General features: G+C 35.6%; 1 protein-coding gene across 1 annotated transcript; it reads left to right on the top strand.

Moving 5' to 3' along the window:
* Positions 1-16,361: 16,361 nt before the first annotated feature.
* LOC149420125 (uncharacterized) lies at positions 16,362-56,611 on the top strand. Its single transcript, XM_089636307.1, has 15 exons — positions 16,362-16,439; positions 16,587-16,980; positions 18,305-18,508; positions 19,295-19,533; positions 19,659-19,893; positions 22,067-22,278; positions 27,384-34,364; positions 35,758-36,015; positions 38,452-38,578; positions 38,733-38,998; positions 48,401-48,525; positions 48,572-48,605; positions 48,685-48,819; positions 52,526-53,048; positions 53,566-56,611. The coding sequence occupies exons 1-14, from the start codon at positions 16,401-16,403 to the stop codon at positions 52,715-52,717; spliced, it is 9,441 nt and encodes a 3,146-aa protein (XP_089492433.1). The 5' UTR covers positions 16,362-16,400; the 3' UTR covers positions 52,718-53,048; positions 53,566-56,611.
* The last annotated feature ends 15,478 nt before the right edge of the window (positions 56,612-72,089 follow it).

Raw genomic sequence — 72,089 nt, 5'->3', positions numbered from 1 at the left:
ATGCACAATAAAGAAAATTTTGAATCCCTCAAAATTTTTTTGCAAGAATGTGAATCTTCTAATGTTATGTTAGGTTCATTATTGTCAGCCAAATCAATTATGTTGTAAATATTATCCATTTAATTTATTTTTTTAGATAAAAATGACAGTCTCTGAGTGATGATTAAGACAATTGATTCAAGTCATCCGCGTGTTTAATGATTAGAACTCTTGAGGATTGTTCCGGGTTCTTTTTCACACAAATTTTATTGTTACGAAACCATACAAATTGAAACTTAGGTTCTTTAGCTTTTTGTTTCGTTTTCCAAAGAAGGTTTTTTGAATAAGAGGATAAAACTTCACCAATGAATACTTTACAGTCCTTCAAGTGCTTAATTTTTTTGCGTGCGTTAAGAAATTCAGATTGGGACTTGTCATCTTTGAAATGAATGATCATCCTCTGAGCTCCAGGTTTATTGATAGATTTATCAGGATATTGAGTAATTTTATTAATTCTACCTGGTTCAATCGGAATGTCAAGTTGTTTTATAAATCTTACAACGGTTTCCACAGAATTTTCTCCCATCAAAGTTTCTACACCAGACAATTCAGCACAATTATAGCTTATGTTTTGTTGCTCCATTTCAGCTACACGAATTTCTAAATTTTAATTTTTAAATCTTTGATAGAATTTGCATTTTCTAAGTAATCAACATTTTTTTTTAATTGCATCATGTTTCCAATATTCATAGTGATTTCATCATATTGTTTACTGATAAATTCAATACTTTTTCTCATATCGGATATCTCCGATTCAAGATTTTTTTTCAAAGTACTCGATTCGAGTTCAATTTTGGCAAAAACTTGTTGCTTAAAATCGTCCATTTTTTTATCCATGTATTTAACAATTTTTCCAAATTGATCCTCATTAGATGGAGAATCCAATGCTTTTGATCTAGTTTGCACTAGATTCTGATTGTTAGGCATTGTATATGATTATAATAATATGACTCACAAATGGCAAATTAAAGATGGTCACCCCACAGACTTAATGCTCACTGGTAAACAAAGTGTAATATGGTAGGTACAAATTTATTGTTGTGAATACTAAAAGTAGTAAATAGTGGAATATCACAGAGCAGACGTCTTCACTCAACAACAGTATTGTCGCAATATAATGTCGCAATCATTACGGGGCAGAGATATTGCATTAAGTATTCCTCGGGCATCATACATTTTCACCCATGTCAGTCGTTAGTCGTCAGTCGTACTTTTTGAGTTTTGCAAGCACAAACATAATCAGAATGAACATTCCACAACATTCCCGAATGTTCTGGAGTGTTCTAGAAATTTCTAGACGGCGAAACTTCCAGCCCTTATATCTCCAAAAGCACGCTCTTCATGTAAAAAAAACGGGAACCTTCTTCATGGATGTGGGATAAAGGTCTACCACATATATAACTCCCTTGATCATACCGGGACTAGTTTCTGAGTTTTAATGGCAAGCACATTGTACACTTACTTTTATAATATATAAATTCGTATATTGATTATAGAAACAAACAGTACATCGGTAGAGTGATGAAACAATTTACAGATATTACATATTTCAGGATTGGTATGGGTATCGATACAGGCATGATATGTTGAAATTTAGACAAATCTTATTAAACGTATGTAGAGCACGGTTAATTGGGGAATTAGATACTGCATTTGTTCTGTAATTAAGCTCGTGGAATAGCACTGAATGACGTGTACGTCTCAAAGGTATGTTACAATTAATTAGGGACAGAAGTTCGTTACAGTCCATGTTATTGTTACTCTATTGCTAAGATAAATATACAATATCCCTAACTGAAGGATTAGTGATTTCTATTTGAGCATTGCATTTAATTAACATTTCTAATCCGCTTTATTTAGTCAAAATTATACATTCTTTTCTTTATTTTGTATACAATTAAAGAGCAGCAGGGGTGAATTTTTTACGTACATTTTCATCGAAGAAGACGGGGACGCCTCAGAGAGACACGGTACAATCAATAACGTATTATTATAAGCAATAATTAGTCGCCTGAAATATCCATACAAATTGAAAACATCTCCCGAGTAAAAAATAAATGTCGCCGACGGGATTTTTACGAAGTAGGTACCTGGTTATTCAGGTCTACTTACTTAAAATAGCTAAAGCCATTGAAGCATAGATAATGTTGATGCCGGATAGTGGTCTCTCCCAGGGTGATTCTCGTACTGAGAGTATTTTATCGACTCTAGAATGAAGTAGGTACCTAAGAATATACAATATTTGAAAACTATTTATAATACATATTATTAAGGAACGTACTTTAATTATTTTAACCAGTGATTCGTGGCATTATTTGGAGTAAAAATATAAAAATTAAATTTTGGAATCCAATGACTTTAAAAAAAAAACTCAAAACATGAAAAATCAGTAGGTATTGGACAGTTAGGATCGGGGTGAGGGGTTGTTCGGTTACTAGGCTGAGTGCTCGGTGACGAAATGTGGAAGAAAAAAATATGGTTGGTTTAGTACCAGTCCTTGTAAATGTGTGTGCGTATTGTAAGGCCTTATTTTTAACATTAACTCCACACAAGAGGCCCTGAGGAAAATAATTTCCCTAGGGGCCTGTGCCATCTTTGGGGATTCTGTATAAATTTTATGGAAAGGAAGTAGAGGAAGGCTATTCTATATATTATAATATATATTAATAGGTAGATTTAAAAAATATATCCATATTCTCAAATTTAAAAAAAAATTCACTGTCCAAATTCAAAAGGGGCATCATGTCAATAATATAAACTGTGCGCTTACATGTATACACACACACACACACTCACACACATACACACACTATAATATCAAATAAATAAATTCATTCATATCAAGTTAAAAGTTACGTAAGCGCAACAGTACATGAGTTACAGTGATGAAACAATATATAGGAATTAGATATTTCGTGTTGGGTACCTATGATATATTTCCTTGTAATGTCTGGTAAATGGTATGTTTATTTGATTAATTTATTTATTTGATATTACAGAAACAATATATTACAGTTAAAAGTCCTCCCCACTGTGGATTCCTGTTCTGAGGCGGCCTGTTGAACCTTTTTATATTTTTGTATCGAGTATCTGATTGTCTTATATAATTGTCTTACGGTGTGACGACCACCAACATTTTATATATTTGTATCGAGTATATAATTGTGTTACGTTGTGATGTCGGTGTGACGACCATGATGGTGGCGACCACCAACATTTTATATATTTGTATCGAGTATATAATTATGTTACGGTGTGATGTAGGTGTGACGACAAATTGGGGATAGCCAGTGTATTTTGGCTTATTTCCCTGGTCGAGTATTTATGTTGGGCAGTGGAGTATTCAATTGGGGTATTGAACTAGCGTCATTGATCCCTTCGGCACCGGTGCGTAGTCGGGATACACGCCAAACGCGCGCCCAACATTTGTACACGGTTGACATTTGTCACATGAGAACGGGTCGCTTCTACGATTAGTTCTTACAAAAAACAGCTCGGCTGTGGAACGAACTGCCGGCCTCTGTGTTTCCTCCCTCCTACAACTTGGGACTCTTCAAGACCCATGTTCACTCCTTCCTCTCCACAAAAAGACCCTCCACACAGCATCCCCAAAGATGACACAGGCCCTGAGGGAAATTATTTTCTTCAGGGCCTCCTGTGTGGAGTTAATATATAAAAAAATTACGTTTTTACAAGTTTAAATAAAATTTGGATGTCTTGTTTTATTAATGGATGTTTCTACGCTCCAAAGCCTGTGATATTGAAATTGCCAAAAAAGTTAAAGTTTTGCAAATTTCGTGACGCTAGAGCTCATTTTTAAGAGTGTTTAAGAAATGAAAAGATACTTTTTAGTAATTATCTAATTCATTAAATCCATAACATAAATGTCGGTATTATGAACCGAAAAGTCAGGCTTTACCGCGTTACCCGATTTCCTTCCATCCTTATCGACCATCGACAACACGAAATTAACGCCAATTAAGTCACAATCGGACAAAGTAAACAAGAGGACCAAAGCACGGATAAACATGTTATTAGATCGATGATAGAGGGTTCGCCTTACAATGCCGGGACGGGCATAATCTATGGTCAGCATCGGGATTTATGTGCTTGTCTTACCCCCACTGCGCATGTGAACTGAAAGAAAAGATAAGATTGTTGAAATTGGGCAAGACCCATCATCTGTTTTGTATGTTTTTTTTTACTATTTCCTTAATCACTGTGATGGCGTATATATATTTTAAAGCTTTAATACTACACAATATATTTACAGATATGAGAGATCTCTAACTTGATCTATAACTCTGTCCAACTTGGAAGGGTTCCCGTTTCATACGCATAGTGCAAATAAAAAAAAATGGAAAGAATTTTTTCTCTTATGTAGGATTATTATTTGGGGATGATTTGAGATTTTCACGGCCAAAAGTATTATAGTGATTTGTTTTGGGGGTATTATGCCGTGTTGCGCTACCTCCTTCTTTAGCCAACGTTTCGGACAGCATTGCGGTGTCCACACATCTGCCCTGATGATGGACACTGCAATGCTGTCCGAAACGTTGGCTAAAGAAGGAGTTAGCGCAACACGGCATAATACGCCAAACACAAATCACTATAAACGTTATTATTTGTTTACGTATTTCAATGTGAGTGGTAGCAGAAGTCGGGGACGCCCGAGGAAGACATGGCACGACCAAGTGAATCAGAATGAGGCAAGGAGTGTGTGCCAAGACCGAGTTGTTTGGCGGTCCGTCCTCTCTGCCTACTCCTGCGGGGAAACGGCGTGATGGTCAGTTAGTTAGTTAGTTAGAGTACTCGTGAGAAAAAGAACTCTACTTATAGTGATAAAGATATGTAAAAAGAACTATACTTACGGTAATAACGATATATAAAAAGAACTCTACTCACTGTGATAAAGATATGTAAAAAAAACTATACTTACGGTAATAACGATATATAAAAAGAACTCCACTTACAGTGATAACGATATATAAAAAGAATTTGTTTAAATTATGGATAAGTATACAGAGACATAAATAAAAAAATAAAAATTTTAACATGTTTTCTTATTGTTAAGTTAGTTTTGTTTTAATCTCAGTATCAGCATTCAGAATCAAAACGTTCCTTGAAATGGTTTTAGCCGTATTTCCTCTTCCTATCTCTTTCCCCTCCCCACAACATACCCCTTGAGCAGTATTATAATTTAAAAGGTGGTGTAATTCGTACAGGTTCTCGATACTAAATCACGAACTCTTGACGCCCGCCGGCAGCCACTTTTAATACAAATTATTATAAGCAATAATTAGTCGCCCGAAATATCCATACTAATTGAAAATATCTCCCGAGTAAATATATTTCAAGCGACTAAGCGAATTATTGCTTATAATAATTTGTTATCCTTTGTGCTATACATAAGAAACCTCGTCTTATTTGGTTGTTATATTTGCCTCGGAATTCATGCCTTTCAAAAACAAATATTGTCAATTTTCTCTATAAAATAATTGTAATTTTTGTGCGCAAATAGAGACATGAGTAGAAATTTACCGCTCGAATGAACACCTTTAGTAACTCCAGTACTGATGTAAATACGCTTTCCTGAATATGGAAAAAGCGCATCCGCGAAAACTCGCCCAATAGTCTAATTTTTAGAAGAATCAGTTCCAATTTTGAAGATGGAATTAAAATAATTTCTAAATATTATATTATCGGTGTGTAAACTACTTTCTTCACATAATCAGTTCCAATTTTGGAAATGACACTTAAATTATTCAAATCGAATTTGAATTAATTGAACCAGATTTCACATTTCACGGAGGAATAACTAACGCACATCACGGATAACCGAAATTAGTACATTTGATGATTAAAAACTAAATTTTGCAGTTCATCTCCTTATTTGTAATCTAAGAATAAGCAGGTTACAAAATGGAGCTTTTAAAATCTTTCGTAGAAAACACATAAAAATGTAATGAAAATGGCTGATGCATCCAACTTCTTCTGGGTAACTTCCTTATCCCAATAAAAATATGACGAGGGTTCCGTCGAGATATTCAATTTTCCTGTAGTTCTTTTGTTTTTGTGTTTGTTTTTTGTTTCGGCCGACGTCATTGGCCCAGATAAACATTATTAATAATCGGCCCTGCATCCGATGCTTTGTCTTGTTCAATTGAATTTATTTACAGAATTTCACGTACATACTAATGGAGTTATATTATGATAACTTGTCGGCTAATGATGAAGGCGGATTTGGGTTTTGTAAACTCCCGCTGTTTAAAAAAACATGTTACGTAGGTATCTACAAACCAGTTAGGTACCTTCAGAACAAATCCTTAATTAGATAGTATTGTGTCATAACCTCGATGACCGGATAACTCAACAGAATGACTATTCAACATACCTTTAAAAATGATATAAAGTCATGAAAAGTGATGAAACAAAAAGTAAATATGATTTAAGATTTTCACGGCCAAAAGTATTTTTGTTATTTGTTTTTGGGGTGTTATGCCGTGTTGCGCTAACTCCTTCTTTAGCCAACGTTTCGGACAGCATTGCAGTGTCCATCTGATTAAATAGGTAAGGTTTAATGGTTTTTCATCGCTTTAATGAATTTGTATCACTTTTCAAAGGTGTCATTAGGTGTGAGATATGTCTCAACATTGTGTTGAGTTATCATAGAACCGTTGTAGGAGAGACGAAACAGACGTCGGCAAATCGAGGTGTTGAACTTAAAACGAGCCGTAACAATCAATGTTGAGTGTGCGTTTGACGTCTCCCCGACTATGCGTCGCTAGCTCCTCGGAGCATCTTCATCGGACAATACTCGCGGAAATTGAATAATCGTCTTTGCTCCTTTGTTGAGAGATTGCCTTGTAGATTGTGTAGTAGATTGGGTTAAATTGTAGGTTGGGTAGTTGACAAGTACTAGATTGAATTGGGTAGTAGATTATAGATTGGATAGGTAGTTGATTGTGTAGTAGATTGGCCAACGTGGTTGATACTCCCAGTATCACCATGTCACCACTTTAGCCGTGTTTGGTTTCCAGGTTTCCAGATACAAATAGCCAAGTACTCAATATTCTCCATCTTCTCCAACTGTTTCTCTTCCTCCCTCAGGAGCAGTTGAGACTTGTGCGTGTATTCACGTAAAAATCAGTTATTTCCTGAGCCTCGCAAAGTTAGTATAAAATTCCTGTAGTCAAATAAGAATAATATTTTTATCAATAAAAGTTATTTTTTCGTTTTGTAAAATAAATATAATCCATATTGACATCGTTTTAATGTTTTAAATTAAATGATGAATAAAAGAATTGAGCACACCTGGAACCAAGTTTGAGAGTTCGGTTGCACGAGGCTGCAGGGGCTTTAAATGAAGACGACCCGCTCGGCCACCAAGGCAAACATCATGATATTCATGATCTATAACCATCCGTTGGTTTTTAAAAGAGATTTTGACCGCCGTGCTTTGTTTTAAAGCTTTCCAACTGTGGGAACTAAATAAATGTTTATTTTCTTCAAAATCACGATAATCAATAATTTTTCAATTAGTTATTAAATGTATATTTATAAAACCACTCAATGCGCAAAATCTTAAATTGTAATATTTAATAATTGAAGACAATATTAACGACTCTCAAACAAACAAACAAACCAAAAAACAGAAAAGACAGGACCTCTTCCTTGCGGGGAAGAGCTCTGACCACTGAACTAATTCGACGATATCGACTTTTAGGCGTACCACATGTACTTCAACTGAGAGGTACCCATAACATTATGTACCTACTCAAACACTTGTGAGAAAATCAAGAAAAACGGAGATTTCATCAACAAATCGAATAATAAGTATCCAGAAAGTCACCAGAATTTTACAAAGTTTTATCGATGGAAGTTGTTTTATCGAAATTGTTGTAGAAATATTACCTAAATTTAAAAATATATTTTAACATTCGGACAAATTGTAGTTGTTAAGGTTACCCAAGTGTGTAAAGTCAATGCATTAGTTGTTTTTCGTATGGATTACTGAGGCGAATAAATCTGATTCCCAGACTTCAATACCTTCACCTACCTGACGAACATCTAAATTGGGAAACTAAATAAATTTTAAATTTCTGAAAAATAGAAGTCAATAATTAAATAAAAAGAGGACTTAGTTACCACGAAGGCTTTAAATCACTCAGAATCATAGACATATGAATATTAGTAGACCTGCCCTAAGTGATTAAAAGCGTATTATCCCCACTCCCCATACCGGTTCCATTGGAGCCGGCTGTGCTCGCGTATGGCCTCAAGTGAAATTTGAAAACGTGACGTCATCATTCTTGTGCGAACTATGGTCGAGGCATAATCGGTTCATTTTACGAAATAACACGGCAAAATGTTGACTTGTGCTATGAAAACTTGTAAAAATAGATGTGAAAAAGAGAATTAACCCAATTGTCGTATTACATTCCATATATAAGCATTATTTTACTTTATTTTAAGCATATTCACATCGTATAATATGAATCAGTTGTTACTATCACATCGAGAAACGTCTGGACGCGAAACACAAAGCTGGTTGGTTGCTGGGAAGTAAATAATGAACATTTATAAAAGTGTCTTAACTAAATACTTAAACGAAATATTCGACTCTGAAAATAGAACCGAATTTTTTTGCCGAATTTGGACGCAAATTTGTTCATAACGTGGCGAGTAATTTGCGCTCCCATGTAAAAATGTCTATTCATTCAAAAGCAGATTTTACTTTTAAGAAGTAAATGGTGATATTATAATGCGAGATGCCTATTTACTGTCAGATTGATTTATTGACGAATCACAGTCAGCTTCACCCCCTTCGTTCTTCAACAGTTGATTTTACCCCTCGCCATTATCTTCTCGTCTATTAATTCCTATGTCTGTGCTCAGAATCCAGTTTCCTAATATTTACAGAATCACTGTGTTATTGGGTATCTCTCGATAGACGTTGCCTCGCTCAGATATTCTCAACCTTTCAATATTATTATAATCTGGTTTTGCCAACGAAAACGGTAACATTATTTTCTTATGTGAATATTATGTGAATATCGCACAAGAGACACAATGAGGGTATGGTGTGAGGCTGGAGGGACAGGGTGGGAGGTTGGAAAGAGTGGGGGGAGCTACGTTTCGATTCTGAATGGCAGTCTTTCACCAGGGTGATGCTGAGAGTATCTACCTATCTAACAGTTATCATTAATCAGCATGTACCTACCTATACCAACATAATATTAGTCATTCAAAAAACACAAACAGTGTGAGAAATCATAGAATATGGAACTCAAGAAATGCCATGTGGGCGTTTTTCGTCAGACCAATTCTGATTATTTGCTTAAATTTAATATACAAAACAATATGTTCACTATCATTATGAAATTCTAATGGGACGGCGGTATATGTATCTCATCACAATGCAAGTGAAGAGATACTGATTTCATGTTATATAGGCTAGAACCAAAAGCTACTACTCTTCTACGTTAGTGGCGACATCGGTTTTCGTTCAAAGGGATACTGGCTTCCTGGCTAACTTCCCTCTCTAGAATTTCTGTGCGAACGGAACTATTTACAATTGAAATCATCAATTCCATCATGAGCTTTGGAAGGGAATCATAAATTTATTTAAAAAATCAGGCATATTGCAATTTTGTTTGATCGATCCGTTTTTTCGATATTGTACAATATTTATAAAAAAGCACTTGTGCATTCTGTAATATTATCTTTCAGTTCATTAACCTTTATAACAGAGTTCCTTCTGAGGAACGTGAACAAGAAAATGAATATCTCTTGGTTTTGTCAAAAAAAATCGCTCCGTATTTTGCGTATCGCTTGTGACGGATATTCCTCGTGGCGTCGCCCCAAGTAGTTCGCTACGTTTGGTGATTTAGCAGGGATGAGGTTTGTTCAGGATGCGCCTGCCCACCAACTGCGTGGCGTGCCAGATCAGGAGAGGTTTGGGGAGACCCTTTGAGGTCTCCAATTGGTCACCTTGCGCCTCAGAGGAAGGGATATATTCAGATGTCCGTCACTCCTGGATACCCTGACCCCAGATTGGCTGTTTTGCTTGGAGTGAAAATAAAATTAAAAATAAAATAAAATAAAAACTGATATACAACAAAAAAATGATGCAGAAAATTTTTCTAATAAATTTTTAAGGTGTTATCAAGCTTAAAATATCTTCTGTGTTGTGCTAAAGTGCTGTACTGAAAGGGTTAAAATGCTCTATTATGTATTGTCAATCAAATTATGCATGAAAGGGGTACGAAATACAATGGTATTCTTAGATCAGTGGAGTGGATTACTAATTATTCAAATCCCGAAAGACCCAAACCACCAGTTGGTAACCCCTGACGAGGCTGGTATAATACAAGTGAACAAGAACCTGCAGGTAGACGGGCATGTTATTGTTTCAACCGGGGATTATTTGGTTTTGGTTATTTTTATTTTTAACATCATATTACTATAACAAATACAAGCCCACGATAAAATGAATTGCTCGATCGGGTCTTTAAGGGTTGACAAAAAATAAATAGGTTTTTTACATTAATTCCACACATGAAGCCCTGAAAAAAATAATTTGCTTGTCACCTTTGGGGAAGTAATGTGTAGTGGTAAGTCGAGTCGGACGGAGTCAAGTACTACTTAATACACAGTGCCAAGCGCTAAGGTACCTAGGCCGTCATAGAACGTAATGGAGATTTCGGCCGTTGCTCAGCGTTACGGGTGGCAATGTTTGTAGCCATAGCAATTAGAATGTTCGGGAACGTTCTAAGGTGGAACTATTGGCACCTTATATAAGCGACAGCGGGAAGGTACTCAGTCAGACTACTACGCGCTACGTTTTAACGCGCTAATCAAAATAACTTATTCCATTCGCGCCGCGATTACTTAAATAATCTTTGCTGTAGTATTTTTGTTGTTTGTTTTTGGGGTGTTATGCCGTGTTGCGCTAACTCCTTCTTTAGCCGACGTTTCGGACAGCGTTGCAGTGTCCATCATCAGGGCAGATCCGGTATATCCCCAAAAACAAACAACAAAAATGCTTTTGGCCGTGAGAATCTAAAAACTTACTTTGCTGTAGTAAATCTATTATAAAATATTACATGGCTTACTTTCATCACCGAACACACCTTCAAACTTGGCAACAGGTCGTAACAGGTTTATTGGTTTTGTACCTTCTTTATTATTAATTATTTATTCTTATAATTTTTCCCTTCTTTCCATTTTGTACTATGGGACTGTCAATAACTTGCATTATGTAAATTCACGTTCATTCTAAATAAATAAATCTTTTGGTGGTTTATTATACATTATCAGTTCGTAGCCCTGTCGTACCGTTTGGATTTTTATAAAATTGTTTATACCAAACAACATAAATATTACAGCGGCGGCATTTGTACTGCCGAGGGGGCTTTATCAGGGAATACCTCGTGTGAATAACGGTCCTTTAGACTCTGAAGACTCTGTTGGCAGTTGTTCTTCTGTTGATGTGGACGGAGGGAGAACAGGTGGATGATATTGCTAATTGTCTTGAAAGCATCGTCGATTTAACATTGAGCTTTTTAAGTTCACCTGGTTTTAGTCTTTATCTTTTATGATGAGATGATTTTTTTTACTTTATTTATTTTCATTTCTTTACATATATTATACATAATAATAGACAGTAAATAATAACATAATATATATTACCAAAATTGTATTCACAAGAAATGAAAACCCACTAAGGCAATGCCTGATTAGAGGTTATTATAAGATGTCATCAACCAGTGGTGACATCTACAAACTCTGTGTTAATTATTGTACTGCTGTATTCGTGCAACAGGCATGCTGTTGTGACCACTGTACCTACTTACATAGCACATAGCATGTTGTTTCTAACTTGTTATTCCGATCCATTAAATAAAACTACTGCGAAATGTTAAACCGTGCTATTTAGCACCAGTATTATTTAAATACTAATGTAAACATACAACCTACATTTGGCACATTATGGCAAGCGATCGCTCAAATCGTTTTTGCAAACTTGGCATAAAATGCCAAAATCGCTCATGCGGACGTATGGACGCTTTGACAAATGTATGTGTATACATACATATACATATATAATATCCAGAGATGTGCAAAATGGGTACCCAAAACCATTTGAAATGCAAAATGGAAATGGGTCAAAACTTTTCCATTTGAAAATGCAAAATGCAAAATGGTTTTTAGAAAAGCATTTCAAATGCAAAATGCAAAATACCTATTTTCAAAATGCATTGAAAATGCAAAATGGTTTCTCAGGTCAAACAATTAAAATAATTATAGAATTTTTAAACAATTTTGTCATTTAATAATGGACATCAATGTAGAACAAACATTATACATGATGGTAAATCCAAAAACACCACGACTACAGATTATGAAACCACAAATAATTTGCGCGGGACTAATGTTGCCAACGTAAAAACATAGAAACTATATCTAACATTTAATATAACAGCGTCATGGCCCCATGTTCAGTATTTGAATCAGTATTTTTTGTAATGGTATCACTCAATTGCCAGGGCTCCTACCAGGGAGCAACTTGACAAATAATGGAAATTATCTCTCATAGCGAGGTTGAGGACCGACTGATATTTGGGGCTTATGAAAAAAAGATGAGTAGAGATAGTAGGAAGAATGTTGCAAAAAGCATTTAAAATGGAAAATGCATTGAGAAAAGCATTTAAAATGCAAAATGGTTTTTAGAAAAGCATTTAAAATGCAAAATGGAAAATACCCATTTTGCATTTCCATTTGAAATTGATTTATTTGAAATAAAGCACATCTCTGATAATATCTATATCCTTCAGATAACTATATCCGATTTCTCCGGGACAAACACATTGTTCATAATATTATATATTTATATAAATTATCTATATATTTATTTATCTATTTAAATTTCACTTTTGTTTCCGGAAATGAATTATGCAAGCGAAAATAACCCACTTCCCGTTATCTGATAGAGTTGAAACTCTGCAGATACTCGCGTTGTTGATGATAATGCACTCTATCTACTTTTGGTGGCAATAACGTACTTAGAAATACAAAAATATACTACTAATGAATATACTATTTTTTTTGAAATGGTATGACATTACAGCAGTTAATATACGAAATAAATGTCGTTCCAACCCGATCGGCATTTGGCGATGTTGTTAACGAAAGAAGGTATAATCCTCGGTCAAACCATATTTTTTAAGTTTTAAAGACATTTTAAAATAAATGTTATTAAACCATTTTAAAATAGATGTTAATACAATACATCGTAGTAAAAAAATGTTTTTATGTGATGTTTTTTTTTTTTTAATTTAAAAATAGATTTTTTTTCAATAATTATATTGATTTCGATTGTCAACACATTTAAAGTTTTAGGTACCTGTCCCATTTTTGTTTAACTTCCAAACTAATCGCGATATTTTAACGTTAGTAGTTTTAGGTGAAAGTTACTAAGTACCAGGTACTAGGTACGAGTTTCAAAATTATACATGTAGGTACATAATATATTTCACAGTTTCGAGAACCTTTTTCTAATTTTTAATGAACAATAGGAAGACGAATAAAAATGGTGTGGTGACTATTTTTTCCCAGAATAATGAACAAGGCTTATTGTTCCACATCTCACGATTAAAATGACGTGGTGAGCTGAAAATATTTTTATTTCCAATAATAATGTTGTTCGCGAATAAACTCCAAACCACCACGGTCTGGACCTCTATGATTTAAAAATAGAACAAACTCATTTCTGTTACAAAATCTACTGAAATATTTTGGTTTGCGCCTTTGCTTAAAGAAATAAAACGTTTCTATCGATCAAGAGATGTCGTTAGTAGTAGAAAGAAGAGTAAGAAGAACGTATACTGTCGAAGAGAAGAATGTTGGAAGAATTCGGGGCACCGTGGAAGGCATGGAACGATCAAGTGAAACACGTACTTATGTACGGTAAAATACTTGTGTTTGTTCAAAACCATTCAAACCTCCTCGCAACGCAGGATACTCGTCCACTAGTACATAAATAAATAAGACTATGTCGCCAGTTAAAAGACTACGGTAAACAAGATGCCAAATTATTTGTATTATACATATAGTGGCAAAGTCAATGACAAGTTTTCAAATTTGAAGAAAATCGGTCGCTAGGGGGTTAATATGTTTTTTTAAATGCGCCGATGTGTCAATCCGGCTCCAAGGGATTTTTTTAACCCTTTAGATGCCGAAAAAAAGAAAAAGTGGTCGAAATGCTGAGATCAAAAAATAATATATTTTGGGTTCACTATTCTCTATTTGATATAGATTCACCAGTTTTCCGCTTGTATTACGAGTTTCCGGACGCTGTGTATATAGGTAGGTATATAATATGTACCTACATATTATACGTTCATTTTAGTCTGGTAGATACCCGGAAATTGAACAGGGTAACTAAATCACAATGGTGGTGAAGTCACTACTCTTTAATATTAGACATTTTAAATGTTAAAAATGAGTAAATGTAGTTATCTAATTCGAGAGACAACGTTAGCACAACTAAATTTTTTCACTTGTTTTATTGATCTAAATATTTAAATGAAAGAAAAACGTGATTTTTTATAAAGTCACCCCGGATTAAGACACCTACTGATTGATTATGGTAAAACATCTCGAGGCTTTAAGGCAAGAATTAATAAGTTTATGAATGAACAACTACCGCTAACTGGCGACGAAAGAGTGAAACAATATTGATAGTTGTGAAATATCGAGGGTCTGTTGTGATCTAGAAAGTTTTGCTATAACAAGCTCAACACAAACTCAACACAAGCTCAATACATGCTCAACACATCGCTCACAGATGGCCACCGAATCAAATGGAAGATTAATTAAAATCCTCATCCTCAAAATCCCCCCAGATTTCTTACTTTTAAAAAATTAACTCCCTTTATCTACTTGAAATTCAAAATCCCCCAGAAGTAAGGATTATTTCTCCGACACACAGTTACTGGTGACGCTTCACCTTACATACATAATAAAACTTTGCATTAAACGGTCTAAAAGTATTTTGGAAAAAATCCCTTTCGAAAGGGTGCTAAAATGAATCAAGATTTTTTTAACATTTCTCCTACATCAAACTGTCTATAATTTTATTTAACTTTAAAGAAGTCAAATAAAATTATGCTGACACAATATACAGTACTATAAAGCTAAAAGCGTTATTGATCTACATCACCATGTCGCTCCATGGATAGACTCAGACAGATGATGTGTTATAAGTGTGGGCGTGGCGATGCTGATATGCCGTGACCTGCCAGCCAGGTGATATTTGAAAATTATACGATCCCAAATCATTTTAGGGAGCTGTCGTGATCACTGATGTCAACTGTCAAAGTGACAGATCTCATACAACGAAATTATATTTGCGCGACCTGGGAATAATAGTGGACGGTAGATGGGGAACATATTATAAAAAAGGCCACAGTGGTGCTATTCCAAGCTTCGTCTGTTGTATAATATAACAGATTATATGTCGTTTAAACTACGTAAGATTATTCCCGATAGTCTTGTTCTCTCAATATTGGACCACGAAGACGCAGTGTGAGGTCCCTCTTTATTGAAAAAAAAATACAAAACAAATGCAACGTGTCCAAAATGCATGTGTCCGATATTGCTTCAATGTCCCGAGACGCGAGCATATCTCGCCCAGTGACTAAATAAAGGTCTCGCCTAATCTCTATCCGCATAGGATGCTAAATATGTCAGACAGAAGGAAAAATCAAAAGTGTAAAATGTACAGTTGAGAGTATAGCTCAAGTGTGTCAGCCTCGGGATGAATTCGAAGTTTCCTCCCTATCTGACAGACTGCAAGTCCCAAGTGGTCCCGTGACTCTCATACACACAGTACACGCCATAAATAAACCACTCACGTACACGCCAAAGAGACTATTTACTTGCTTTCTCCAGATACACAACTGCTGTGTTTGAGGGTAGTTGCAGCTATTCAAACGCTGCCCAAACGTACAGACAGGACAGCACCCGGCACAAGTCTACCAGCACGCTAAAAACACTCGCGTTTCGGGTTGCCGACATAAAATGGAATCAGATTGCATTGTGAGTGCAACCCTTTAGTTCCAGTGCAATTATTGCCAGTACCTCCCTACAATATTTTCAAACAGCAACATTAAAAAAACGATATTTTGCAAACCGTTTGTCTGTGCCTATGTTTTTCAAACTTCAAACGAGACAAATACTGAACGAAAAATGACCGTTGCTGGTCGTCGACTTTATTGACCGTAGCGTTATTACAATAATATCGACGACTTAAGCATATTAATTGTTAGTTAGTTTGTGCTTATTCTAAAGTTACCATGGAACAAGATAAATGGAGTACAATAATCGTTCATTGGGTAAGTTCAACTCACTACATTTTAACATTGTAAGTTATTCCAAAAATGTTTTTTTAAATATATAATGGCTCAAGTATCTACCCACTACGGAAACGAATTTGAAAAGTAAATTACAAACATTTAAATTAAATTTGACGTAATTTTCAGGTGAACTGTTTGACGATACCCAATTTGAAAGTGACCAGTAGCAGAGATTTAGATGTTAGAATACTTTACCAACTCACGAATCATTTAGACAACCTTGAGAATGGGGAAACTGACGATACAAGCCACCATTCAAATGTTTTAACGTCATTTCTAAAAAGAGAATATCCGCATTTCAATGAGCACGTCTTCTTGGAGAAACTCGACGAAGAACAATCTGTTATAATCGCCTCTTTGCTGCTACACTACTCATGCATAAAGACTAAAGATGTTGGTGTCCGCGGGGCCATGTGTCAAAGGTTGAGCCTCAATGACCAAAAAGCCATCATGTTTTTTGCCAACAGTCTGATGAAGTATGAAAGTATCACTGAGAAGAATATAAAGGACACCATGATGGGTAAGTCATTATCAAAGTCTAATATAATTTTTGGTAAATATTTACCTAACCGTCGTACTTTTTTAGGCATGATTGTAGAAATTACACTTCGTTTCAACTTAATTACCACAAAAAGCAACACTTTAATCGGGGGACATGCACAAAATAGGTTATCAGGTTCCTAGTTTGGGTTATTTAAATAATTTGTGCTATTTATTTAAATGGAACCTTTCGTAAACGTCACTCCATATTAAAAAAATCCAAAAGCACCACAAGCCCATTTTATAAGGGAAATTTTGAATGTTTGATTAAAAATCCATCTTTTGCCATCTCTCCTCTTTCTTGTAGTAATTAAATTGAAATGAAGTGAAATTAATTTTCGTAATCTGTGCTCACTAAAAATAGATTTAAATTTTCTGTTTCTATATTATAACAGTCTGCGCCTGCACGCATTCTCTTTTGAGACAGACACAATTTGTATGACGGTCTGCCTGCATGCACTGTCTCTTGAGACAGTCTGCGCCTGCACGCACTGTCTCTTGAGACAGTCTGCGCCTGCATGCACTGTCTCTTGAGACAGTCTGCGCCTGCATGCACTGTCTCTTGAGACAGTCTGCGCCTGCATGCACTGTCTCTTGAGACAGTCTGCGCCTGCACGCACTGTCTCTTGAGACAGTCTGCGCCTGCATGCACTGTCTCTTGAGACAGTCTGCGCCTGCATGCACTGTCTCTTGAGACAGTCTGCGCCTGCACGCACTGTCTTTTGAGACAGACGGTTTGTAGCCATGAACCATTTTCATTCAATCCCATATAAGCCTTCTTACTATTCAGTTTACTAGGGACCCAAATAGTAATTTGGTGTACACAACTGGAACTAATCCACCAACAAACTGTTACAAAAGACAGTTTTTGTGAAGGATCCTCTCCTGACCAAATAATGAATATTATCTTTATACGAAATATCATCCGCCAAGGAGTTAATTCTTAAAACATCTCTGAGTAAAAATTATGATAAATTTGCACATTATTTGGTAGTTTTTGAAATAATAGTAAACAATACAAATAAATATCTATTTATAAATGCGCAAGCGATATTTGTCCAAGTTAAACTGAACTTCTGAATAAAGGCATGCTGTTGATATATCCGTTGTAAGCTCTGCTTTCCCATAAAATACGCATGTAATGAGATTACAAGTGAGCTCTCAACAGTAGGACTGTACTAAACAGAAACATTGATGTGATATATTGAGAAAACTAAAGCAGTCAGATTTCATTTAATTTCCAAATTCAAACCATTTAAACCATTGCCATATTGCAAAACTTATATGGTTGAAAATATTTCCAGTGTTGCCGCTAAGCGAGGTAGGTTCCCCCAATCCCCCTCCAGGCTCCCCCGGCTGGGCGGGCAGCCCTGCCACGCCCCCGGGACGCAAGAGCCGGCGTTCCAGACGCCTGATGCATCTAGAGGCCGCACTGGAGACAGAGAGATTTGATCGCACCTACCTGCAGGAGGAGCTGCGTAGACAGGCAGTTAGGGTTCAAGAAATGGGTAAGTGTATTATTTGTGAATTTGTAATAGAAAAGATATTATTTTTATTTGTAGTGTGGGGATTTTTTTTACTGTCAACTGTTTTGTAAAACCCCCAGTCCACGTTGGCCCAAATGCATTGGACCAACGTTGACGCTAACTCGCCAACGTGTGAACGCCGTCGCCAATGTTTTAGAAAATTTATTCGTCAACATAAAAATAAACTGAATATACCTTCATTATTGTCATTTTTTTCCTCACATTTTCGGGAATAAAAAAAACAATGAAAATACTCTACTCAGCGTTTGCCATTTGACCTCCTTTTTTATGTGAATACCGCACAAGATTCCCAACCGTCTAGAGCCAGTGAGACTACGGTATCTCCAATCGGGGTATGTTATGAGGCTGAAGGTAGTGGAGAGGGAAATGAGATGGGAAAGAGGAAGGTGGAGAAGAACCTGGCTAGATCACCGAACACCATTTCAAGTAACGATAAAGCCATTTCGAGCAACGTTTCAATTCTGAACGGTGGTCTTACACTTAGGTGAAACTGAGAGTATCTTCCACTCGTACCCAAGTACCTATACCATACATTATTTTAAAATTAATGAATTGTGAAATAACACTAATTCATCAAATAAAATTTACTATGAGATTTGAACCTGCGACCTTCCGATTGCTAGTCGAGAGCCTTACCCCTCGACCATGGAGGCCGTCAGATCTAGATGGATGTAGAAATTATCTCAGCCGCAGCAATTTATTTGTACAGCACTTTAAATTATTAATCATAGTTTCTTATCTTCACAGAAAAGCAGCAAGCCCTCCAAGTGAGTGAGATCGCCGCCTTACGAGGCGAGCTATCCTCCTGCTACAACGGTAGCTACCTGGGCGGGGAGGGGGGCACAAGCGGGGCTCCTGGGCAGGATGGGGGCGCTGCAGAGGTCCAGCAACTGCGCAGGGACCTGGCGGGGCTCGAGCAGGAACTGCTGAAGATGGTGGGCGACTTGGCTAACATGACCCAGGACCGGGAGACCATGAGGAAGAAGGTAAGCTTAATTTAAAAGTTTGTATGTATTTTGAAAGCACAAACTGAGAGGTATCTATTACAGACCCTTTCTACTCGATATGACTTCTTGTCGATAATATATTCCAATCTGTTGGATTGTTCCAGGTTGGCGAAGTGGAGAAGGAACTGACGGTCTGGCGTGCTCGCGCCATGGAGTTTGAGAACATGACGGACACCATGCAAGCCAAGCTGGACGAGGACAAGTCGCAGATGTCCGGCCTGAAGATGGAGCTGGCTGAGAAGAACAAGATGCTGGAGGAGTATCGGCAGGATCACCAGATGAACGACAGCATCGAGTGCGATGATGACTCGTCGACCCTCAAAAAGGCATTCAGCTCGTGTACGTATATAATATCTTATACTTTTACTACAGGATAGATAACTGGCTATTTAACTATCCACCAACTCTTCTGTTATTCCCACTCTTGCCCTTCACCTGACTCCAAGTACAGTAGAACCTCATTAGTTACAAATCCACGGGACCTCGAAAATCATTTTTCGAAATAACAAATTCCCACGTAATTTGCTGAAAAGTCACGTTCCGTGGCCGCCCTTTCAAATTCAGATAGGTATTGAAAGTAAATTATTAAAAATACCACATATTTCCATGTAAATCGAAATTTCCCATTGCGGCCGGTCCTCAAATAGTCAAAGTAAATTCCTAAAAATACATAATAATTTCCATGGAAATCGAAATTTCGCTACCAATTAACTTGGCGGCATGACCATCTAATTTAGATAACAATTCATGAAAATAAGACATATCTTGCATTTTCACTTTATATTGCCTAATCGTCATCCTATTAACCATATTATGTCTAAAAATGTACTGTTTTTCTTCTTCTTTTACACACTACATACTCTATTAATTCATCTCCATCAATATTTGTCTAAATTTAACATTTCCTAAATCTGTCAATAATAAAACATAATATGTTAACTGTGCACTCCTGTCATCTACCTCAGAATAAGTTACACCTAGTGAGGTAGGCCCTGAGCCAAACAGCGCCTGGCACTAGTAAAAACCTCAAGGGTGCTGTATCAGGTGTTAGGGTACCTATACATTTAGGAGCCAAACTGCCGACGAGCCGCTGTTTCGCATATTGGGACATCTTTCTTAGCGCCGACAAAATGGTGGTATGTTGTGAGGCTGAAGGTAGTGGGAAAGGGAAGTAGATGAGGAAAAGGAAGTTAGGGAAGTGCCTGGTTACTCAGATCTGGTCACCGAGCACGACTAAAGCCATTTCAAGCAACTTTTCAATTCTGAATAGTGGTCTTACAACAGGGCAATACTGAGAGTTTATTCCAATCTGGAATATGCCCTTAGTCATTACGAAATGTAGTTTATTCGTTGGCGATCTGCAGTCATGCTTGGCAACAATAACGAGGTACCTATAGATAAAACCTTTATCTATAGGTACCTTGATGGACCGTGCCAGCTACCCTGGTCGCTTCTATGACTCGTTCTTGGTTCTACAGCCGAGCTGTTGAACAGTTTGTCGGCTTATTGTGTTCTCTCTCTTTCAACATGGGTCTCTTCAATACTCGTGTTCACTCCTTTCTATCCTAAGAATACCCACTACACAGCATCCCCAAAGGTGACATAGGCTTGAAGGAAATTATTTTTATCTTGTGTGGATTTAATGCAAAAAATAATAATACTAATAACAATATTAGCGGACTTTTAAACTCCTGTCTAGAAAATGTTCTATTTTTACCACACTTATTTAAAATTATATACTCATTTATGATGTCTGTAGTAGTTTGAAATACGATTGTGCACACCCCGGGCGAGAGCCAACTGTGTAGAATAGAGGGGGGAACGAGATGAGAGCAACACGCGCGCACTCGCTTCCAGCCTGTGGACGTGAAATGTATCGGCAAGTGTGTACAGCACTACTTCGGCCACCTGCTCGCTTGTTGTGTTCCCATGGATAGTGGTTTGTGTTTGTGATTTCACAAAGAAGAAAGAAGCGAAAGACTTCCCAGTATGCAAACCATCGGCTCGCTTATGTATATCCGCCATTAGGTATTAACATTGCCGTTGCTCCGTGGCTCCTGGACGCCTTGGCATTTGACCTTGGCTCAGTCGGCGCCCGGAGCGGACTGCTCCAATTGTGCCTGCTCAGAGCCGGCCCTGGAGATAGGTAGTGTAAAGCATGCAATTAAAGGAAAAGCTAGGGCTGATTCTGTGACAAATTCCGTATTAGGGAAAAATTATACAAATTAGAACGATGTATATAACCGTGTGAATTGAAATTCAGATTCAGATTTACGAAATTATATATGACATGTTTTTAACAATTTGTTAATACATCACACAGATTTGTCACACTGTATTTTCTCTCTCCTAAACAATTTTTTTCATCTCACATTCACGGTATTTGCATGCCAAACGATGCATAATACATTATTCTAACTTCCCCTCATCTGTTTTAAATATTCAAACCCATGTAAACAACCACCTTCTTAATCTTGTAAGTTTCTTTAATAATTTATTTTTTCTGTTTTAGCTTTCGGAGTGGAGAATTTGGGCAATGCAGTGATCGACGTTCAATTAAAAGAACAGATTATTCAGAATACTGCACTGACCAGTCAAATGACTGAACTCCAGAATGAGAGGAAGACTCTGGATAATGAACTGAAGGCCCTGGCTCAGCAGTACGCCGACTCCAGGCTGGAGTACCAGGATCTCTCCATGGCCAATATTGAGCTAAAGAATGAAGTGGGTATATTTATTCATCTGTTAGTATTAATTCAACCTATATAGATCGGTCAGTGGCTGAGTTGACATCGCGCTTGGGTCCCACCCAGGCGTAGTGTGTTCAATTCCTCGGCTGGCCAAGTCCTCCATCACAACACAAGCAACTTTTTCCGCTTACTGTGGTGGTAGTAGGAGATTTTGAAATATTGTCAGGTTATTCGTAACCCGGAAATTTTTGTCTTTCTTTAAAAAGTAAAAAAAAATATATATATATATATGTACATAAATAACATGTTAGAATACCGATTAATGCCAAATAATTAGTTAAAACAATTAATTAATAATATTTTCATTCACATTTTTCCAAAAACCTGCAAAGTCTCTTTTCCCCGGAAAGATTCGGAGTTTCTGGTACCGTAACCGGTCACGTTTACAACCGTTCAATCAAAATGTCAACGAAATGAGCCTGTTGCGTAGTTATATTAACGAATTACTAACATTTGTACAAAATAAAGTCCATGTGTTTATACAAATATGTTTCAATAATTTTCAAGAGGACGAAATTGAAAGTCCAAATGTATTTTACTCGAAGCCGTCCCTGGCCATCGCATCACAAGAAAGGGCGATGGAAAAGCAACAAAACGTTACAAGACATCACCAGACTAAATTCCAACGTTGGTGGTCCGTGATCTCAACTATTTGCCACCACTTACTTTTGACCACAGTGACGTCACAAGATTCCTCAAACACTTGTTATGAATATGTATGCTGAAAACTGAAATAACCTGAAAGGCTACAATACTCCTTACCAATGCTTTAAAACAGGAGCTCAGTCAAATCAAAGAAACTGTCAATCAAATCACTACACAAGAACGCTCAAATACTAATCCACCACTGAAAAATGTGAATTCATCCAACATTTGAAATGAAAACATTGCAAGTCGAACGAAAACAATATGCGGCCGAAAATGAACTTTGCCCCGGCCCTAAACCGAGCGAATAAACAGTTAGTGCCAGCGGCCGCAGCCTTCCGCTAACGAAGACATCATAGTGATCCAAGGAACTTGGTTACTCCCAACGGATATCGACTTTCTAAACCATATTCACCCTGACTTTAATCAATATCGCTAACAGAGCGATTATATGCCGACTTGCACAACCAAAGAGTATTCCTACTGTCTCGCTTCTTTACAAGCAATTATCGAAGAAAAAGATTATATCAACATAATTATCATCGGAGACTTTAATGCACATCCAGATTCTATCCAGCTAAAATCTTTTTATCAAGATAATGAATATATTTGTGCCGACATCAAAAATTCTATATTCTATTAGATGATTCCAACACATACATAAGTGGTGCACATCACACAACCAGCTTAATCTATCCAAATATCTTCAAGGAAATCTAGATATGAAAATATACTTCGACATTGACTGGACAGATCATCGGCCTCTCGAGGTGACCCTACAGATGGAAGAAATGCCAAAAACAGAAGTTTATACATCAATGACATATGACCCAGCAAGTCCTTCTAAATGAAATCGAACAACAAATTACAATTTTTCAGGATGGCAGCAACCCTGCAGATGCAAACATAAACTACCTATACTCACGTATAGTTGAAGCACTCCGAAATAATGCAATATCATGTATTCAGAAGCCGCAAAAATACCCAACATTTTAATCAAATTCGGGGGTGGAATAACTTAGCTGCACACAAATATGCAGAATTCAATATTGCAATGATGATTTGGATCATTACCGTGCAAGAAAATTACCATCCAATATCCATTGCCACAACTTTTGCTCGAATATTTGAACGCGTGATACGAGATCAGTTTTTATTTTTTTATTTTTTTTTTATTTTTTTTTTATTTTTTATATTTACTCCACACAGGAGGCCCTGAAGAAAATAATTTCCCTCAGGGCCTATGTCATCTTTGGGGATGCTGTGTGGAGGGTCTTTTTGTGGAGAGGAAGGAGTGAACATGGGTCTTGAAGAGTTCCTTGTTGTAGGAGGGAGGAAACACAGAGGCCGGCAGTTCGTTCCACAGCCGAGCTGTTGAACTTAAGAACGAATCGTAGAAGCGACCCGTTCTCATGTGACAAATGTCAACTGTGTACAAATGTTGGGCGCGCGTTTGGCGTGTATTCCGACTACGCACCGGTGCCGAAGGGATCAATGACGCTAGTTCCTCAGAGCATCTTCCATTGTAATACCGATAGAACAAGGACAGCATACCTACCTGACGCCTGTGCTCTAAAGATTGCAGTCCGTTTGTTAAGATTGGGGAATCTATCAAACGGACCGCCCGTTTCTGCACAGAGTCAAGGGTTTTTTTCAGGTATTTAGGGGCTCCGGACCAGAGATGGCTGCCAAATTCAGTCAGTCAGTTCAGTCAGCAGTTGTGTATTATTAAAGTATCTGCGGGCCCTGTACAGTACGCCCAGCTTCTGAGAGGCCAACTTTACTCTGGCTTCGATGGAGCCCCCGTACCTGAGCTGGTCACTTATAGTTACACCAAGCATATCAATGGAAGGCCTGTTCGGAAGATTGCTTCCGTTGAAGGAGACTAGATTATCATTTGGATCCCTTTTAGACGTAATCAAACAGGATTGGGTCTTTGAAACATTAAATTCGACGAGATTATTTTTACCCCAGGAGGAAATACTCTCGAGATAACCGTCCATTCTCTGCTTCAAAGCCCTCCGAGCCGTTGGAGTTTGTGTGCCCTTTGGGGGCTTGTCAAACAAAAAGCTATCATGAACTGTACTGTCATCCGCGTAACAATGAATCGGTGCACATGTCAAAAGGTCATTGATGTGCAACAAAAACAAAGTCGGAGACAGAACCGATCCCTGTGGGACGCCAGCATTTATGGAGTTCGAGGAAGAGGTGAAACCGTCAGCAACCGCCTGAATCGACCTATCCCTTAAAAAGTCAGCAATCCACGTACACAGGGATGCGGGAAGTCCGTAAGAAGGCAATTTGTTGACAAGTCCTCGGTGCCAGACCCGGTCAAAGGCCTTGGATATGTCTAGTGCGACCGTTTGGGTCTCACCGTGACGTTCCAGGCACCGCCCCCAAACATGCGTCACATACGCGAGAAGATCACCGCACGAGCGGTTCCGCCGGAATCCGTATTGACGGTTGTTGATAATTTTGTTCTTCTCGAGGTATGTGAGCAGTTTGTCGTTGATCACACGTTCCATCACTTTGGACAGAACTGATGTGATCGCTATGGGGCGGTAGTTGGCCGGGTTGGAGCGGTCACCTTTCTTGGGAATAGGGTGAATGACCGCTTTTTTCCAACCAGAGGGCACAGTGCCACACTTCAGGGACATTTTGAAGAGCTTTGTCAAAACTGGAACTATTTCCGCAGCACACCTCTGCAATACCAGGGCAGGTATTCCATCAGGTCCACTAGCTTTGTTAACATCGAGCCCCCGTATAACGTGGAGTACATCCCGATGCCGGATCCTCAGCTTTTTCGTATAGAAGCCGCAGTGAGGAACCGACGGTGGAACAGCACCTCCGTCGTCGAGGGTCGAGTTTTCCGCAAACATTTTCCCTAATAGGTTTGCCTTAAAGGCCCCACCTAACAACTGGACCCCACCTAACAACTAGTTACAATCAAAGTATGTACTAGATGCTGATTAACCAATTTATCATTTATTATTATTATTTTTTATCATTTTCACATTGTCATTTAATGTCATGAAATTTTATATGTATCAAATAATATGTAAACATTAATTTATGTACTCAATACGTCTGTCTCGACACATAGTTTATCCTAGTGAGACAGACATTGAAAAAAAACCTGTAAAAAGACTTTATATTGTTAATAAAAAATAAAGGGGATTTAAAAGGGAGTGCTCAACAAACACAGTGATAATCTGCGCTGGAATACTATTAAAAGAGAAGAACTACAACGTGCGCCTGTCACCTGGGCCACAGCAAGGCCTTCGACATCCCTTTCCCTTTCTCACCCCTTAGTACACGCTGAACTCCAGAAAAGGGGGATTCCGTCAAAGATCGTACACATTGTAGACACTTGCACCGGCACAACAAAAAAACATTGTAAAATGGAAAGACGGACTGTCTGAACCATTCTACTTAAACAAGTGGTGTCAGACAGGGAGGATGGAGGAATGGGATCCAGTACTATTTAACACATGTATGGATGATCTCACTCACAGACTAAATAGTGCTGGGGTAGGCTGCTAGATCGGACGACACTGTGCTAATAATGTAAGAATACTATTAAAAATCTGTTTGCGCTAAAAACCAACCTGCTGTACAAACCAAAAACACAGCACTGTTGGTCATCAGATACGAATAGTGTCTGAAAAGCCTTCCACCAGCTTTCCTGAACGGCGAGCCTCGAAAAGTGGTAGAGGAAACAAAGGATCTGGACCACATCATCAATAGTAAGCTGACGGACCACAATTACATCGACCGGCAAAGACGAGCGCTCAGCATAAAGTCGAATATGCTCAGTAGAAGGTTCCGACTTTGTAGCCCACGTATAAAAAGAATGCTATTCCTAACATTTTGTACGTCCTTTTATAAGTGCGAGCTTATGCGAGCCAAGTTTAAGTAGGGCAACATGGAAAGGCTACGCGTGCAGTATAACAACGCCTGCCGTATGATGTTTGGCCTTCCCAGATACTGTAGTGCTTCCATTATGCAGAGGACAAACAGCTCCAAAACTGTCCTTATCGTGGAATCCTGCCAGAGTCCAGACTCAAGCATCGCAGCACACTAGAGAAAGGTGTTGGCCCCGTCAATCTAATGATTAACGTCTTAAAAATATAAAAGAATTTGTTAGTTCCTATTATTGTATATAATCGCATTATCGTATATATGTAATCGTATATTGTAATATTATTGAAATATTTTTGTATTATTACTGTATATGTTTTATGGGATGTGTGGGATTGCACAATCCTCCCCAAATATTTTTGTATTATTACTGTATATGTTTTATGGGATGTGTGGGATTGCACAAACCTCCCCACATTTCGGAATAAACTCATAATTATTATTATTTTCACCATACCCAAAAACAATTGCCAAATATTTTTATTAATGATTCGGAATATTTGTGTTTTGCAGGTGGATATTACAAAACGTGAACTGGACGTGTCACAGAAAGAAATACTGGATAAGATGACTGAAATTTCACTATTAGTTGAGCAGAAAAACTCCGCACAGGATCTGGTCAAGCAACATGAAGAGCAGCTTTGCAAACTCAATGAACAAATGACAGAGAAAATTAATGAAATCAAAATGACAAATCAAGAAAAACTTAACCTTCAAAATGATTTGGAAAATAGACAAAACTTAATAGAGAATCATCTGGTTGAATTAAAAAATAATTCCGATCTTATGAATGTATTGAATAACAGTATTAAAATATTGGAATACAACTCTTCTACATTGCTCAAAGAAAAGGAATGCGTTGAAACGGAATTCCATAAAACTGTTAAACTGTTGACCGATGAAAAGTCTGCTTTGGAAACTGAGTTTAGAAACAACACTGAAAGCCATAATAAATACATTTTGGAGAAATCAAATCAACTTGCAGAGTTGCACGCTAAATTAGAAGGAGTTCTGAGTGATAAAGCCGAACTGCAGAAGAAGTTGTGTTCGTTGGAAGCTGAAAAAGTACTTTATCGAGATCAATGTGATGAAAAACAAAGTAAAATAGACAACATTTCAACGGAATTTGATATTTTGGCAAAGGAAAATAAAAGTTTGAGTAATAAAATATTGAACATGGAAAAGAGCTTGACTTTACATCTTGACACTATAGAGAGTTTAAGTGCGATCAGTGAAAAGAAGTTGGCTTCTCACGCTGAGACTATTGAAACCTTAACCAAAGAACACTCGAGTATTGTGGATTTGAAAAATTCTAAAATCCAATCACTTTCCCATGAAGTAAACAATTTAAAAGAGTTGGTGATTGATACAGAAAATAAACTAATTGCTGTCGAAGAAGAAAAATCCAAACTATTGTTCCAAATTGAAAAGTTGATCCAAGTAGGAAATCTACTGGAAAATGACTTGACAGTTTGTAAAGATGAACTTCAAATTTGCAAAAATGATCTTGTGACTTCCAACAATCTCATTGAAACAAAATCAAAGGAAATCATTAGCTTAACAGAAACCAATGAGAGTTTAAATAGCCATTTGTTACAAAATGATGAAAAAATAAATGAGTTAGGAAATGCAGTCAACGATTTGAGTAAACAAAAAATGGAATGTGAAGATTTGCTGGAAAAGAAAGACATTAAAATTCTTTCTTTGGTAGAAAAACTAATTGCCACTGAAACAGAAATGGCCGTCAGAGCAGACTGTGTTACATTATTAGAGACGGAAAAATTTAACCTCCAACAGTCTTTATCCACTTTATCAGAACAAAGAGAACAGCTTTCTGCACAAATTTCATCATTGCATAATGAGGTGGCATTATTAAATAATGATAATTTAAAAATTCAAAGTACTAACATTTTATTAAATGAAAAAAATCACAATTTAGAACAAGAAGTAATTCACTGTCAAAATAATATCCATCACTTGTCAAAGGAAATCGAATTGAAGGAAAACCATAAAAATGCGCTCCATTATAAGTTGGATAATTTGGAAACAGATTTAGAATCTAAAAGTTTGCAAATAATTGCACTGAACGGGAACATCGTTAATCTAGAAGAGAATGTTCAGTCCCTGAAGTCAGAGTTGACCAATTCCCAGGAAAAGATTAAGAAATGCAAAGCTTTTTCACAAAAATTATTACAGGAGAAATTTGCAGTTATTGAAGAAAATAACTCAATGAAGCTGGAGATCGAAGATGTCCAAAATAAGTTGGCGGCTGAAGTCCATTCGGCTGAACATATTTCCACAGAGAAGATTCAATTAGAACACTCTTTGAAAATTTATTTAGCTGAAAATTTACAATTGCACGAAGATAAGTCGGAATTCCTTCAAATCATTGAGAAAAATCAATCTATTATTATAAATTTAGAAAGTGAACTGGATGAATTCATGAGTGAATACAAAAATAAAGTGTCCTCTTTAACAGACAAAGAGCGCCAGCTGGAAGAACAAATATTGCTTTTAAAAAATGTGATAGACAATGAGCAAAAGAATGTGAACACAAAGAATGTGGCAATTGATTCCCTTTCTCAAGAATGTGATCAATTGAAAGCGACGTGTGCAAAATTGACTTCAACTTGTACAGAAAGCCATGAGAAATTGCAACAAAAAGTGCACCAACAAGAGGATCAAATAAACAATCTCACTCAATGTACTACTGAACTTCAAAATGACAAAGACAACATACAAAATTCTTTGCAAATCACCAATATGGAACTCAAAAAGTTTCAGGAAGATTTACATCTTAAAATGAATGAAATGGAAACATTGTCCAAACAAAAGGAATCATTACAAAATGAGGTTACCGTCCTGAAAGAACAAGAGGATAACCAAAATAATGTTGTGCTAAATAAAGATTCCCTTCTCACTAATCTTTCCCATGAAAAATTCAAAGCGGAACAGAAATTGGAATCAGCGAATGATCAAGTTAAACTCCTAAAAAAAGAAATTATTCAAAAAGAAAATCTGATAGATAATTATGAAACAAAATCAGAAGATTTAAAGGAAGAAATTAGGATGGTGCAGAGTGAAATAGAAAAATTAAAAACTGAAAAACTTGACACTGAAACCAATTTAGAACAATTGAATAATGACTTGGAGAAGAAAACTGCCGAAGCTAAAGTTTTAAAAGAAATAAATGTCCAAATAACTGCAGAAAAAGTGGAACTTGTAAACTCACACAAAACAGAATTAAGCCAACTTGAAAGTTTTCTTGAAAAGAAAAACAATGAACTTGAAATTTTCAAAGATCAAATTGATAAACTGACCATTGAAAAACTTGAAGTTTTAGATGTACACGAATCCAACCTAAACCACTTGAAAACGGATCTCAAAAACAAAAGTTCTGAAGTAGATGTTTTAAAGGATCTGAATGAAAAAATTACAGAAGAAAATCTTCAAGTTAAAACCAATTTGGAAGAAATTAAAACTATTCTTGAAACCAAAACCAATGAGGTTGTATCTCTGAATAATCTCACTGAAAAAAAAAATACTGTGGAAATAGTTGAGATTCAAAATTTACATAAAGAAAATTTGAATAAGTTGGAAAATATAGTGGAAATAAAAACCAATGAAGTTCAATTGTTAAAAGAGTTGATTGATAAAATGACCGAGAGAAACCTTGAAGTTAAAACAAATTTGGAAGAAATGACAATTAAACTTGAAACAAAAACCGGGGAAATTATAGCTCTTAATAATATTAACGAAAAAAATAAATTGGAAACAATTGAGATTCAAAATTTACATAGAGAACATTTGAAAAATTTGGAAAGTGTACTAGAAATAAAATCCAATGAAGTTGAATTATTAAAAGAACTTAATGAACAAATTATCACGGAAAAGCTTGATATCATGAATTTACACCAAGTAAGTTTGAATCAATTAGAAAACGCATTTCAAACCAAGTCCAGTGAAGTAGACCATTTCAAAAACGCCATTGATAAAATTAGAGCATATAAACTTGATGCTCTTAGTACACACAAAATTATTTTGGAGCAAATGACAAGTTATCTTGAATCTAAAACAAATCAAATACAGATTTTTGAAGACCAGATTGCAAAATTGACAATGGAGAGATGCGAAATTTTAAATTTAGATGAAGCAAATTCGAACCAATTAAAAAATATTCTTCAAACAAAAACTGCTAAAGTTGATATGTTGAGAAATGTAATGGAAAAAATGACTGCGGAGAAATTGGAAGAATTGGATAGTTATAAATTAAACCTGAACACTATGAAGAATGAGTTTGAATCCGAAACCGCTGAGGTTCTAGCTCTGAAAGAACTTGATGAAAAATTGATTGCGCTAAACCAGGAAGTTATAGATGCATATGAAAATAATTTGGAACAATTGAGAACTGATCTTGCAATTAAAGACACCGAAGTTGAAACCCTCAATGAAATGGTTGAAAAACTGAATGCTGAGAAAATTGAAGTTCTAACTTTACACAAATCCAATTTGGACCAATTGAGAAGTGATCTTGCAATGAAAGCCACTGAAGTTGAAACCCTCCATGAAATGGTTGGAAAACAGAATGCTGAGAAAATTGAAGTTCTAACTATACACAAATCCAATTTGGACCAATTGACAAGTGATCTTGCAATGAAAGCCACTGAAGTTGAAACCCTCGTTGAAATTACTGAAAAACTGAACGCTGAGAAAATTGAAGTTCTAACTATACACAAATCCAATTTGGACCAATTGACAAGTGATCTTGCAATGAAAGCCACTGAAGTTGAAACCCTCAATGAAATGACTGAAAAACTGAACGCTGAGAAAATTGAAGTTCTAACTATACACAAATCCAATTTGGACCAATTGACAAGTGATCTTGCAATGAAAGCCAATGAAGTTGAAACCCTCAATGAAATGATTGAAAAACTGAATGCTGAGAAAATTGAAGTTCTAACTATACAAAAATCCAATTTGGACCAATTAACAAGTGATCTTGCAATGAAAGCCACTGAAGTTGAAACCCTCAATGAAATGGTTGCAAAACTGAATGCTGAGAAAATTGAATTTCTAACTATACACAAATCCAATTTTGACCAATTGACACATGATCTTGAAACTAAGACCAATGAAGTTGAAGCATCCAAAAAACTGGTTGAGAAACTGACTGCTGAGAACACTGGTGATCTAACTGTAAATGAATCCAATCTGATCCAATTAAGAATTGATCTCGAGAATAAAACCACTGAAGTTGAAACATTAAAAGACATGGTTGAAAAACTGACAGCTGAAAAAATTGATGTTATTACTGTACACAAAACTAATTTGAACCAACTGAGAATTGATCTTGAGAAAAAAATCACTGAAGTTGAAACATTCAAAGAATTGGTTGAAAAACAGGCAGCCGAGAAATGTGATGCTCTAACATGTGTACACAAAGCCAACTTCTGCCAATTGACAATCGACCTGGAAAATAAAACTACTGTTATTGAAAGTTACAAAGAACTAGTAGAAAAAATTGAAGCAGAGAAACTCAATGTTCTTCATTTAAACCAAACCAATTTGGACCAATTGAGAAGTGAATTTGAAATGAAAGCTACTGAAGTTGAAACCCTCAATGAAATGACTGAAAAACTGAACGCCGAGAAAATTGAAGTTCTAACTATACACAAATCCAATTTGGACCAATTGACAAGTGATCTTGCAATGAAAGCTACTGAAGTTGAAACCCTCAATGAAATGATTGAAAAACTGAATGCTGAGAAAATTGAAGTTCTAACTACACACATATCCGATTTTAACCAATTGAGAAGTGATCTTGCAATTAAAGCCACCGAAGTTGAAACCCCCAATGAAATGGTTGAAAAACTGAATGCTGAGAAAATTGAAGTTCTAACTACACACAAATCCGATTTGAACCAATTGAGAAGTGATCTTGCAATTAAAGCCACCGAAGTTGAAACCCTTAATGAAATGGTTGAAAAACTGAATGCTGAGAAAATTGAAGTTCTAACTACACACAAATTTGATTTGAACCAATTGAGAAGTGATCTTGCAATTAAAGCCACCGAAGTTGAAACCCTCAATGAAAAGGTTGAAAAACTGAATGCTGAGAAAATTGAAGTTCTAACTACACACAAATCCGATTTGAACCAATTGAGAAGTGATCTTGCAATTAAAGCCACCGAAGTTGAAACCCTCAATGAAATGGTTGAAAAACTGAATGCTGAGAAAATTGAAGTTCTAACTACACACAAATCCGATTTGAACCAATTGAGAAGTGATCTTGCAATTAAAGCCACCGAAGTTGAAACCCCCAATGAAATGGTTGAAAAACTGAATGCTGAGAAAATTGAAGTTCTAACTACACACAAATCCGATTTGAACCAATTGAGAAGTGATCTTGCAATTAAAGCCACCGAAGTTGAAACCCTTAATGAAATGGTTGAAAAACTGAATGCTGAGAAAATTGAAGTTCTAACTACACACAAATTTGATTTGAACCAATTGAGAAGTGATCTTGCAATTAAAGCCACCGAAGTTGAAACCCTCAATGAAATGGTTGAAAAACTGAATGCTGAGAAAATTGAAGTTCTAACTACACACAAATCCGATTTGAACCAATTGAGAAGTGATCTTGCAATTAAAGCCACCGAAGTTGAAACCCTCAATGAAATGGTTGAAAAACTGAATGCTGAGAAAATTGAAGTTCTAACTACACACAAATCCAATTTGAACCAATTGACAATCGATCTTAAGAATAAAACTGCTGATGTTGAAATTTTCAAAGAACTAGTACAAAAAATGACTATGGAGAAACTTGATGTCCTTAATTTACACGAAAAAATTTTGGAGCAATTGAGAAGTGATCTTGAAACAAAGACAACTGAAGTTGAGGTTTTAAAAGATCTCAACACCAATTTCCAAAATAAAATTGAAACACTCAGTGTTCAAATACAGAACCAACAACAGGAAATTGATAATTTCAATGAAAAAAATTCATCTATTGCTCAAATCAATCAAGATCTTTCAACCAAACTTCAGTCGTTTAAATGTCTAAAGGATGAAGAGACTTCCTTAAAACTGCAACTTTCAAATGTACAACATGAATTTGAAAAGTCTTCAAAACTTCTAAGCGCTAAAAATGAAGAATTGCTTTCAAAAACAGCGGAGGTTGACAATCTATTACAAGAGATAAGCAAACTAAAAGAAGTCATCGAAGATCAAAGCACCAAATTGAAAGACGTTGAACATAATTTGATCAAGATGACTAAAGACAATGAAATTTTGATGGAACTGCTTCAAGTTCAAGTTCGCAATGTTCAGTCCATTAATTCTGAAATGAATGAACTGAAGAGTGCGAACGAGCGGCTGGTGGTGGAGAAGCAGAAGGTGCAAGCCAAGCTGGCCAGCGGAGGGGATACCAACCAGATGGTCTCCGACATGAGAAATGAATACGAGGATAAGCTGACCAGAATGAAACAGAAAATGGTCAGTATCTGCCCCCTCGTGCTAATTGTGGTCGCTTATCAGGTGGTCTGGTGGTTAATATTATGTATGTACTACAGAGATAGCAACATGCAAACATAAACAGATATTTTAACAGAGTTTAACGTATTTAAAGAATTTAGATTTTACTAGCTAAACCCCGCTACGCATTGCTGTGGCTCGTCTGTCTATGCAGATAGAGAAACAATAGTGCGTGCTGCTTTTACGTCCAACAGATGGCGCTGTTTTAAATAAATAATGTTTCTACCTTCACAGGTGACATCTATATAATATAAATATGTATAGAAACACGCATATTCGAATGCAACATTTATATATATAGATTTAATGGGCAATAGGCACATAAATATACATACGTACTACATAATGGGATTACTTGTACAAAGATAAATTTTATTATCAGTTATTTGAATAAAATATATGTAACGGAAAAAGTTATTTTATTTCTGCATTAAAACAAATCAAAATCTTCTAGATACATCTCTAATATTAACCACACAGATTATTGTACATTTAATATTAACCACGCAGATATTGTACATTAATATTAACCACACAGATATTTTTCATTTGAATGAACATTTCATTTCCACATTTAAATTTTTTTTTTTTTTTTTTTTTTACCTTAACTTCATTGGTCCCCTGAAAAACTATTGAATAATGCGTGAAGAAGTATAAGGAAAAACATGTTTATAAGAATCGTATCTTGGTAATATGTACTTGACAAGTTATAAATTGCACACAATCACTGAAAATGTACACTTTTAGACAACATAGTTCAAGTGTCAAATGTGTGGCAATAGGTTCCCAAGCTTTTTTGTTCAGTAGACCACAATCCCATATTTTCTGTTTTGAATAGACCCCCTACTTTCGAATACACTGATAATTTGAATATTTGAGATTTCCCCGGAATTTGACCTCTCCGTCAACATTTCAGAATTTCCATCAAACTATTCCATATCAAACCACAAAAATGACATTTCTAAAAAATTTTAGCCTAAAATTGGCCTAAATGGGATCCACTCTCGTGGACTCTATTTATATTTCATGTACCCCCATTTTTTTTTTTTTCATTCACATGGACCACCTGCAGGGGTCGATATAGACCACTTTGGGAATGACTGGTCTAAAACAATTAATTTTATCATAATGTCTGTTGTAGCGAAACCCGGTCAGCATTATGTATAAAAAATAAAAGTGGTCTTTACTGAGTTTTATTTTAAACTAAAAAATTGTTCTAATTATTGTGATGACAGATTTTTTTTTATTTTACATGTTGGAATGTATAATATTGATAGTGTAATAAATTGTAAATAAGAAAAAATGCAGTTTTGACAAACAATTCATGTGTTAAATTTAATTAAATTGTTTTTAGAAACAACTCTACCAAGAGCAGATAGCCGTCTATACAGAGAAACAAAAGGACGAAACCACCGGCTTGGAGGCCCTTTGCAAGAAGTATTCCGAGAAGATCAACAAGTATGAAACACACGTCAACCACCTCATGTTCGAGCAGTGGAAGGTCGGAGAGAAGCTCCTCAACGAGAAGAAGCAGAATGATGAGCTCAGGAAGAGGCTGGAAGAATGGACTGGCTCGCATCAGTCGCTCAACTCTATCACTTCAACTGCTAGCGTGAGTATAACATACGGCTTATATTATATACTTGGATACTTATTTGATTCTGTTGTATTACAGTTTCATTTTAAAAATTGGATCAAATGACTTTTATGCGGAAGTTAATGCTGTAAAAGAACTCAAAATTAATATGGCCACGCAATCAAACGAAGCGCAGGACTCCATAAACCAAAAAGTAGTGGAATTGATAAAGAAGATCGAAGTGCTCACAAAAACGCTGGCCGAGGTCCACACCACCGGGGACCACAACCGTGGACCCACGGACCGCAACCACGGAAGGCTCACGTGAAACAAACGCAAATAGCAGTATAAATTTCAAAATTAACGAATTCACAACAAATCTACTATCGCAAAACAACGAAGTAATTTGGCTGACAGAGACATTGTTGAGCTCCTCTGTCTACGACAATGAAATATTTGACAATAGGTATGAAGTAAATCGCCAAGATAAAAATAATTCGAGTTTAGTCACCGCCAGCCGTCATAGCGGCAATGCCGTATTGCGAGACGATGTATGTCTTGAGGTGTGAAAACCGATTGTAGCTCAAAGAATGCGTGATCTAGAGACGGAAGGTGAACACATTTGGGTAAAAATTACTACAAATTTCACTGCGCTCATATGTGTGGCATATTTCTACTGTACAGACGATAGAGATACCTGCACCAAATCTTATGAGCACCTAAAAATATTATTACTATTGGAGATTTTAATTTGCATAACAAACCTGAAGAAGTCATATTAGATCACAAAAGGAAATGGATCACTGGAAAGCAAATGCTAGCTATCCAGTCTGGTTTGATAAAAATAAATGTAAGGAATCTCTCGTAGGAAGTACAAAGCTACTAATAACAAATCTGATCATTTATTTTTCTCCGCGAAGAGATCCGATCTCAAAAAAGAAAAACTATTAGTCTGATATTGAAGATGGGGTCAAAGACGACCCCAAAACCTTTTGGGTATATATATTAGATCGCAAAAAGCGGGTAGGGGCACTTCTATTGGACTCATGAATATCAATGAAACCCAATGTTCCCAACAAGTTTCTGAGAGATTCGTGGACTATTTCATCATCAATCGGTACATAACCAGATGTGCCCAGCTAGAAGTGCCCAGAAACACAGGTTCAATTTCTCTCGAAAAAATTAAGCCTGAGGAAGCCAAAGTACGCATTCGGGAACAGGAGCCCAACAAGGCCATGGGGCCAGATGGAATCCCACCTCATATTAACAATTGTTCAATCCAATATGTTTTATCTTCAACCTCAGTATTTCCATTTCCACATTTCCTCAATCTTGCAAACTTACTCAGGTAAGCCCGATTTTGTAAAACAGAAGTCCAGAACGGTAACAATAACGGTACTGTCAATATTTCCAAAATTATTTGATACAATAATTTTTGAAAAGGTGAACAAACAAACTAAACCGTATCTCTGGGGAAATCAACATGGATTTTAAACAAAGAAGTCCACCGTCGCTAATCTTCTCGAACTCTCACAGAGAGTGGCAAGAGGAGTAGAGTAAACGCAACATCAAACCAATCTGATCTACATGGACTTCGCCAAGACATTTGACCGAGTAGATCACGACGTACTGTTACGAAAACTGCATAGAATTACAAATTATTATAAGCAATAATTAATCGCTTGAAATATCCATACAAATTGAAAATATCTCCCGAGTAAAAATAAATGCCGCCAACGGGAATTGAACCCGCACCTTCCGATGTCCGGTCAGGTGCTCTGAGACCACTGAGCTACGTCGGCTTATTTCCAACACGCCAAATAATTCAATATAGACTAGTACTTCAATCAACAATTACTGCTTATTATAAATATACAAATATATATTTTTTTCACCTGTAAAGAATAGGTTTAATAGGTTAAGCCTCTTCTAAATTTTTTTCCTCCTATTTGAGGAATAGGAGACAGTATCGGATATGGGTCTAGGGAATTCTCTGCATTCTCTGGAGTACCATAGGGGTCAAACCTAGGGCCACTTCTATTTATAATTTTATTTATCTTTCAAGAATGCATCAAATATGTCACTTGCCTGCTTGTTGCTGATTATCTCAAATTACTTATCAAGATTTGTGACGGGCAAGATTATGTCAAATTACAAATCAATTTCATCATTGGCTGATGAAAATAAATAATTTTTTAATACAAAGAAATGTTTCAAATGTTTTTAAAATGTTAAATTTTATAACTAAATAAAATATACTTAAAAAAAATATATAATAGAGTCCATAGAACTTGTCAGTGGCCTCATTAATGTAGATTTTGTTGATATAAGTAAAGAAAATAAGACCGAAGACAGTATGAAAATAAAGATAATCTTACCAACAAATTATTATTCTGAAAAAAAAAATACAGTGTTGATTGTGTGTGCCACTTTATTATTGATAATCATAAATTGATTGTGTTATTCATACAGCTTCCACAATCGAGGATGGAGATGCGAAGGAACACCATCAGCGCCAGGGCTCCCAGCAGGAGACCTTACCCCTCTCCAGTCAAGAAGTTGGCATCGGCGTTCAAGAAGTCTCACTCTAACAAAGCTGGTAAGTCGACCAATCCAGGAAATTGCCAAGGCTTACTTTGCTACAGATACATTTCAACTGGCATAAGTCAAATACAAACATGTTTCATTATCTCATGGTAAGAGAAATGATGGTTAATTAAAATAAATGTATTTAATAATGTTGTTATTTCCAGAATCAGGCGGACTACACATGTCGGACGAAGAGGGCGAGGTGTTTGACAATACATATCTGACGGAGCTGCAGGCGGGCGGCTGCACGCCCCGCGCCAGCAGCACCCTGACAGGGGGCGTGCTAGGCACACACCGGCAGCTGAAGGCGGCCCCCACAGACAACCGGCTCTCTGAGCTGCAGTGGCGTAACTCGCTGTGTTTGCCGCACCTTAAGAGCTCCTACCCGGCTGAGTCTCAGTTCCATCGAGTCAGGGAAGAAGTTATCAAGGTAAATTTCATATTCGTATTTAATAAATTTCTTAAATAAGACTTCCACTCTTTTTTTTTCTTCTCAAAGTCTGTTTTACTTTCAAATCATTCTCCACACAGTCTATTTTCCTCGCAATCCATTCTTCTCACAGTCTATTTTCTTCACAGTCTTTCTCCACAGAGTCTCTTTTCATATAATATCTGTTTTCAAAATGTGGTTGTTATTAAGCATCTTGAAATGGCTGTCTACTATAATTGGTAAGAGATTACATTTTTCATTTAGCTCTACACAGGAGGCCCTAAGGAAAATAATTTCCTTCAGGGTCTATGTCATCTTTGGGGATGCTTTGTGGAGGAGTATTTTACACATCTACCACCAAGACATAGACAATCCTCACCCCATGAACTCGGGCACCCCTGCTAAGTTACCAAACCTAGTTAACCACTTGGGGTCACCTATGGCAACGGTAGACGGCCTCCAACGAGGCGGGCTGCGTTCTGGGGTGACTTCAGCAGAGGAGGTGGAGGCGAGCCGGGTTGAAATCAGACAGCGAATCGCATTCCAGGTGGCGAGACGAGTTTGGGCAGGGCGAGCACCGGTAGGTGTTGACGGGTCCAGAGCTTGAGGCGAATGAGTGAGGGATCTGGTTTTTGCGGCGTATTTATAAGAAGCTCTAGGACCGCGCCATAGCCCCCGTGTTTGAAATATCAAAATTCTCATAACAAGCTTTGTATTTTTCACTATGAAGCTTGCTACGCTGTAGGATTAAATCAGTTCATCTAGAAACATAAGAACATTTAATAATATCAGTCCTTATCTACCGCTATCGCTCTGCCAAAACCACGCTGTCGCAATATTGTTTTTAATCTACATTAATGATTTGTGTAAGTTAGATATTCCAGGTAACATTGTTAGTATCATATTTGAGTGTAAAACCTGAAGAGATGCTTTTAACAATGCGACTTAGGATTAAGAGCACTGGAGGTTATCCACCGCTTACCCGCCCTGGTATAAGTAACAGATGGTTACTCCTTCAGGGATCAAATAGGATTAAGAGCAGTAAAGAGTTGGCTGAATATGATTATGAGTTAGATGAATCTTAACTAAGAATAAAATAAAAACTAAATATGTGACATTTAATAATCATCATAAAGTCAGCCTTCCGACACTCATAATCTAATTGTATATAATTGTCTGCAGAATTGTAATTGCCATCCCTTGGAAAGTGAAGACTGTATCATGTATCTAGGTATAAAGATTGATACATTTTTAAGATGGAATAACCATATCAATATGTTAACAAAGTAAATTAAATTTCAGGAGACTTACATTTATTTTTAAAGAACTTCGACACATATTGGACAAAGAGAAATTAAAAACTGTCTATTTTGCTTTAGTTCAATCTCGACTTTCTTATAACATAGTATGCTGGGGATCGTGTCTAAAGTCCAATGTAGAACCACTAAATATTACTCAAAAATTGATCCTTATGTTAACACATTGTGATCGGGCAGTTTTCGGCCGCGCCCTAGTGCTGGTAACGGGTGATTTTTCGCGTAATTTCGCGCTAACGTAGTCCTCTAGAAAAATTGCGATAACTTCAAAAATATTTGTTTGATTTCAATAATTCTTTTTGCAAATTATTTATTTTATTTCATTTTATTTTATTATATTTAGAAATGTATTCTTCATCGTTAAACTAGTGCAGAATTTCACATAAAGTAGGAAAGTTTTGAAAAAAATAATATTTTTTTTACATAACATCCTTTATTTTACAAATTATACACAAAAATTATTTCTAAATGTAAAATAAAAATTAGTATTGTTTTAGGGTGTGATATCTTTCAAAACATTTGCCCCTGTGTAGGGGAACTTCACAAAATTTGCATATGAAGCATGTTTCACTACGCACCTTGCGCGCTGAACAGACACGACATTGCCTTTGAACAAATTTCTTCTTTCCCTTGCTTTCAATTTTGGCTATCACATGTTTGCGCATCTCCATGGAAAGCCTTCCGGGAGGGTCACGAGAAGGAGCCCTTTTCCACGAAGATGTCGATGGCCCTGGATCTTCAGAAATAACTTCTTCATGAATCGAATCGGAAGTCCATTCGAAGGCAATGTCATATAAAAATCTTTTATATTTAATCTTTTTAGTTGTAATGGAGTTGTATACAACAAAAGAATTGAATAAGGCACAATTTATCATATACTTTGCCACACGTTTTGTCCATTTCGTGGTTTTTCTCAAAATATTTTAATACGATAAATATTGATCGGCACGATCGACGCCTTTCATATACTTACTGTAATCAATAAGGGCATTTGGCTTGATAATCTTTTGTCGCGTCATTCGGTCGACGTTATGGCTCTCCTTCATTTCTGCAGAATGGATAGAAGATATGAGAGATACCTCTTTCTTGGATTTCCAAACTTGTAACAATATATCATTTTTCCGACGGAATATTGTATCTCCTCTCTGTAAATCCGTTTTTTTTAGGCATTCAGGTAAGCCTCTATTTTTTCTAATGGTTCCACAAACCCTTATTTTCTTTTGTAAAAGCGCAACATTATTGTCGACACTATTATAATAGTTATCCATATACAAATGGTGCCAGACATCAGTATATGGCGAAACTACAGTTTGGATTGTTTCAATGAATTGTAGTCCTTGCGCAGCGTAAATTTCAAAATTACAGATATATCCTGTATCACTCTCGGATAATATTCTCACGAGAATCCCGTACTTTATGATTTTTCCAGCATTTCTACACCCTGAAGAATAGTCTTCCTCTCCATGGTATTATGCCTTCATCCAATGAGACTTGCTGTTTTGGCTTGTAGATGTTTTTGAACTTTTCAACAAAGTGATTGATTATAGATCTTACCTTTTCCAGACGATCAGATGGGTCAGTAATATCTTCATTGTTATTGAAATGCCAAGCGCGCCATATTTGGTTAAACCTATCTCTTGACATTGTTTTACCGAAAAACGGCGTTTCTAAAACAGGATCTGTGGTCCAATATTCATTCCGTCTGTCTTTCCGTACTAGCCCCATGAATATTATGAGACCTACAAACTTTTTCATTTCCGGAATGGTGATATCTTTCCATTTGATACCTTTGGTTTGTGATTTTAGTCGGTCGATGTTTTGATAATAATATCTGTTGTATTCGATAACCAAAAACTTTAAAAAATCGTCGTCTATGAACAATTTCAACACATCCATCTGCGTTTTTGGAGGATTATTCAAGGTAATTCCAGGAATACCCAAAAAATCTTCAAGAACTGGGGGATTATCATTTATAGAGCAACCATCAACCTCTTCTTGGTCAGAACTGGACGAAATGGTTCTGCGGGTAAATGTTGTAGGCAGTGGAATAATATCTTCATCATCAACTAGATCGCTATCATCACTATCAAAATCTTCAAGAACTGGGGGATTATCATTTATAGAGCAACCATCAACCTCTTCTTGGTCAGAACTGGACGAAATGGTTCTGCGGGTAAATGTTGTAGGCAGTGGAATAATATCTTCATCATCAACTAGATCGCTATCATCACTATCAAAATCTTCAAGAACTGGGGGATTATCATTTATAGAGCAACCATCAACCTCTTCTTGGTCAGAACTGGACGAAATGGTTCTGCGGGTAAATGTTGTAGGCAGTGGAATAATATCTTCATCATCAACTAGATCGCTATCATCACTATCAAAATCTTCAAGAACTGGGGGATTATCATTTATAGAGCAACCATCAACCTCTTCTTGGTCAGAACTGGACGAAATGGTTCTGCGGGTAAATGTTGTAGGCAGTGGAATAATATCTTCATCATCAACTAGATCGCTATCATCACTATCAAAATCTTCAAGAACTGGGGGATTATCATTTATAGAGCAACCATCAACCTCTTCTTGGTCAGAACTGGACGAAATGGTTCTGCGGGTAAATGTTGTAGGCAGTGGAATAATATCTTCATCATCAACTAGATCGCTATCATCACTATCAAAATCTTCAAGAACTGGGGGATTATCATTTATAGAGCAACCATCAACCTCTTCTTGGTCAGAACTGGACGAAATGGTTCTGCGGGTAAATGTTGTAGGCAGTGGAATAATATCTTCATCATCAACTAGATCGCTATCATCACTATCAAAATCTTCAAGAACTGGGGGATTATCATTTATAGAGCAACCATCAACCTCTTCTTGGTCAGAACTGGACGAAATGGTTCTGCGGGTAAATGTTGTAGGCAGTGGAATAATATCTTCATCATCAACTAGATCGCTATCATCACTATCAAAATCTTCAAGAACTGGGGGATTATCATTTATAGAGCAACCATCAACCTCTTCTTGGTCAGAACTGGACGAAATGGTTCTGCGGGTAAATGTTGTAGGCAGTGGAATAATATCTTCATCATCAACTAGATCGCTATCATCACTATCAAAATCTTCAAGAACTGGGGGATTATCATTTATAGAGCAACCATCAACCTCTTCTTGGTCAGAACTGGACGAAATGGTTCTGCGGGTAAATGTTGTAGGCAGTGGAATAATATCTTCATCATCAACTAGATCGCTATCATCACTATCAAAATCTTCAAGAACTGGGGGATTATCATTTATAGAGCAACCATCAACCTCTTCTTGGTCAGAACTGGACGAAATGGTTCTGCGGGTAAATGTTGTAGGCAGTGGAATAATATCTTCATCATCAACTAGATCGCTATCATCACTATCAAAATCTTCAAGAACTGGGGGATTATCATTTATAGAGCAACCATCAACCTCTTCTTGGTCAGAACTGGACGAAATGGTTCTGCGGGTAAATGTTGTAGGCAGTGGAATAATATCTTCATCATCAACTAGATCGCTATCATCACTATCAAAATCTTCAAGAACTGGGGGATTATCATTTATAGAGCAACCATCAACCTCTTCTTGGTCAGAACTGGACGAAATGGTTCTGCGGGTAAATGTTGTAGGCAGTGGAATAATATCTTCATCATCAACTAGATCACTATCATCACTATCAAAATCTTCAAGAACTGGGGGATTATCATTTATAGAGCAACCATCAACCTCTTCTTGGTCAGAACTGGACGAAATGGTTCTGCGGGTAAATGTTGTAGGCAGTGGAATAATATCTTCATCATCAACTAGATCGCTATCATCACTATCAAAATCTTCAAGAACTGGGGGATTATCATTTATAGAGCAACCATCAACCTCTTCTTGGTCAGAACTGGACGAAATGGTTCTGCGGGTAAATGTTGTAGGCAGTGGAATAATATCTTCATCATCAACTAGATCGCTATCATCACTATCAAAATCTTCAAGAACTGGGGGATTATCATTTATAGAGCAACCATCAACCTCTTCTTGGTCAGAACTGGACGAAATGGTTCTGCGGGTAAATGTTGTAGGCAGTGGAATAATATCTTCATCATCAACTAGATCGCTATCATCACTATCAAAATCTTCAAGAACTGGGGGATTATCATTTATAGAGCAACCATCAACCTCTTCTTGGTCAGAACTGGACGAAATGGTTCTGCGGGTAAATGTTGTAGGCAGTGGAATAATATCTTCATCATCAACTAGATCGCTATCATCACTATCAAAATCTTCAAGAACTGGGGGATTATCATTTATAGAACAACCATCAACCTCTTCTTGGTCAGAACTGGACGAAATGGTTCTGCGGGTAAATGTTGTAGGCAGTGGAATAATATCTTCATCATCAACTAGATCGCTATCATCACTATCAAAATCTTCAAGAACTGGGGGATTATCATTTATAGAGCAACCATCAACCTCTTCTTGGTCAGAACTGGACGAAATGGTTCTGCGGGTAAATGTTGTAGGCAGTGGAATAATATCTTCATCATCAACTAGATCGCTATCATCACTATCAAAATCTTCAAGAACTGGGGGATTATCATTTATAGAGCAACCATCAACCTCTTCTTGGTCAGAACTGGACGAAATGGTTCTGCGGGTAAATGTTGTAGGCAGTGGAATAATATCTTCATCATCAACTAGATCGCTATCATCACTATCAAAATCTTCAAGAACTGGGGGATTATCATTTATAGAGCAACCATCAACCTCTTCTTGGTCAGAACTGGACGAAATGGTTCTGCGGGTAAATGTTGTAGGCAGTGGAATAATATCTTCATCATCAACTAGATCGCTATCATCACTATCAAAATCTTCAAGAACTGGGGGATTATCATTTATAGAACAACCATCAACCTCTTCTTGGTCAGAACTGGACGAAATGGTTCTGCGGGTAAATGTTGTAGGCAGTGGAATAATATCTTCATCATCAACTAGATCGCTATCATCACTATCAAAATCTTCAAGAACTGGGGGATTATCATTTATAGAGCAACCATCAACCTCTTCTTGGTCAGAACTGGACGAAATGGTTCTGCGGGTAAATGTTGTAGGCAGTGGAATAATATCTTCATCATCAACTAGATCGCTATCATCACTATCAAAATCTTCAAGAACTGGGGGATTATCATTTATAGAACAACCATCAACCTCTTCTTGGTCAGAACTGGACGAAATGGTTCTGCGGGTAAATGTTGTAGGCAGTGGAATAATATCTTCATCATCAACTAGATCGCTATCATCACTATCAAAATCTTCAAGAACTGGGGGATTATCATTTATAGAGCAACCATCAACCTCTTCTTGGTCAGAACTGGACGAAATGGTTCTGCGGGTAAATGTTGTAGGCAGTGGAATAATATCTTCATCATCAACTAGATCACTATCATCACTATCAAAATCTTCAAGAACTGGGGGATTATCATTTATAGAGCAACCATCAACCTCTTCTTGGTCAGAACTGGACGAAATGGTTCTGCGGGTAAATGTTGTAGGCAGTGGAATAATATCTTCATCATCAACTAGATCGCTATCATCACTATCAAAATCTTCAAGAACTGGGGGATTATCATTTATAGAGCAACCATCAACCTCTTCTTGGTCAGAACTGGACGAAATGGTTCTGCGGGTAAATGTTGTAGGCAGTGGAATAATATCTTCATCATCAACTAGATCACTATCATCACTATCAAAATCTTCAAGAACTGGGGGATTATCATTTATAGAGCAACCATCAACCTCTTCTTGGTCAGAACTGGACGAAATGGTTCTGCGGGTAAATGTTGTAGGCAGTGGAATAATATCTTCATCATCAACTAGATCGCTATCATCACTATCAAAATCACTTTCACACGATATGTCGGATAAATTGTCGGCGTATATTTCTTGGTCACTATCTTCATTGTGGTGAGACATTTTTCTTATGGGATAAAACACAATATAATAATATAACTAACTAAAAAAAATAACAAACTTTCAATCACAATCGTGGTAAAAATGTCTGTTTCATCGAAAATTTATCAAAAGTATTTTAACTTTTAAACACTAAAATAAAATGTAAATATGTACGTAATATATATATAATATCTATGTACTCGATATTTAGCTTTTAGCAACGTCTGACCACCAAAGAGTAGTGAAATAAACTAAAAAAAATATTATTCTTCGTCTTAGTGTTGCATGTAGACCGTTATATGTACCGTTATCTTCGACTATTTTTGTGATGAATAACACTACCTCGGTACCCACCGTACACCCCATCTATTGTTCTCAAAAGGTTTTTACCTGCATGGCTACAACCCTACAGACGCTATATAGCGAAAACTCAAGTATATTGGAACCCGTATTTTAACGTGACTCGCGCTCCACTAACAATTTATCAAAAACGTATAAATACGTGATCCGCTCTCTAGCATTAATTTGCTAAAAACGTATTAATACGTGATCCGATTACAATGTGTTAAGTTATGTTAAAAAAAAAATCTGTTTTCTACCCAACCTACTTTATAAGGAATATAATGTTATGTGTATAAAACAGTTGCATATCACAATTTTTATTTATCAATATCAAATTTGCAGAAAGAACACAACAAACGCGTGCAACTAGAATTGGCTCTACATTGAACTTTGTGGCGGTACATACTGACACTTCTTTTGGTCAAATAAACTATTTATATCAGGCGCCACTTATGTTTAATATTCTTCCAAATCATATTAAGTCTACCGATTCCTTAGTTAAATTTAAAAAGTTAATTAAGGTTTATGTATTGACAGACGATTGTATTAATATTTTTTCATCTTTGTCCTTTCTAAAATAATAAGATTTTATATAAGTCACATTTGCTAAAAACTAATGTCACCCTAGCTGTCTTTATTATCTACCTGTTTCTTCTTGGGGATAATGATTAATAAGTTGTTGTGGTTCAAATATTGTTATAATATTGTATGTAGCATTACTTTATATTTGCGATTAGTCTACGTTTGCTTCACTTAAATGTAAATTGTTAGCCTCGATACAGGCTTAGTCCTAGTGAGGTTGATTTTAATGAGAAAAACATGATTTATGTATAGTGAGATACAATAAATAAATAAAATAAAAACTACCCAAACTATTCCATGAACCTAGCTTAAAAATAATATATATTTTGGGACAGGTTGTTTCGGAGAATTTGAACAATTCATCAAACTTAAAAGTTCTTCAACAAGTTCTGTGAAGATTCTATTCAAGTTCTGGTACTATTTGTAAAAAAACTGGCTAATAATGTTATAATAACCTGAATAGAACCTCCACAGAACTTAAAAAACAACATTGGGATTTGATGAATTGATCAAATTCTGTGAAAAAACCCATTCTTAGAACTCTAGACTTTAAAAGACAATAAACAACTGAAAGTAATCCCGTTACGACCGAATATTTTGAATTTATCCGAAAAACGAGAATTCCAACTACTGACTCGATTTAGTAGAAAATAAAAGCTTAGGTATATAAAAAAGAACTTATACCATAAAATCGATTCCAAATGTGAGTTCTATTCACCAGTTTCCCACTTGAACCACTAATTTCCGAACACTGTCCCCATCGCGCTGCGTTGTGCTGGCTGCTAATCTCCCCGAAATTAAATCGTAGGCCATATAATAATACTAACATTGTGAAATGAACTTATCGATATCGCAACTAGCCGTTTAAACTGATGTGATTTTAAAATGGCAAGTAAGTGATTAAACATTTGTAGAAAAGTTAATACTGAATACTAAAATCATAGATCCCGTAAACAAACCACAGTTTTTTTTACTAGTAGGTTTTACTTAAATATTTCCGAATTGGGATATTGAATCGCAGAATACGGCAATACGCGGTTATAACACATGTTTAATATTAGAATTAATAAGTTTATGAATGAACAGCTACAGCCAACTACAACGAAAGAGTGAAGAAGTTTTAACAATAGGGAAATTTCGCTGGGTCTATAACAAGCTTTTAATAATAATAACCCATGGTAATTTGTTCCACTAGATGGGAGGCACCATCACCCTGGACGACAGCCCCAGTATGGAGAGACCTCGCATGAAAAAGGAGGCAGGACAGACATCCTACCATAAACCTGGACCACCCACTCCTAGTAATAATAATAACCCATGGTAATTTGTTCCACTAGATGGGAGGCACCATCACCCTGGACGACAGCCCCAGTATGGAGAGACCTCGCACGAAAAAGGAGGCAGGACAGACATCCTACCATAAACCTGGACCACCCACTCCTAGTAATAATAATAACCCATGGTAATTTGTTCCACTAGATGGGAGGCACCATCACCCTGGACGACAGCCCCAGTATGGAGAGACCTCGCACGAAAAAGGAGGCAGGACAGACATCCTACCATAAACCTGGACCACCCACTCCTAGTAAAAATGGCGGAAGATTGTCATTACAGGTTAGTAAAATATTGTTTGAATCATCTCATTTTTCCTTTCAATATACAAATGTAACACTAGAAAAGCCTTTTATGTAGATTTGAATGGAAACAAATGTCACCTCTGGCTTATTGCGGTAACAGATCGCATTTTTTTTTATTTTTATTATTATTATTTTTTTCTATATATAATTTACAGTTTCACATAATTATTTATATTTGTATATGGTATATTTCAAACTTATAACTATAATATGTTGTGTGTAAGGTAGGTTTGAGAAGGTGATACTGTATGTGAGTAATATTGTATGTTTCGTGAACACCTCACTAGGAGAACCTGTGCTGAGGTGTTTACGTGGTTATGTATAGGTGTGACAAGTATTTATGTGTTGTAGAAGAAAGTTTTTTATTTTTTATAAGTTTTAATTTTAATTTTTTAATTTACAACTACTCTTTTACAATGTCAACTAAATGCGCCTGTCGCGTAATAATTAATGAATTACCAACATTTGTTACACTATACAAATATGCTCCACCAGTTTCCAAGAGTGCCAAATGCCTTTTATTAGAAGGCCTTCCGGGCCGTCGCGTCACATTAAAAGATATCCTAAAGACCACTTCTGACATTTGTGATCTTAACAAGTTAACACCAGTTACTTTTGACCGCATCGATGTAACAAAAATATAGCTTCTTAAAGACTTGACATTGCTGAAAGCCGAAATGGCCAGAAAGGCAACAATATTCAATAAAAATGATTTAAAGCGAACTCAGTCAAATTAAGGAAACTTTCAGTCAAATCACACAAGAATGCTCTAATCCACCACCGAAAAATGTGAGTCCTTCCGTAAAAATTTGTCAAACTAACATTTTAAACGAAAATAATGCGAAAATACAAAATAATGCGAAAAAAACAAATATGCACGACAGTGCTTGGCGTACCGGCACTGTACCGCACGGAAATATAACCAGACAGTGGGGACCTCCTACCTCTACCGCTCCTGCCGCTGCAGCTCGCGAACTATCCCGAAGTGTGTGGAGCGGCTACACGGCCATCGCAAAATGTAAACAATCATACACAATTGTTGACAGCACCAACATAAATGCAGCCCAAATCGATGATCTATATAAAAATATTCTACAAGTATTTCGTACCTCAGCAATATCTGCATTTAATATAGAGAGAAGGCCAACAAATGGGCGAAAATGGAAGACTACAGTTGGTTGGAATGAGCAGGTTACCTTACATTATGAAACGTCAAGAAATGCATACATAAAATGCCCGCAGGATGATTTCAAGACCAGATTCAAGACCTACTGATGGTCCCATCATGGAAGCTCCAAAAGAAAGTAGGTCGCTTTTTAAGAAAGAGTATAGGAAGTGTCCAAGAAACTTCCAACAGAATAAAATGGATAAAATAGCAAACAGCTTTCGATGCAAGAAATTTTCGTCTTTCTGGAACAAAACCAATGCTGTATTGAAAGCAAAACTTACCGCACCTAGCCATAATGATGGAAATTCTGAAAATAAGGATTTAACTGACGTTTTCAGGAATACTTTTTTCTCTGCACCAGTTGAACTGCAAACAATGGATAAATAGATTGATACACCAACGCATAAATCAGAACAGTCGTCCATCTTACCTGAGATGATCCAGCGAGCAATACGCAACATGGTAGGAGGTAAATCTGCAGGTCATGATGGACTTGTCATACAACATGTAAAGCATGCAGGCCACTGCTCGCCTCTCTCTTCACTGCCATGATCGGGCTCAGACACATTCCGAAAGAACTGTCCAAAACCATAATAATACCGATTACAAAAGGCCAACACCATCGGTTAATTACAGGATCTCTTGCCACAATAATTGCAAGAATCTTTGAAAAGGTGATATTAAATTTAAAGGAAGACAAACTGAGTACAGAGGACTAACGAATGGGCTTTAAATCTGGATGCTTCACTGATACAGCCATTAAAAATCTGACCAAATTACAAGTACCACCGCAAATTGTCGATATATTGAGTACCCTTGTAACCAGCAGGAAAATTTTGTCTGATGGAATGATAGCCTATCAGAAGCAGCTAAACTAAAGTGCGGCGTTAGACAAGGAGACTCAATGGCCCCAGTGCTGTTCAACGTGTATATGGATGAGCTCAGTAAATCATTGAACAAAACAAGAATCACATTGTTGGGGTATGTACGAACAATATTAGTTATGCAGACGACATGTTCATACTAGCCCCATCGGTAAGAGCATCTGACGACGACCTAAATGATAAAATGACATAGAATGCCAAAGAAGAGTACTGAGCGTGCAACCCAAATTGCTCCCAAGGAGATTCAACGGGTGCAGTCTTCCGGTGAAGAAGCAATTATTCCAAACATACTACATGAGCTTTTACACAAGCAAACTATGGACAAGGTACACACTCCGAGTACGGTATAACCACGCATACAGGGCACTGTTTGGCCTTCGTTGGAGATGCAGTGCCTCACAGATGTTTGCAAAGGGAAGGGCAGGCCGTTACCCAGTGGCAACGCGCTCCTCTACACCATAGATTTAGAATTTCCCTCAAGCCACCCTAGTCATAGTTTTATTTTATCAATATCATGTAATGTATTTTTTTTCTTATATGGCTGACAAAGTATTGCACTCACCGCTCTGTTCAGCTGAAATAAACAAACATTATTATTATAAGTACCTTTTGGTTACGCGTTCTGTCTCACTTACACTTGCCTGACATCCCATTTGATCGAAATGAAAATTTCATAATGATGATGAAACACAGTTCTAGATATGAAAAACAAATAATTTTTAACAAATAATTTGAAGCAATAAGTATTCGCCTGAAATGCCCATACAAATTGAAAAAATCTCCCGAAAAAGAATAAATGCCGCCGACGGTAATTGAACCCATAACCTTCTCTTCTCTAACCATTAAGCTACGTCGGCTTATTCCAAACCCCCGCAGAGCAGCTGACCGGTAATAAGAAGGCTGCAGGTTCAATTTGTATGGGTATTTCAGGCGAATAATTATTGCTTATGATAATTTGTTATCTTTTGTATTATTGCCGGACCAGTAACAGAAGACTGTGGGTTCAATACCCGTCGGCGGCATTTATTCTTTCTCAGGAGATTTTTTCAATTTGTATGGGTATTAAAAGTAACTAAAAATAATATTTCAAATTTTTTTTTTTACGTAAATATTATTTCATAAAACATATTATATTCATCTTAGGTTAAAAGTAATTGTAAATTAACGCACATACCTGATGCTCCAATATCCATATTGAAAACTTTGTGATTCTAAATTAGGGAAAATGGGATGAGCGTAGTTACCCCATCAATGAATCGGGAGTAGCTAAGCAATATTGGCTCCTGAAAAATAACTCAACTTTGAGCACATGTGCTGACTATTATTGGGTTACTTTCGTATTGAACTGGTTTATAGAGAACATTTCAAAGGTATTTATAATTAATTTAATGCCTTTACCTATTTTTAGTGCCATAATTTCCTTTGGCCATCCTTGCGTGCGGCGCCTTCAACCACTCAACTAAATTAATACTTTTTAGATGGCGAAACACCCGCGGCATTTCTTGTGTTCTTCTTTATTCTGTGACATGTAACTACACAATGACAGACATTGAATACTTCACTTTTATTTACTTCTTCCTTTGACACACTACATTAGAAATGTACATTCAACTTTACTTATTGTAATGTAGGGCAACGAGCGGGAGGTACTGCCCCTCCGAGAGCAGAATGACATGAACAACACCAAGAAGGCCACCACTCCCTCCCGCATTAAGTCCCTCTTCATGGGGAACACCTCCAAGTCATCATCCAGAGATGAAGTAAGTATAACCCTTCCCTCCAGCTCCACACTCTATCTATCTACCCGCCTATCTATATTGTAATGTAGGGCAACGAGCGGGAGGTACTGCCCCTGAGAGAGCAGAATGACATGAACAACACCAAGAAGGCCACCACTCCCTCCCGCATTAAGTCCCTCTTCATGGGGAACACCTCCAAGTCATCATCCAGAGATGAAGTAAGTATAACCCTTCCCTCCAGCTCCACACTCTATCTATCTACCCGCCTATCTATATTGTAATGTAGGGCAACGAGCGGGAGGTACTGCCCCTGAGAGAGCAGAATGACATGAACAACACCAAGAAGGCCACCACTCCCTCCCGCATTAAGTCCCTCTTCATGGGGAACACCTCCAAGTCATCATCCAGAGATGAAGTAAGTATAACCCTTCCCTCCAGCTCCACACTCTATCTATCTACCCGCCTATCTATATTGTAATGTAGGGCAACGAGCGGGAGGTACTGCCCCTGAGAGAGCAGAATGACATGAACAACACCAAGAAGGCACGAGACTGCATATTGTGGCACGGTGAGTGAAACCCCATACTCCTCGTTCATTATCAAACCACTAGGCAAGTTATCAAGTTAGCACTCATACATATGTACAGTAATGACATTATTCAGAAAGTTGTGACAGCTTATCTGATATCTTAATTTTGTCTACCGACTGTCGAATCGTTTGCTGATGTTGCTCCCAAATATTGCCAACGGACCATAGATGACCGATTTAGTCAATATCATATTGATATAGGGTTTAATAGATGGACCGTGCTAGATACCCAGATGTTTAATACCCTGCTGTTATGTGACAGCGTCACATCTGACGTTGTCACATAACGGCATTGACTAGTGCCCCCTTAACTAAATTTGAAATTATTGTTTTTTTTTTTCAGAATACGTTAGGCACGCCAAAAGGAAGAAGACTCAGCATTTTCAGAAAACCAAGATAGGCTAGAAGCTCTGGATTGTAAAATGTTTGTAGTTATTATTTATTGAATTAATCTTGTTTTGATTGTGGTAGGCTTGTAGGCCAGTGCAATTAGCGATTCGCGATCGAAGTAATTCCGGTAGTCCCAATTTTTTTATATGTTATATATACTGATCCCTTGATGTAAAATCTGAGTTTCCGACCTTGGCGCACCTGTGCTCGCGCCGCCATTTTGAAAAAACTGGCCGAAATCGGGCCAAAATCTAGTTTTTCCCAAATATCTCATTTCCAATGCAAATTTTGGCTAAAGTATCTTAACAAGTAAATTAGAACATAAAATAAACTACAACTTTTGTGAAAACAAATTTCTTCTATCTCTAATAGGAACCGAGGTAGAAAGTCGTAAAGGTGCGTATATTTTTGAAAAACAAGTTTTTTGCGCGACCAGGTTTGGTTTTTTATAAATACCTCGTTTCCAGTACAATTTTTTGAAAAATTTATTGTTAATAATTTTGTAGAAAATAAAATTTCGTTAAAAAAATAGGTATTTAATTTATATTTTTATCTCTATTACGTATCCAAAATAATATAATATAACTCCATAATCCACCAAAACCAGGCCAAAAATTGAAACAGAGGTTAGGTGTTTTAAACTTGGCATTCCTTGATTTTATTTTTCTTTAACAATTATTGTTCTAACAACATATACGTTGACAACAATCGTCATGCCTGTGTCAGACCTAGCTATAAATATAGTAGATAGACTATTTCAGCATATCGGTCGCCATACATTCCCAATGGGAAGACCACTAAAATAGGCCAAGCCACTACATTTGTGCTCGCAGCTTGGTCTGACATGCCTATCAACGTAATCACAACATATATTTAAGATTATTAATACAATTAAGATGATAAGGTACATAAAAAAGATAAAAAATTGGTATTTTCGTAAAATTAACATTTATTGACATCCTTTTCTTTATTAGTTAAGTTGTCAGCTTAACAAAAAATAAAATTAATGCTAGATAAGTTTAGACAGAAGTACGAGCCCTTGACTATAGTTTCTTACTTCTGGCCCTGAATAGCTTCTTCATCTGTCTTATCACCCAAATTTGTGGCGACTGGGTCATCATATTCCTCGTCATCGTCATCAACGAAGGCTTCTACAGCGTTCTCACAGGAGTTGCCATTGCAATGAATGCAGAGTAGGGAACATTTCAAACCCGACTTTCTGCAGGTGCACTTTCCATCGCAACCTTTTTTGCATTGACATGATATGAAGTTCAGAAAGGCCTGAGGTGCAGCTTCCTTCAACATTGTTACTGGAGTAAGTAACCCAACAGTATCCTTTTTCCACCCCCATTCAGTCGGATCTTTATCGTTACCAAGCCAAGTCTGCACTTGCAAGTATGTTCTTGAAGCGTGTTGCTGGACTGCATCTTTGGTGGGTGGTAGCCTGGATAAATTGAATATCTTCTTTTTTACTCCTTTGACAAAAATGATGTACATTAAATTTTCCAAATTTGATTTCCCGTTGCCGCCATACAAAAGTGCAAATAGTTGTTCGGCAGCCAAAGTGATTGTTTCTGTCTTTGCTTTTGGGTCTTGAAATACACGAACAAGTTCATTCACTGAGTAGTTCTTGAGAAGAATATTACAAAATTTGTGTTTGCCTTGACCGAACGGAGCTCCAGTTGTATCGCAACCACTTATGGCATGAAGGAATAAAATGTTTTCAACTATTTCAATGTGTTTAAAACATTTGTTCGAATACAACGCGTTAGGTGATTTACCTTTTCCAACTTTTTGGTAATATACGTTGGGAGATGAGAGAGCTGTGAGGAGTACCAGCAGATCAATATCCTGACCAACGATTATGACTACATCAGGTTGAGATGACAACGAATTTGCTGTGTTCACTATGAGAACGTCAGCATCCTCTTCAGCTTGTACTGTCGTTATGTGGGATAGTGCAAATGAGGTTCTGAGTAGGGAAATAATACGAGACTTGTTCTTCTCATTTCCCAGAAACTTTTCCTGTGGCACTTGTGGGTGCATGCTTTCAAAAAACAAAACTTCAGCAGAAGTTGTAACTCTGGCACGCCGTGCTCTTTCCACCCCTTTAGTGCTTTTCTTTTCCATAGAATCTGGGTATCCATCGAATACCACTACTGCATTGGATCCATAATGATTTTGTACATACCTGACATATTGCTGGAAAGTTACTGAAAAAGGTTGAGCACGACCCTATACAACTTTGTGCAGTAAATATCCTCCATCAATTACGTGTATTTTACTGCTTCCCAGTTCTGTATTATTTGGTAGAGGGTTGAATGATGAATAAAATATAGACTAGGCTATACTATACTATAATATATAATAATACTATAATATAGGCTCAAGACATGACACGCGGCAACTGAAGGGAACCGGAGGGGAGGAGTAGAAGGGTGGGGGGTAGCCCCCCCCATACCGAAGTGCCCTCTAGTAAATTTATAGATGTATGTATTTAAAAATGCAAACAAAAATCTACTAACGTGATAATAAACCGTGATAGATTTTCTGTGCGTACCTACCTAGATTTGTTTATTCTTTATATCGGTAAAAAAGATATATAAACATAAAAACTGCACAGACTTTTTTGAAATTTTATGTTCTACATAATTGGTATCAATAAAATTTTCATGAAATTCCACTGGAAACGAGGTATTTATAAAAAACCAAACCTAGTCGCGCAAAAAACTTGTTTTTTCAAAAATATACGCACCTTTACGACTTTCTACCTCGGTACTTATTAGAGATATAAGAAATTTGTTTGGACAAAATTTGTAGGTTATTTTATGTTCTATTATACTTAAAAAGATACTTTAGCCGAAATTTGCATTGGAAACGAGATATTTGGGAAAAACTAGATTTTGGCCCGATTTCGGCCAGTTTTTTCAAAATGGCGGCGCGAGCACAGGTGCGCCAAGGTCGGAAACTCAGATTTTACATCAGGGGATCAGTTTATATAACATATAAAAAAATTGGGACTACCGGAATTACTTCGATCGCGACCCCCTTTTTGGCGCTAATTGCACTGGCCTATTGTATGTTATACTACATATATATTTGTTACAGCTAAATTTAAGACCATATTCGCAACATTCCTAGAAATATTTTCTGAAGTCAAAGTATGACTTGTGTTGAATTTATAAGGAAAAAACACAGAAATTTGATGTTAATCTTAATCAATATATGTATATTATAATAGTAAGTGTACAATGTGCATACCGTTTTTACATGAAGGGCGTGCTTTGAAGATAAAAGGGATGCAAGTTTCGGCCTCTAGAAATTTCTAGAACAGTCCAGAACATTCTAGAGTATTCGAGAGCATTCCACAAGATCATTCCAGAACATCCCAGAACATACCAGATCATAATGAATTAAAAACGGGATTACAGGCCGTTTCCTGATAAACTTTTAGTAAATTTGTAATAATATAATATAACTCGTGTTCATTTACCTGCAATATTACCTGATAATATATAATGATGAACACGTGTTCAGACATCGTGACAATACAGTATCTCTAAATAGTATAAAACAAAGTCACTATCTGCATCTGTCTGTCTGTGAGGTTAGTTCTTCTAAATTATGCAATAGAGGTTGATAGGGTTTTCACTATAGAGAATTTCTTCCGGAAGGTATATATATAATACATGGAAACTCTTCTTTCTGCCTTTGACGGCCTACAAATAATTGCCACTGACAATTATGGTCCATTTCGTAAAAACATAACAAAAGCACCCCCAGCTATTTTTATTTTATTTGTTATTAAAAGCTTTAAAAGATCCATTGCATTTTACTGTGAATATGTGGATCTTTTATGTTAAAATAAGTAGAGAAAAAAAGAAGACAATTTGAGATTTACAATAAAGAACCATGCTGATTTTGTTGGAAAAATTAATAAAATAACAAACATTTGATAATATTTTACACAAGCATAAGTTTTTTACTGAGATACTATTTAGATAGCCTGGATCTAATTTGTAGAATATGGAGAAAAAAATCTCTTCGTAATGGTAAAGTTAACTCATTTTTGGACTTTTTGTGGGTTGGAACCAGTTTGCAGAACTACATCCACTTGAATATGAGATGAATAAAAAATGTATATCGAAAATTTTTTCTATGGGTCGTATTCGTACGGCAATCTGTCACACGATGAAAGACATATACTTCAAGGCAGTTTTAAGTGTATAGAACGGTACCAGTTGCCTGAAATGATCTACATCTACGTTTCATTTGATAATGAAACGTCAAAACATGGATGTGACTTGCAAATGTATTCTATGTATGTCAAATGCACAAAACATCCGACAACAGCGACAGCTGATAAAATGCGATCTGTGGCGGGGAGTAGATTACTAATTTAAACCCCGCACGCACAAGTAAAAATTATAGGAAAATTAACTTAATTATTAAAGAAGAAAAACTACATTAAAAAATAAAATAACTTTTTGTTTATTCAATTGTGTTTTTATATTGATGTTTACTGCTCCCACATGTGATTTGTTATTTTGGAATATTATCAAAATACAAACAACCTTGCTAATACAATAATAAATGCACTCTGTGGTTATAATTCTCAGCTATGAATCCGGAGCTTGCGAGTTCAAATCCCAGCGTGCGCAAGTAAATTTTATTTGATTAATTAGTGTTGCATATTTCACAATTTATTAATTAAAAATAACACATAGTATTTTTGTGGCACATTCCAGAGTGGTCAATACTTTCAGTATCGCCCTGGTGAAAGACCATGATCCAGAATTGAAATGTTGTTTGAAATGGTTCTAGCTATGTCTGATGTGAATAACCAAGTACTTCCCCACCTTCATCTTTCCCATCTCCTCTTCCCCACTACCTTCAGCGTCACAACATATGATGCCATAGTCTCACTGGCTCCAGAAGGGAACAGTTGTCACTCTTGTGTGCTACTCACATAAAAAACTAATATTTCACTATTTAATCAAACAGTACAATTTTTCACTGCGTACTAACACCATCATTCTTTAGCAACCCAATCTCGTGCTGTGAATGTGTGTACATCATTGATGTATTATACTAGATTTGCCTTGTCTAGTTAATATCATTTTAAAAATAACCCCACCTAGGAGTAATTTCACAATACAACTCTCCATCGAATTCTGCCGCCTCGCTTAGAAGCCTAGATAATAGAAATACATGTTCCCTACGCAAAGTTATTCCTCTCAGTTACAACTCAACAACCTATCGGGTTTGACAACAGGTGGTGCTCCAGGAATGGTTGGGAAACACAAAGGTTTAGTAAAATTGATTGAAAATGAGGCCTGCAAAGTTGTTAATACTTCGATGCAAAATTTTCATTGCATTATTCATCAGGAGAATCTATGTTCCAAGTCCCTTAAAATGGATCATGTCATGAAGGTGGTCATCAAAACAGTGAACTTTATCAAGTCGAAGGGTCAACCCTTTCACCGTCAGTTCCAAGAGTTTCTCAAGTCTTTGGATCCACAGTCTAATGACATGTTACATTTTATGAAGAAGCAAGATGGCTGACCCGTGCCAAAATGTTGAAAAGAGAGTTTGATTTGAAGCACGAAATACAACCATTCTTCGCAAGCAAGTCAAAAAGTATCCCAGAATTTGAAGACAAGGAGTAGGTTAGTGACTTTTCATTTCTGGTCGATATAGTTAGCCACCTAATTGTTGTTAACACATTGTTTGCGGGAGACGCTTAAAAGCGTCTTTTGCGGACTGTTGGTAGAGAGCGGGAGACGCTTAAAAGCGTTTTTCGTATTTGTCCACTATTGGTAAAGCGCGGGAGACGCCAAAATGCGTTGTAGGTACACTTAGAGTAACAATATACAGTGAAACCTCTATCTATTGGTTTTAAAGGGACCTATCGAAATAAACGATGAATGCGGGAAAACAATGAATGCGGGATTAAGAGGACAAAACACAAGGAGATACGATCCAGTAAAGTTACCGTCCTCCCAATCTGCATAACCGTTGGTAGATTAAAATTATAAGAAGAAAATAAGTTTTAAATGTAAATAAATGTATTTATTTAAAAAAATACAAAGCTAAACAGAACCAATTTTTTTTTAAATTTATTGCATTGTAAATACATAATCTTTCATCGACATTTGTTTTTTTTTCTGTTTTATTTCCGCAAGTCAACAGTATATTTTCAGCTTTGCAAATGATATTTTTTTCGGCATCAGATATTGAGTGTGCGTAGTAGAAAGTTTTCAATCTTTCAAAGAGTGTGCATGCTTCTGAAAATGAAGGTACAGGCAGCGGCTCCTCGTCAATCTTGCGTCACACAAGCTTTCGATAGTTTCTATCCTACAAGTTAGAATATTGTCGTCGAAAGTAACAAAATTGTTAAAATTTGTCAAATTTGGTACCAAGAGATAAGAATTTTCTCCAGTTCGCTAAACTTTGATTCTTTACTGGTTTTTCTAGTTTTCGAAGATTTTCCGCACTTTTGAATTTGCTCCCGAATTTCGTTTTTTTTCAAGAAAATAGAATTTAACGTGGATGCCGCGATTCCTAAACGCTTGGCTATATCGACGCGTTTTTCAGCGGGGATTTTTTCGTACGTAAGAGAACGTACTTTTTTCATCAAACGGCTCATTTCGAAGATAGTTTAAAAGCTCAAAAAGGATAACTGCAAACACTCCACTAAGTTCGGGTATCTAGCGACAACTGACGACAACTAGCGACTGATGGCGGTGACAAACTGTTATTCTTTCTCTTTCTCTCTCAAAAGTTTCGCGCATCGTAACGAGTGCCGTCTGGCGCCGTTTAAACATAGACAAAATATATCAAATACGCGACGTAATTCCTACGATGAATGCGGGAAAATGGTGGACATAGAAACGATCGATGCAATCTATTTTTGTATGAAATGATTTCGGACTAGAAGAAATAAATGATACATCCGGGAAAACGATTATTCGAGGAACGATAGATAGAGGTTTCACTGTATTACGAGTAACGTATGATGTTGGTTACTCTGTGAAGTAAAAATTATGCGTCAGCTCTCGTGACACGTGTACTAGGTACCTGGCAATTCGTGGAATTGAGTCGGGCGGCCGGCCGACTGTGGTCATAAAACATGCACTTGAAATAAAATAACTGTAAGATAAATATTTCGTTTTTTTTTTAAATCTTTATATTTTTTCATTGTTAAAGCGATATTGTTTCGTTCAAGACGTTCTCTATTTTCTTTTCTGTCTACATTCCGCTTTAAAAATTTCGTACAAAGTATTTGTGTGCTGTGCTCGAAAATTTATTTGTTACATAACAAAGGGATATTTTTTCATAAAAAATATCCTATAAAATGGACTACGGTAATGATAATCGATTACAATAAATATATGAAAGGCATTGACCTAGCAGACCAATATCTTTCGTATTATTCTATTTTACGAAAAACCACTAAATGGACAAAAAGGCTAGCGATGTATATAATAAATTGTGCATTATTCAACTCATTTGTTGTGTACAACTCCGTAAAAGAAAGGAAAATAAAATATAAACAATTTTTTAAGGAAATCGCAGAGCACTGGGTGGCTGATCAGATTTCGTCAGATAATAAGACCCGGAACCAACACCATCAACATCTGGTATCCGAAAAAAATCTTCAAAATCTGATCCTCCAGGAAGACTATCGATGGATATGCGAAAACATATATTGGAAAAGATTGAAGGCCCTGGTAAAAATAAGAATCTGCGAAAGCGATGTCGTGTGTGCGCGGTACACAAAATACTTAGCGAAACCCGGTACGTGTGTAAATTCTATGATGTACCTTTACATGAAGGGAATTGTTTCCAACGATTTCATACTTTCAAACAATATTAGTGTTTAGTGGTGTGTATTTAAAAAAAAAATATATATACTTTGTTTAATGTGCATAAAATGACTAAATAGACAATACGACAAAAGTGCAGTTTTTTAAATTTTTTTTAATTTAAACTTATATATCGTAATTGTTTCTTCAAAAATATAAAAATTTGTGACCAGATCATAATAAAAAATTTCAAATAAGGTAAAATACTGAAAATTTTATTTAAATTTGATCAATAGTTCAGAAGTTATAGCTATTTTACATGAAACGGAATTTTGCGCACGAACATGATAAAAATTGCCTGCTTTACGGCGTAGATTGATTAAAAAACCCCCCGCAAACATTGTGTTAATACTCGTCTACAGGGAAAGATCATAATTATAACATGTGTGACTAATATTAATTAATAACATGTGTGATCTTATTTCCGCATTCCAAATGAAACTTGGGCTTTCGGAACAACAGTTAAGGACAAAAATCTTCGCTCACTTTCCTACATTCTTATTGCAGCCTGTGATGAAAGGCTTAAATCACAGTGAAAACAGATAAACCGTAGCTTCCCACTTCGAGGATTAAAAATATATCAAGTATAAAAAAAACGGACATTTTAGCGACATCTGTTGAATTAAATTTGATCCAGTTTTGCTTGCAGTAGGCATCTGTAAGAGTTGAACTTATATCGAGGTTCTAGAGCGCCAGCACAGAGGTCGTTAAAATCGTCTAGGACAAGAAGGATTCCCCTTGTTAGGCCTAAAAATAAACATTGAATTTTGTCAACCAATTAGATCTAAACAAAAAGCTATAAAATTTTGAGTAACCAATCAGTGAACGAAAAGGCGTGTGTCGAAAGACAAAGAAATGAACTTTGGACCCGGCATTAAAAGAGATAATTAATGAAATTTCCATTCCCACAGAACTTAGAGGGAAGGCACTTTAATACAAACATCGACGTTCAAGGTAACAAATCCTAGGGAATGTTTAGAATAACGGATACATTCATGAGATAACGAACCATAGAAATCGAGTGCTTTGAAGATTTTACATGTTGTAAAACACACACACGAAAATGCAATGGAAAAAATTATAAACGTGATAGTATAAAAGAAGGGCGGGAAAGCGAAGGGAAGTTGCTGGCAGGATTTTCAACCGTCGTGCAATTACTTATGATAGCGAGAGGGTGTCAAGTTCGATGAAAATCGTAATAAAAGAAAACGAAAGTGTTGGGGACATTGGGAACTAATCGTTATCAATTGAAGATGAAGCGGACATATTGGGAAATCGATTTTGAATGAAAATTTCGCGAAAAAATAGACATTTTAGAAAGAGTGCAGCGAATGGACGAAGGGGCAATTCAGAGATTTCGGGCTGCTACAAAGGTCCTAGGAACATGATAATTGAGTACCAAAAGAAGACAGTAATACTAAACATATAGCGATAGATTTAATTCAGGAAAAGTAGGCATTTTACATGATTATCAGGGTAGATAGATCTTAGAGTTGCACGAGACCACAGAAGAAATGAGACAAGATAAAAGGTTGACGGTCTCATGTGTATTTTAGGATAAAAACAATCGAAATTCGAAGATGATTTTTGTTTACGTTAGAGTAATAAGCAATTAGTAAAGCAATTAAATTTAACATGGGGCTTATGAAATGTTTAGATAAAGCAAAAGAGATAAAAACTAATTGCTCTAAAATAAAATGAAATTTACGAGCGAAGTACCAAAATTTGAGACGTAAACAAATGTCCAGACGTATGATTTATGTGAATTCTGGTATGAAAGGGATGGAAAGTGGGGAGGAGTTTAGGTCAAGTAATAAAAATGACGGGTATCGCAGAGTCAAATTAGGTATATCTCCCATAGAAGTGTGGAAAATTATATATTAATTAATAATAAATGAAGGATGAAACTTTCCTGGAGACAACACACATCAGGAAAAGTGTGGAAAAGATAAGGAAAGGGTAAAGAACGGGGATAAGGAATGATCCAAGTGGAGAAAAGCGATATAATTCTAGGTTATCCGTGAAATTAATAAATACGGCTTGGAATATAATTAATTATAGAGTTATGAGAAATAACATAAGAATAAAGAAGAAATTTGTGTAGAAAAACGTCGCGAATAAAAGAATATTAAAAAAAAGGAAAAACTCAAATCTGCGACATAAAAAGAGAAGGTACGGGTGAAAATGGAAAAGCTCATATAGGTGACAATAAAATTAAGTAGAATTTAGACAAATTGAAATTCAAAACTGCATAGTAAAGATTTCGGCATGAATTTAATCATTTTTGGCACAAGATGCATAAAATTGAGATCTATATATACTGTTACTTTGTTCTAAAAGTAACAGTTCGGAAAAAATTTAATTGTGGATAGTTTAAAATATTGGTAAAAACAGTGCAATTTGGGAGAAAGTTTTAACAGATATTTAATTTATTAAGAATCGAGTTAATTAAAAGTTTGCGCAATTCAGAATAAATTTTCTTATAAATTTATATAAAAAGAAATTTAGAATCAATAAATTCATCAGTTAAAATCCATCGTGCGTATAGCGACAGTGTTAATAGTGTTTGTCGTTTTAACCAGAATTTTAACATCAATCTACCATTTCGAAAAGAATTTGAAACAGCTATCATTCAAAGTTTAAACTAGAAAAGTGTTATTAAATCAACGGGTTTTCTGGATTAGGATTTCGTTCGGAAGAAAAAATTAAATATCAGCTAATTTATATGGATCAATCAAGAATAAAATATTAAATAGGAATAAATAGTCGAAAGGATTTATTTTGAAATTAGTTGGAAAATACAGTTAATTAGGTAGGATTTCTTCGACAAGGTTTTGTTGTGTAGATCCCAACTGGAAAAATCTTGATGGGGGTGAGTTTTCCTTTTTATAAATAATTTTCAGGTCCCTAGGAGTGAGAAGGAGCTGCGGATTACGGTATTTCAATTTAATTATTAAAACAACAAAAGGAATTACACATTAATGTATGTATATTATGTATTTATCTATATAAATATAAAGTAATATATTGTATATAAAGAATATATATATGAGTAAGGTATGTACCTACATGTATATGTATATATATGATTATCTATTAATCGAAACATTGGAATAGTAACGATTTAAATACCTACCTATGTACATATCTATTTTATTGAAAAAGAAATATGTATTTATTAATGTACAAGTCCATGTAGAATCATATATTTTATATTTATTTATTAATATATGTACTATTACTTGACATATTTTGGCAATCGAGATATGTGTATTTATATATATATTTATATTTATTCTCCACTTACCTCTAGTAAACTTACTAAATTCGGAAAATGAAATAAATAGTTTAACTTTAAAGAAAAAAAAAGGAATTAAAAATATTGAAATTAATAATGCACAATAGAAATAAAGAGGCACAACTGACTTCTAAGGAATTTCTTGAATAAACAATCTCACATCTAGGTTAGTGTGTCAAAGGAGGTGTTTACATTATTTGTTTATAAATAAAGCCACTGGAGAACTGGGTCAACTACATAGTTTGGAAACGACCTTGGCCGTAACTAGATAATTTATCAGGGTTAGAAATTAGAATCAAAGTGAATATCAGGATGTCACTGTGCAATGTGCAGCGATTTGGGTATTCTCATATACCTATCATTCACAAACAACAATTGAAAAATCACGGGTTAGTAAGATTTATATCGAAATATTACATGAAACATTTGAATATCATTGTTTGAGAATTCGCGTAGGTTTCTATTAGTTACTTGAAACAGCTGGAAGTTGCGCACTCTCAAATACCTATCATTCACAAACAACAATTGAAAAATCACGGGTTAGTAAGAATTATATCGAAGTATTAAGCGAAACATTTGAATATTATTGATTGGGCGCTCGCATAGACCCCCATCAGTTGCCTGAAACAGCAGAAGGTTGCGTACTCTCTTATGTGGCAATCAATTACATGAAACAGTTGAAAAATCACGGGATAGGATGAAATAAATCAAATGTTGAACCCTGGAGGAAAAATTAAAAAATAAATACAGTTCATCCAATAGGAGGCAGTGGTCGCTCCTATAACAAGACCATTAACCAAACAAAATAGAGATGGCGATTCTCTTAAATAAAAACGTCAAAACCAAACAAAAAGCCTGGAGTTCGATAGCTCTCCAAAACAAACTATCAATAAGATCTTATTATATTAGTATTTATTCGTATCACCTTATTCTTACGTATTTATTCGGTAACCAAACTTAGAGCTTCGCAGAGTTCTTTGTACGAGATCCGAGCTTGGAATGCGAAGCAAGTAGCCTCGTATTGCAAGTTATAAACCTTTCCCAAACTGTATGTATACATATATTTATTCGTATGTACTGTTTACTGGAGAATGCGGACCTGCATACAGCTTGCATTTTAGGTCTTCGGACCACCCTCGCATTTTCTCTTAAACGTGGAAGGAGGATTCACGACCCGTAATTCCACACCAACCGTGAGTATATGATTGTATATAGGACGAAATCGGTTCGCCCTAAGTAAATTGTAGTCCAAGGAGGAGTAGGAATTTGGAAGTTTCGGTACTCGAGAGAAGACTTGAAGGCAGTGCATGATGACGAAGGAAGGTTCTTTGGGACGCGGTAACTTAGGTACCAATCAATTGAACAGTGTCACAAGATTGTGCAAATTTTTCGTTGACTCTCGATCACCTCGTTTACTTGCAGGAGGATAGGAGCCAAATTATGCCAGTAAAGGGTTATTCTGAGTTCTTCAAATATACAATTAACTAATTACATTAACCTACTAAATCAATCTTTACATGTACCTTATAGCAGCAAAGTCATAAAGGAGTGGCGCCAAACAGACACAATAGTTAACCAAAATCAAATTTACTACCTAATTTACTAATTTACTTTTTAACCATTTGAGTTATATTAAATTATCTGTCATAATATACATGTATAATATCTTTTACCAGTGTTTAACTACGACTTCGTTAGGGTGCAGGGAATCAGAATAGTACAATACGAAAGTTAGCTCATTTAGAGAAGTCATTTAAGTCTAGATTTGCAATGGAAAGACCAATTCAATTTTGAAACTCAACGCCTTGATCAGAATCAAAAGGGTTACCACAAAAATGAAAGTAATTAAAGTCCTATATCATAAACCAAAAAACTACACAACGTTTGATGGAATTTAATTACAATATAAATACGAAAATATTTACGTTCAAGGTCGTAAATAACGTATTAATTAGTTAAATACATATGTCTATAAAGATATACAGTACAAGAGAGCTTTAAGTAGCTTTCTGTAGTTATCAAAGAAATTAAGGGTCCAATTTTCATGGAGGCTTTGTGTTGTAGGGGAGGAATTTTCCATCCCTGCGAACACATATGCAAAGCCTTAGAAAAAAAAATATCGGTCATAGCCAAGAGAGAAGAAAATTTTATATTGTTTTAAACAAATAAAAGAATGGCGAAAAGATGAAAATATCACAAGCCAGACGTCAGACAAATGGCGGCGGATAAATACGCTTCGTTGATATCCGACTTGAACCTGGAATTTGAAAATCGTTTTCAAGAGTTTAACCCTTGATTTACCCGGTGACTTTATACATACACAATTTATCTGGTGGAGTCCCCAGGACTCCCGGAAATAAACTCGTTAATTTAAAAATAATTTTATCTACCTACAGACTTGACGTTTCATCCTTGCTCATACTAATTTAAAGAAATAAACGCAAATAAAGCTATATTTAAGCAGTAAAAAAGTGCAGAATACATTGATTTCACGATCGTGTGTTGTTTGTGTGTTTTCAAACTTTAAAAAAGTGAATCTGTGCTCTATTTCATTGTTTGTGAAAAAAGGACAATAAGACACAACAATTTAGTGAATTAAACAATTAACAAACAGTGAAACATAACGAAATTTAAAGTTTATCCTAAATATCTAGAACCTATTAAGGTTTTTATTAAAAAACGGTGTTTTTTACTTTAAAAAAAATATGAATCCACATCAATTCATGGATTCTGCGAAGAAGGCAATTGATGATTTATTGAATTGTGTTCAAGATAAAGTGAATAAATTTAATAAAGAACAAATTAACTTAATTACAACAAAAACAAGTGCTATATTTAACTGGATGGGACATCTAACTCTTCAGTTATCTGAAGCAAAGGGAAAAATAGTCGAATCAACATTTGGATACGGCAAAGTAGCTGAAAACCAAAATAAAACATTGGAAAGTGATTACAAATTAATAGTTTCATCGAACAATGCTGACGAATCTTCAGAAAATATACAAAATAAAATCAGGAAGAAAATTAACTTAAGTAAGATTGGTGCAAAAGTGATTGGTGTTAATGCGATATCTAAAAATAGAATACTTATAAAATGTTCGACAAAGTACGATGCGGAAAAAATGAGTAAAGCTATTGGAGACGAGTTCAAAGACATCAGCGCTACAGAAATTAAAAAGAAAAGACCAACTATAATACTTAAGGGCATTGCTAATGACTATAATAAGGATGATATTATACAAGATATAATCGAACAGAATGAAGATATCAAGGATGTGATGATAGATAAACCAGAAATTGAGATGACGTTAAAAAAGATCTTGAAAAACAAATATAATAACACATCTAATTACATAATAGAAGTTAGTACTGAAATAAGAAGAAGGCTAGTATATACCGGTAAAATCTATGTGGGATACCAGAGAATACAAGTAGAGGATGCCCATCCTCTAGTGCAATGCTATCACTGCCTGGGCTTTGGACATACTTCTGTCAGGTGTCTTCATAAAGAAAAGGACAAACCATTGTGTACACACTGTGCTGGTGATCATTCCTACAAAGATTGTGCTAACAAAGATAAAGAACCTAAATGTAAAAATTGTGATAAAAAAAATAAAAAAATGAACTGGAATATTGACATCAGGCATTCTGCAAACGATAAAACGAAATGTATTGTGTATAAAAAAATGAGCTTTTTAGCAAAAGAAAAAATAGAATATTGACTAGAAATAAGATTAAACCTGTCTCAAAATAGATTTAGTGTTATTACATTTTATTACATAAATATCGTTATAAAAATTATAAAAAATCACAAATTAACTAACAAAAATAACATTATTATATTACATTATTTTTTTAATAGTAATATCATAACGTCACCTTCAAAAACATTTTTTTGTTTACTTAAACATGCATTTTTTCACTGTGTACTATATTTCACATTCATAATTATAAAAACAGCTTTTAAATTTTTTTTTAAATATGAAAAATATTCTGAAATAACACTAGATGTGAACATACAGTTTATTTTATATTTTTTAAGCCTTTATCAAAAATTACTTGTACCAATTAGCTTCAAATACAATCACTTTTATTTTGTTAAATATTTAACATTAAATTCTTCAATTTATACTCAAAATATGTCTGTTAAACAAAACAAGAAAACAATTAATTACCATCACGAATTAAATGGCGCAGAATAATTTTTCTTATATAGATAATGATAATGAAATAGAAAGTAGTACAGTAAATAATTTAGAAGATTGGATAAAAAAACAAAACATAAATTCGTCTGATAATCTTGTTTGTATTCAATTAAATATTAGATCTATACAAAAATATTGGGATGTATTGCATATATATTTAATTAATTGTTTGAAGCATATTGACATTCTGATGCTATGTGAAACATCTATTCAAACTGAAAGTATGTGTATTTACAATATTCCTGGATATAATGCATATAACTACTGCAGGACTGATAAGTCAGGAGGAGGAATTATATTGTATATAAGAAACAAATTTGAATTTAGACTAAAAACATTAAAATCAATACATTTTGAAAATATATCAGGAAAGCTCATACTCCAGGACAAAACTAAAGTCAATATAATAGCTATCTATAGACCTCCTAATTTCAGTAAATCTTCATTTCTGACGGAATTATCATCATATCTTGAGACAATTAATAGTAAGGAAAATATTATCTTACTTGGAGATATAAATCTTAATTTGCTTGATGAACAAGATAATATTGTAACTTCGTATGAAAACTTACTTACTAACCATTATTTAACTAAATGCATCAATGTAGTAACCAGAGAAGCTGTATCAAATGGACAAATTACTCGCACGTGTATTGACCATATATTTGCCAAATTTAGAGGCAAGAAAATAACAGCTTGCGTCTGTGAAAATAATATTGCCGATCATTTTATCACTGCTATTAATATAAAATGTCATAAACGTCAGGTAGACTTTGCAAATAAGTATATTCAAATCATCTCACAAAAGGATATTGATAGACATATCAGAGATTATAACTGGAGTAAACTTATAGAGGATAAGGATTGTATTTCACTATATGAAAAAATAAAATCTTTATTTAATAAATTTTACAAGAGTAGTTCTAAAACGATAGTGCAAAACCCGAAAACACGACCTTATGCAATAAATGAATGGGTAAGCAGTGAATTATTATGTCAAATAAATAAAAGGGATAAACAATATAAAAAATGGAAAAGTACACCAACAAACAAAACATATGAAACAGAATACAAAAAATCACGAAACCTTGTCAATAAAATTATAAATAAAGATAAAACTAACTACTATAATAATAAATTTAAAAACTGTTTTAATGATACAAAAAAAACCTGGGATGTGATAAATAATATTTTAGGACGTAAACCCAAAAACGATTGTGATGAAACAATAACACGATATATGTTAAAAGATAGAACTGAGGATTCTGTGTCAAATGATTTTGTGAATTACTTCTCGGATAGCATCAGCAACATGTTACATAAATGCAATCACAAAGCTACTAATATTGTACTGGAAGAACTGCCTCACAGTTTATTTATACCAAGAGCTACTATAACTGATATTGAAAACATTGTTAAAAAAATGAAAAACTCTAAAAGCACAGGTATTGACAATATAAGAATGTTTGATTTAAAAAGAAATATAAAAACTCTTGGGCCAATAATTACTCATTTAATCAATACGATAATAAAGCAAGCAAAAATTCCACAAGAATTTAAATGTAGCATTACTAGACCAATATTTAAAGGTGGAAAACACATTGAACTGGGAAATTATAGGCCTATTAGTATACTACCTGCGTTAGAAAAAATTCTCGAAAAATTTTTATCAAATAAATTAAATAATTACATTGAAAAATTCGCTATCATAGATCCAAATCAATATGGCTTTCAAAGAAAAAAAATACTGAAAAATTACTGCAAGATTTTTCCAATTACATAAATAATCAATTAAATAATAAATTACATGTTATTGTGTTATTTATCGATAACTCTAAAGCTTTTGACACAATTAACTCTAAAAAACTGCTAGAAACCTTAGAAAAAATTGGAATAAGAGGAAATGTGTTAAATTTATTTAAAGATTATCTTAGAAATAGAAAAATATGTACCAAAATAAATAATACTTTTAGTAAAACAAAGAATGTATCTGCAGGAGTTCCACAAGGTTCCATATTGGGACCTACACTATATATAATTTATGTAACTATAATGAAAAAACTTTTCTCTTTTGTTAAACATTTTGTATTTGCAGATGATACGGCATTGGTCATATCACATAAAGATCTAAAAATTGCAATTGAACTCATGCAAATTGACTTTAATCAACTTTGTAAATGGTCACATGATGCAGGACTATTAATAAATGCTAAAAAAACCAAAGTTATGCATATAAGATCACCTAATGCCAGATTTCAATTTAATCCTAATATTATTTCTCATAGTTTTAATTGCATCCATAAAAATATCCCGACTAATTGTAAATGTGAAAGCTTAGAATTAGTTACAGAATATGTCTATCTTGGTGTTACAGTAGATTGCTTTTTCAAATGGGACAAACATATTAAAAAAACCTGTAAAAGACTCAGATCAATTGCTGGCAGAATGTACACATTAAATTTTTTCCTATCAATTGAAACACTTAAAATAATTTATATGTCAATGGCAGAATCTATTATAAGATATGGATTAACCATATGGGGAAATACTAGTATAACCAATCTGAAACAAGTCCAAGTTGTACAAAACGCAATTGTAAAATTACTAGTCGTCCCTAATATTTTTAAACAGAGACATAATACACCGTTGCTGTTTCAGAGTGCCAAAATTTTACCTGTTAAGGCTATACTATGGCAAAAAATCATAATTCAGTATATATTTACCCCGCAGCATAAAGAAAAATTAGAACACAAATACAGTACTAGATTCACGCGCAATGACGGGTTAATAGTTCCGAAATTTAATAATAAATACGGACAGAGAACGTTTGAATACAACATACCGAAGATATTTAATTTATTACCTGACACTATAAAGCAATGTAAATCTATGAATAAGGTTAAATATATGGTGAAAAATTGGCTATCGGAAAAAAAATATTTATTTTAATATGTATGAAATATTGTATGAAAAAATTGTTAATTCTGTAGATATAAGATGTAAATTATAACTTTAAAAAATGTATTTGAAACTAACTTTAAGCACCTGTTGACAAGCCAATTCAATCGGCTTAGCAGGACTTGTTTTTTGATATTATGTATTAACT

The sequence above is a fragment of the Hesperophylax consimilis genome, chromosome 10 (genome assembly GCF_061612785.1).
Source record: "Hesperophylax consimilis isolate HC1 chromosome 10, BYU_Hcon_1.0, whole genome shotgun sequence".
Taxonomy (NCBI): Eukaryota; Metazoa; Arthropoda; class Insecta; order Trichoptera; family Limnephilidae; genus Hesperophylax; species Hesperophylax consimilis.
The sequence above is the reverse complement of the archived record's forward strand: the minus strand, read 5'-3'. Positions and strand labels throughout refer to the sequence as shown.

Bases quoted from the DNA above. Each gene is read 5' to 3' on its own strand.
- LOC149420125 (XM_089636307.1), top strand. From the start codon at position 16,401: ATGGAACAAGATAAATGGAGTACAATAATCGTTCATTGG. The intron at 19,534-19,658 runs GTAAGCTTAATT...GGATTGTTCCAG, and splicing joins GGGAGACCATGAGGAAGAAG to GTTGGCGAAGTGGAGAAGGA. The intron at 19,894-22,066 runs GTACGTATATAA...TTTCTGTTTTAG, and splicing joins CAAAAAGGCATTCAGCTCGT to CTTTCGGAGTGGAGAATTTG.